The 72089-nt window shown below is 47.1% G+C and overlaps 2 pseudogenes; both read right to left on the bottom strand.

The window, feature by feature from the left end:
* LOC128341637 (zinc finger protein 883-like) overlaps positions 1–9052 on the bottom strand; it is a 10905-nt pseudogene extending 1853 nt beyond the window's left edge.
* Positions 9053–15891: 6839 nt separating this feature from the next.
* LOC128341665 (zinc finger protein 420-like) lies at positions 15892–57576 on the bottom strand (annotated as a pseudogene).
* Between the last annotated feature and the right edge of the window lie 14513 nt (positions 57577–72089).

Below are 72089 nucleotides of genomic sequence, written 5' to 3'. Positions count from 1 at the left end.
GCAGCCTTTCAAACTCCCAAGGAAACTCCTGCTCAAGACAAACAGGGACTTCCTTCCAGTATGGACTAAGCTCCAAGATAGTGGTTGGGAAATAGATCTTGCCGAAATAACTGAGGCACCTGATCCCCCACATAGAGACCCAAACCAAACCTAGAGGAGGTCTAGCAAGGACACGCCTGACAATTCCAAGGTTGTGAGACCAGACTACTTCTTCCTTGCTCTCTTTTGACTTCTACAGACTTGGCCTTGTGCATCCAAGGAATAAAGACCCACACCTGAAGTCTTCAATGACAGCCATCCACTTTGCCAATACAGACCCACAATCACAGCGAAGGGAAGGCGGAACCTCACCCAGAGCGGCCAGATGCCCACAGATGTCCTCCGTGATTTCTCTGTGTAGAGCTCTTTGGTCTAGATTCAGCAGAGCCCACTCCTCCTCCGTGAACTGCAAAACCACCTCTTCCAAGCTCACTGGTCCCTGAGAGAAGGTGAAAGCATTTCCTCCTTAGTGACAGTGTAGCAAGCCAGGAAGACAGTAACAGTGAGGTGGATGGGTCTCCTTTCAGAAGTCCTAACGGTGTTGTGAACCAGCCTAGCTATAGGGGAAATCAATTGCTGCCATTTGTTTCTCTACTGCTTGAACTGATATTCTATGTTCTAAAGCAAATTGTACCAATGTCCGCACTAGAAAGGAGAGAATGCATGTATGGAAAGAGTGAATGAGCAGTCATTCCAGAAGGATGAAGATGGAGGCCATCTAGGAGGTCTGGGCAAACATGGCCCTCCAGCTGTTTTTGAACTACAGCTCCCACATCTCCATCCTCAACAATTGTGGCAGGGGGATTATGAAAGTTGTAGTTCAACAAAAGCTGGAGGGCCAAGTTTGCCCACCCCTGAGTCAGAGTATAGAGTGACCAGAAGGGAGGTGAAGCCTGTGTAATACAGAATATCCTGGATTCCAGAGGAGGAAAAGCACACCAAAGGGCCAAGACAAGAGGCAGCCTCCTGACAAGGAGGATGGTTGGCCAAAGAGTGCGTCCCTAAAAAGACAGACTCCTTGGAGGGAGGGCGTTGCTTCCCAGATTGTGAGCCTGTGAAACCAGCTTCTGCCAGATAAAGCCATCAGAGGAAATTACAAAAGACCCAAGGCGCTGGCCAGAGAGAGGGCAGACTAAAAGGGTCTATTTTGCAAACGGCTTCTTGGGGAGACGGCTGACTAATACCTCCGAGCAGAGTTGAACAAACCCCACAGCTCCTGGCCTTTTCCATCTTCATGCTACATTCAGGTTTGGCCAACCCCAGATGTATGCATTAGGAAGTATAAAAATTAACCATACTCTCTCTTGCACAACTTCAATACATTCTATATTTTGAGCCTCTGCTTGTCAGTTGTTGTGAACTCCGCAACATCAAAACCTGGTCATACACGCTTCCTTCCCACTCAAGGCAGCAATTCCTCCAATGGGAGGGGAGCCCCTAATGGCTCTGGGCAGGGGAATGGCCTGCACCACATTTTTGCCTTAACAATGGTTCCCCAGTAACATTCCAAGGGGGAGGTCTGGACAGTCTAAGTGAGGGGAGGCAGGCAGAGGGTTTCAGGCCCCGGGAGATGCCCAGCAGACAGAGGCCCCCAGGCTGCACCCTCCGCTTCTCCTTCAGGAGCCTTGTTCTACCTGGTTCCGTGGCCCAGAGGCTGTTTCCGCTTGGCCCAAAAGAGAAGGTCTGGGAGGAAGGACCAGTGTGGCTTCACCATCTGTGAAGATGACCAAAAAGGACAAAAGAGATCTAATTCATGATGACATAAACATTGAGCACAATTCAAAAGTTCAGTAAAATAGTCCGAACAGAGTCTATCAGGCAAACCGTAACTACTAATACTGGCAGCATGTTTTTGGTCTTACAGAGCGCTTCTGGAGAAGTCTGACTCTCCGTTCTGTTGTGCAATAGGGTGTGCAAGATGACTGGGGAGAATTGCACCTGGGACACTGGAGCATCCCCAGAAGGGCTGGGAGCAAGGGCTTGGGGACACAATGAATCAGGCAGTGAGAAGAAAAGCATCTTCAGGTCTCGCCAAAAAGCAGGCAGGGTGGGTGTTTGAGGCAACTGGTGTGTTTCAGGAATTGAGAGACGAGATGCTACAACTACGAAGGCCCTGCTCAAAAGACAGGAAACTGAATGGGAGTCTTTTAAAAAGATATTCAGAGTCAGGCAGTCTCATACATAGCAGGGGAAACTTCAGGGAGCTTGGGCCAGTTAATTTAGGGCTGTAAAGGCCAAATCAGGACTCTACATGCGTAACCTCTGCCGATGTGTTTCCTCACTAGCTGCTGATATGTTTCCGGGCAAAATACAAAGTGCTGCTTATTACCTTTAAAACCCTGCACGAGACCCATCGCACATTGAGGTCATCTGGAGAGGTCCGTCTCCAGTTACCACCAGTACTTCTGGTCGCGACTTTGAAACGGACCTTTTCTGTAGCTGCTCTTAGCCTATGGAATGCACTCCCAGCAGATATCAGCCATTTAGGCCTAAAGGCTTACTTGTTTGGTCTGGCCTTCCAAGGTTTTTAAATTAAGTATTTTAATTGGGTTTTAATTGTGTTAAAATTGTTTTGATATTGTGTTTTAAATGATGTTTGTTTTTATGTTTTTTATACTAGATTTACTGCACCCAGAGCCTCTAGATGGGGCGGTTTATGAATGAGTGAATGAATGAATGAATGAGTGAATGGACCTCTGAAGCCCTTAACGATCTGGGACCTGCACACCTCAGGGGTGGATTTCTCTCTCCTGGGTCCCTCCCTCCTCTTCACTCATGAAGGTCTCTGGGAGAGGACTTGCTTCACATCTCTCTATTTAACATGCTTCAACCTTAGAAAATCCTCCCAAAGATCTTGGGTTTGCTAAGAATTTCACTATATACCATTTATCCTGTTGACTTTAGCCCTCTCCAGACATTCAGGGAAACAACACTGCATACACTTACATCTGCTGAAAGTGAGTCACAAGTTCTGCCCAGGCCTGTCACTCTCCGCCTCCTCTGTGCCACTTAGGGATAGGATGGCACTCCCCTGAAGAAGCTACCGCTGTATCTGTGATGGCGGATGCTTCCATGATGCCCACGCAAATTCCTTGACAAGTTCTGTATCAAATATTCCTGTGCCATTCTTGTATTTGGAGATATTACTCCAGGGCCTGACATTGGGGGTACAAATCAAGTCAAGTCATACAATGAAATACTCTCTTCTCCATTTACTTCCCACGCTGGATCGTGGGCACAGTTCATAGCACCAGACTGGACACCTGAAAATCTTGCATGTTGAAAGTAATCTCATTCTTAATCTAGGGCAAGAAGATGGAGAGAAGCTTCTGCCACATAAAACCAAACAACAGATCCTGATAATATAACCAAATCAACAATAAAAAACACTAAATATGTGAATATAAATTATATTGAAAGTAGATCAATAATTTATATATATAGTGATCTAGATATAGATATATATATATATATATATATATATATATATATATATATATATATGATGTAATGACCAAACATAACAATATATATACACAACCAATAAAACAATATCGAAAACTATGAGACTACAACAGTTTTCTGGTATTATATGCTGTTTCAATATGTCTTTTCCAAGTGTCCAATAAATTGATCATCTTTGATATGTATCAGAAGCGGTGTCTTGCTATTGTTTCTCTGTTGGACAATGACCATTTCTCAGAGTTCTAATTTCTTAGTTCTAATTTTGCTCTTATGTTCTATAATTTTGAATTCTTAATGGTCTACTAGTCTGACCCACATAGAAAAGACCACAGGGACAGACAATTGCATAAACAACATTTGTGGATTCACAAGCATTCATGACAACATATACGGTGTCCACATTTCCAATGTCCTCTTGTATCCATAGTATGAATATAAGTTCTGAATACATCTGAGTGGACTAGCTGATCTTTTAGCTTATTTTTTCAACAATATCCCACAAATGGAGGTAGAGTACACAAAGGTAGATCTTGAATCAAATGCCAATGTTTAAAAATTATGAGTCTGATAGCCCAAGATTTGGAGCTGAATTCAAGAGAAAAAACATCTCTTAGGTTTATCATGATTACTTTTTTCAAAAAGTTTAAGTCTGGAAACTTGGTCCGACCATTGCTTAGCCTTTTTATAACTTGTTTTGGATAATCTCTAGATGTCAATGCAGAAGCATATGCAGCTAAATATTCACATATTTTGTGGGTTATTGGTTGGTTTTGGTTATATTATCAGGACCTGTTTGGTTTTATGTATTACATTTCAGGTCCTTCACGTTGTTGTTTTGTTGTTTGATAAGCTTGTTGTCTCCACACAACTGGAAATGGGATGTAAAAGAAGACCCCGGATTTCAGAAGGGAGGCAGATCAAGTGAAATGCACATCCCATTCCTTCTTACCTGACAAGGTGGCCCCTCTGTCACTCTCTTCCACCATCCCCCTGAAAAGCAGATTCTGTCTGGGATCCGATGGAACCTTCTCTGCCTCAGAGAAATCTTTGTCCACTCTTGATCTCCTCTGTCCCTAAAACACCAGAAAGGGAATGGAGAGAGGGGTTAGGAAATGGTTTCCATCTAGGACTGCCTTCCTTGGCAATGCTGCAACATGTTCCATCTCAGTGTCTCAGGTACCCAAGGGCAGGGCCTTCTCAGCAGTAGCACCAAGAAGGTGGAATTCCAGTCCCAGGGAGGTCTTTGCTTCTCTATCTCTTTTGACTTCCAGGTGCAAGATAATGCAGTATTGTTACACAAATGTTTGAGAATTAACAATGTTTAAATAATTTCGACCTAGTGATGATGGTAGGTCTTATGTCAAATTTAGACAGGGCTGGTGTGTCTTCAGTTGCTTTGATTGATCTGGACAAATTTTATACCTGTTTTATTCCAGTTTGTGTGGGATTGTCTGATTTGTAATGAAAAGGAGAGACATTTCAAATCACCATGAAGGAACCCTCTGTGACAAAACACAGATCTCCATCTTATCTCAATCATGTCTTATATATATATATTCCACTCTGAGTACTCTGAATGGGGGACATTCCTTCCTTTTGTTACTGGAGGGAGAAATTCTCTTTTGTCATTGAGGGGAGAAGGCCATCAAGGTACAAGCCTTAACCCTTTTTCACAGCAGGTAACTGGCTCAAACTGGACCCACCTTTAAACATGTAAATTTAGGCCCATTAAGGAGGAATTTCCAGTTTGGAGTGGAAATCCCAACACTAGAGTGACATCAGAGATGCACCAGGCCTTCTCAGTGGATCCAAGAGCTGTCTATCCCGGGAAGAGAACAGACTTCCCCCTCTGTAATGGCTATACAAATAGACGGCAAGGGCCTGGCCAGCATTCACAACTTTCCACTTGCTAATGGGTCTTCCAGGCGAGAAGCTGTAGAGATTAATGCTCTCTCAGCCAAGGATTGCCCTACTGCTAGACTAAAGTAAAACTCAGTGCTAGTCATCTAGTTAATGTAATGGAGGGTTAATTGCAAAAATCTTCCCCAGGTGTCTCGTAGAGCCATTCTCTACTGTTGAGTTGTTTTTTCAGCATAACAGAGCTCGGTTCAGTCTAGAGCTCGGTTGTGTGGACAGTGTCCTGTAAGGCCCAAGTCAAACAGTTCTAGGTTGTTGAAGCTGTGTCTAAGCATGGTCAGTGGCTTTGGATCAGTCTTTAACTGGTGGCAGCCTATGTCAAAAGAATGGTGTGCTCCTAGATTTGGATCAGATCAATCTTTCTATTGAGGGAAAATCCCAGGAAAACATAGAGCAAACCCAATTTTGTCACAACATGACACAGTTATAATAAAGGACCTGAGACAACTTTTCCAGATACGTTTCTCCTCCAAAACTATGCTACTAGGGATCTCACCTCATTCACATCTTCAGCACGAGGGAGCTACCCAGATGAAAGAGACATTCTCACCTGCTGCTCTTCCTGCCTCTTGTCCTCTGCCTGGCTCAGGAGAAAACCTTCTGCCAGGGCCACCGCCTGGGAACTGGTCTCTGCTCCACATTCTCTCACCCAGCTCTCCATCTCTGGAGGTAGGACACTCAGGAACTGCTCCAGGATCACCAGGTCCAGCATCTGAGCTTTTGTGTGTCTCTCTGGCTTCAGCCACTGGTGGCAAAGGCTGTGGAGTCGGCTGCAAATCTCTCGGGGTCCCTTGGCCTCCTGGAAGAACAACTGCCTAAAGCACTGTCCATCTGAGCTGGTGGCATCCTCTCCCAGCCTCTTCTGCTCTCTCTTTCCCCAGCATTCCTCAGTGCTTTCACCCTCATGGCCTGCTCCAGAGCCAGCTCGGTATTCCATCTTTCCCAAGACAATTTCTGGGAATTCCCAAGATCTCCTTGCTCTTACGCCAATCACACTCTTAAAAGATGCTGCGTCTGTTAAGTCTTGGGAAGCCGGCACCTTCCTCTCTCTTCAGTATTAATATTGTAATGCCGCTGCAAGAAACCTTACAAGAAAGACTAGTGACTGAGGATTATCCCTGTAAGAAAGTAAGATAGATAGTAAGACTCATGGAAAAACCACAGATTGGGCAGTGGTGGTGGTGGGAGGATCCATCACTGAGTGGCCCTGGCAAGAACTCCACACAGCACCTTGGTCCACCCCAACAGCTCTCCCATCCAGCCCCTTTCTGTGTCATGCCCCCACCCGAGGACACTGGAGAGGAGTGGGGGGCAGGGGACTTGCTAGAAAGTGGGGAGAAGGAGCAGGCTGGTGATGTGAGTGGGGAGGTAGTTGAGACAGGCCAGGGCGAGTATGTGTGTCGCAGGAGGGGCCAGCAAGGTCGGTGATCTTTGGAGAGAAGTGTCAGGATCTGAGTCAGAGATTGAAAGGCCACTATCTCCTGGAGTACGCAGGTGGGAAAAACGTCAACAGCAGATGAAGGGATTACATAGAAGTAGTCAACTGACAAGAAGGCAGCAGGAGCTGGATTGAATCTATGGCACCGGTGGGGGTGGAATGTTGATTATGTGCATGCGGCTGCTGACTATAAATTTGGCAGCCTGTGCAGGGGTGTAGCAAGGTTGGAGTGGGCCCAGAGATGAGATTTTAAAATCCCCCCCCCCCAAAGTCCAGGGCCTCCACACACCCCAGGTCCCCCAAGGATTTAAGTCTGATATTTCAAAATAAGTATGCTGCCTGAAAATACATTTCACTGAATACACACATGCACACTTCACAATATATAGTGATATACATTTAATCCTCTATAATAAAATCCTTAGGTGTAATCCCGTGTCTCTCGGCCCGTGTCTTTCTCGGCCGTTCTGGGCATGCACGGAGCGCATGCCCAGAACGACCGTGAAAAATACGGCCGCAGAGACACGGAAGCAGGAGAAGCGGGGACCGGGATGGGTAGATGCGGCAGCGGCGGGACAAGCCCGGCCGCCGCCGAAGCCGGACAGGGGGGAGGAGATGGCGGGGAAAGCTGGCCGAGGCGACGACAGAGCCACCGCCTCGGCCAGAGTACACGGTACGGCCGAGCAGCCACGGCAGAGAGACTGGTCCTGCTGGCGGTGGTGGCCGCCGCGGGAAGACCGGAGGCGGCGGCGGCGGAACTGAACCGGCCGCGGGGAGTAGAGGCGGAGGCGGTGGGCCCGGGCGGGAGGAAGCGGCGGTTGAGGGGGGAGACTAGCGCCCATTAATTTAACGGGCTGAAAAATACTAGTACTATATATTTGTGCTACTTTTAATGCCTAGAACTCACTAGAAACACTAATTATTAAAATGGGCCCCTCGCTGCCAATTAGCAAAGGAGACTTTCAACCATGCGGTGTGAGCCTATGTATGTTTTCTCAGAATTCTGAACAAATTCAGTTTGATTCCAGGAGATTTTTCACACGCGGCTTTTAAAGCCCTTTAACACACATCTCCTCTGGAATGGAGGTCCTGCATTCACATGTTGGCCAGATTTACCCTGAAGTCCCTCCAAATTATTGGGGAGCAGTTCACTCGCAATTCAGGTTTTTCACTGCTCGGGTGTAGTGTCGAGTGAGTGTAGCCTGATTTATATCCCCCAGAGTAAAAAAACAACACTATTTTGCATTGGTTCTTTGGGACAACTTAGATTTTGCAGCAAAGCCTCCCAGCAAATGTGCAGTAAAGCCTGCTGTGTGTAAAAGTCCAGGTAAGTGTGTGAAGAATTGCAGCCTCAGGCAGCAAATCTAACCACATTTAGCTGGAAGTACATTTCACTGAAACCTAAAGGACTTACTAGCAAGGAAAGCATGTCTACTTTAAAATAAACTCCATTCCATTCAACTGTCTGAGATCCTTCCCTGGTACGTGCATATAGGATTGCACATGCTCAGGGATTTAAATCAAACCAAAGTAATTTGTGCTCCCAGCATATTTTGCTCCCTACTGGTCTACCTATAGGAGACCAGTAAGTCCCACTGGGTGGGGAGGTAACCACAAAAAGGAATTCACATTCTACCTTCATTACTGGCAAAGGCTGGGTGGGCTGGCCTGGGCAGAGCGTCTGCAGAGAACTGTGGTGGGTAAAGGCAACCAGCGCTGGCCACTCTGCCTGCCTCCTTCCTTGCTTGCTTGATTGCTGCCTGGAGAGCTTCAGGCTTCAGCGAGGCCTACACCGAGGCCTCTCTGGAAGCCCCGCCCAACCGCCGATCAGCTGAGAGGCGGGGAGAGAAGAGCTTTGCAGTTTGCAGGCTGCTTAGATTGCCAGCCAGGAGGGCAAGCAGGAGAGAGGGCGAACAGGGCAAGTGGCTGAGGGGCCTTGGGGCTGGGCAGGCAGGCAATGGGGAGTCATGTGATGTGTCTCTGGGTGGGGGCTCGAGGCAGGGCCCCTGAGACAACTGTCTCCCCTTGTCTAATCGTAGTGACTCCCATGATCCTGTGCCTTGAACAAACTGCTGGAAACAACATGTCTAATCTGCGTGGAGCTTTTGTCGGAGAATTCTGGGACTCTGGAGTTTGGGCTCCTGAAGTTTACTGGAAAGCCTGGGTTATCAGATATGTACTGGGTCTATGGTGCTTTCACTCTTCCTTCCTGCATTCATGTTAAAACTTATCATTCATCAGTAAAGCTGAAACTTGAACAACAATTCCAACTGGCTATTGTGTCATAAATCTCTGGTCTGCTTAAGTAGAGTGAGCCCATGACAGCCTGCCCATACTCACACTCCCGATCTCTCCACTCTCACCACGGCTGGGTCTCCTTGCCATTCTGGGCTCTCTGGATGATAGCACCCTCTTTGTTTCTCTGACTAGGCTACTGTCCTCACCCTTTCAAATCATTGTGGTCCCAGGCACTCCAGCCAGAGAGCCCAGATGTGTAGGGTTTGTCGCTTATGCAAGCTTGTAGCTCATGACCAGCTGCCTCCCTGCCTTGCCTCCCTCTCCACTAGCTGGGCAGCTCCGCCTCAGCACTCAGAGCGCTCCGTCCCCACTTTCCTCTCTTGTATCCCCTGCTGCACCCCACATACCTGTTGCTCTCCCCAGATCCCAGACAGGAAGGGAAATCCAAGCCCAGCCTCCCTTAATGTTGGGTGCAAAGACGCTGTTCCTAAGGGGGCAGGAGTGGCAGGGCCAAAGAGGGTATCACTGATTTCTCTCTTCCCCTCCTTCTCTGGAGCTGCCTCCTGGGTGCTTCCCAACCACCACCCCCTGCCTTTGCTTCCAACTTGGCAAAGAGGACACCCAGCACCACACAGATCTCCTCACCAGGGGCCTCATTTCAGTGGCCTTTTTTGAGAAGGAAAGAGCGAGCAGGAATCCTTCCTGGGCAGTAGAAGAGGACTCCCACTGTTTCTTATGCTCTTCATATCCCTCTGCAAATGACAGAAGATCTGCTTCTCTCCTGAGTCCTTTGCCTGCATGGGTGGTGACCACAATTAAGGGCTGGTTAGTGAGCTAAGCCTTAATTTGTGGGTCCCTGTTTGTTTAAAAGAGGGTTATACTGTCCCCGCAGTGCAATACTGCTTATGACTGATTACAAGAACTAAAACAACAATATAAAGTAAATGAAACTCAGTTAAAATTAGACTTGAGGGTGAGTCATGGATTTGTACTCAAACTGAATCACCCCTGATATAAAGGGGAGGATTCATCCACGAATTGAATAGACAGCGATTCGTTGTGAATCAATTTGCACCATTCGCTTAGCGAACTCCATTTTGTCTCTGTGTTTTTCAATCTCTGATTGATTTACTGGCACTGCATTCCAGTTGGCTTGAGATCTCCTTGCTTTTTGGTTGGCTTGTTGACATTTAAATCAAGTGTTGGCATGGGCAACTGCTCCCTCATTGGCTGAAGAGAGGGAGCAGGGAGGCCAAAGGAAGGAATGGCAGAGAGAGCCATTGCTTTTTGTGGCTCAGGAGAGGATCATCAGAGAGAGACTGCAGCAGTGGTGGTGGTAGTGGTCAGGTGCATCTTACACCATCCCTTTGTAGAGGTGCCCAAGGAATTTGTGTCAGATGCATCTCTGATCAAGGCAAAGTGTGGGTGCATGGAGACTCATTTCTAAAGCCTTCATCATATGAGACTGGACCAGGGTGGATTTGATTTAGATCAAACTGATTTAAATCACGATTTAAATCACGATTTAAATCACTAGCAGGGTGGATAAAAATCAAAAAAATCCGATTTAAATCAAAAAAATCAGATTTTTTTATATTTAAGTCGGATTTTTTTGATTTTTATCCACCTTGCTAGTGATTTAAATCGTGATTTAAATCGTAATTTAAATCAGTTTGATTTAAATCAAATCCACCCTGGACTGGACCAGGTTTTTACAGCTTATATGGCATGGAAGTTAAGATAAACACCTTAACTTGCAATTTTCATTCTTTTTAGAGCACAAGTGAACATGCAAAGCATCTTAAATCTCATCTTAAACTCAAGGTTTTTGGTTTTCTGTAATATGATAATTAAGCACTTCTCAAAGCACAAGGTAGCACTTCCCCAAGAACGCCCACATTTCTGTAACTCCTTCAACTAAAATGAACTCACGGTTTTCTTCAAAAATAGAAAACATAATGAAATTAGTGGACTAAACAGAAGCAGTGTGATCCACCTCATGATTTGCTACAAGAGTGAACACCCAAGAGGCAGGTAATTTTTGTTTACTTCAAGTTCATACTTCATTTTTCATTTTTAAAGGGGGGAGATACGATGATAGTAATGGTATCACTTTAAGAATCAAAGTTAGGCTTTGGAGGGAAACATCCTGGAATGTGAAGGGGTGGTAGTAACAGCCTCTCACTAAAGGAAGTTCACTTAGCAGCAGGGCCTCAAGATTCAACGGTATTACCTAACTTGTCCTTTTCATTTCAATATGATTACTTTCGAGTGCACAGAGACATAGGAAGCTGCCTTCTACCGAGTCAGGCCATTGGTCCATCTAGCTCAGTATTGTCTACAGAACTAGACTTCTTTGGAACTTCCTAGCACGGCGTCCTTTGTCCCAATCCTATACATGTTTATATACAGAGAGATAGATAGAGTCCTCCCTCCAGATAGGGATTTGCATGAAATGTGCATAGATTCAAAAATATTGGGCAGCTTTAAAATGGAGAACAGTGTTCCCTCTAAAATGTGTGCACGTTCAAAAGGTGGGTTTTTTAATGTCCACTCAGTTAACTTTAGATCCAGTTCAGGTTGAATCAGAAAGGCCCCACTCTGAATGCACATGCATGCATACTGCCTAGATATTGCCACCCAGGGGAAAAACCTCACTCCGCACAGAGAGGGGGGAAATTAGCGGGACGAATTAGCAGGCACCTATGTTCAGAACCAGGAAGTCACACGTGAGAAATTGCTCCTCTTGCAAACACACACACAAACACTCCCCAATAACACCCCCACGTTGGGGAGTTTCTCTCTGCCAGGAGGTCCTGATAGTGGAATGCTTTGCACAGAGCAACAGATCTTAGCCCACGATTTTGACTGCACTGGAATGAAAAGGCTTAAACTGGCTTGATGCAAAGGGCTGAAGGGGAGGCCCAGAAGCCGGAGTGGAGGCTGGGAGGGAAATGCAAGGCAGGAAAGCGGGGAGGGGACTTTGGAAGTGCTGGCAGCAGGAGGAGAGGAGCCCAGCCAGTGAATGGGGAAATGTTTTTTCTGTTTTAATTGGTGGTAATTTTAATTTGCTTTTACGCAATTTTTAGGTTTCAGTTGTTGTTTAGTGTTAAACTGGAAACTGCCCTGAGCTTTTATACAAGCTGGTATAAACATATAATAGATAGATAGATAGATAATTAAGGCAGGAAAGCAGCAATGAACGGGTTGGTGTGTGGCATGCCCAAGCAAGAGGAAGTGAGAGATTCCCTCCCTGACGTTTCACCCTCAGACATCCATAACTGGGAGCTTCTTTCCTACTATTGCTAAGCCAGAATGTTCTGACAGCAGATTCCTGTGGAAAAATACCCAGCCTTGGGGATACCTTGATTCAAACTGGTTTACACTGGTACAGCTGGAGGTGGTGGGAAGTCTTGTTTGGGGTCTTGGTGGGAGGAAGAGGGTGAAACACACCCAGCCCTTGTGAGGGAGGAACTCAAGTCAGGCAGGGAGGCAGTTGTGTCTGCACGGGGAGGAGAGTTGTTAGGGAAGGCCACTGGTGACCAGAGTGCTGTGGGAGGTTTGACCAGTGTCTGTCCTGTGAAGGATGCTGCCTTCTTCCCATCTCCTTATCATTTATCTGACTTCCTCACAGAGAGGAGTCTCAGTTGGCTGCTAGAATCAGCTACTTTTATTTGTAAACCCCCCTTCCAGCTATATTACAGGATGTAATTACAGGATGAAGCTGCAGAGAAAGAGCTTCACTTCATGGGACGCAACAGATCTTCCTGTGCTACCGACCAACGATGCGTCAGGTGTCCGAATAGGATTGTGACCTGCGCCGGGAAACTTAGAGAGAGAAGGGAGCGTGGGGAAAGAAATATGTGGGGTGCAAATATGTTGTTCTGTGCCGAAATGTGTCTACTAATGCATACTTGCATAAATATATAGGATGTAACATGGGGTGTGTGTGGGGGGGGACGATGCTTATCTGGCGGGGTGGGGGAGGGAAGGGGACCCTCCAAAGGCCTCTAGTTCCAGACTCCCAAATTATCTCGGTGCATCACTGCCTGGTCTCCCTTCATTTCCTTACTTCCCTCCCCATCTCTCTGCCTATAAGAATGAACCTCTTACTCTTTCTCAGCACAGTTTTATCCTTGAAATGAGTTACTTACAGTTAGTCCCTGTCCAGCCCGCCATCGCCAAAACTGAAAATGAATTCAGCTGTCTCCCACACGGAACTGTGGGCGGAGCACAAACAGGAAATCCTTAGCAGAGAACCAATCGGCTGGCTCCAGGGACAGGAAGAAGGACAGATCGAGGTACTGATTGGAGAAAGTCCTCTCCAACACCTCCTCCAGGTTCCATTCAGTCCATTTGCTCTTTCTGCCGCCAGTCAGATGCTCAGCCCCGTGGTCTCAGGGATGGGAGGGGGCTTCTTCGCGCTCCTCTCCAGCCAGCCCAGCAGCCCCTCCCTCTCCTTGTCCTGCCTGCTCCCGGCTTCAGAGAGGCTCGGCAGGCGGGCTGGTTCTTCGTGTCCTTCCCTGCCTGCTGCCTGGTTGGGAGGAGAGAGGGAGGAGCAGGCTGCTCGGGCTGGGGGCGATGATCGCCCTGCTTCCCCCCCACCCCACGCCGCCAAAGGACGGCCCTGAAATGATATGAATTATGAACTATATAGGGGGCTTGCAGGAAATGAAGTGGCTTTGGAGGGATTTTGCAGAGGATACTTGGGGCTTCCAGCCGGGGCTAAGAAGCGCGAGGCCGAGCAGCTGGACTTCTGGAATGTGCTCCTGGGCAAGGAAAACTTCTGTTTTAAACTCTTTGATGTTTCTGTTGACTCAGAGGGAGAAAACCAGCAGAGTCCTCTGCATCTTTACTAGAAGCCAGACCCATTAGACACTGGGCTTTACTCAGGAGTAAGCGGCCACTCTAGATTCCTCCCCCTCGTCCCCCAGCAGATGCCTTTGAAACTCAAATGTTCTTGCTCTGGGCAAAAGCTCTGTAGGTAGGAAGTCATTCTCAGTTCTTTGGGAATGTCAGCCCAAAAGGTAGGGTGAGCCGTGAGCAGGAGGGATATCATGCGAGGGGGGACCTTCCTGAGCAAAGAGGAAGCTTCGGGCAAGGGCGGACTCAGTAGGGGGTGTCCGGGTGCTCTGGCACCTCCTCTGAAAATTCCTGCAAAGAGCAGGCAGGTCTGTTGTTAAAGATGGATTGATTCTTTCTTTCGATCTGTAAGGTTGAGGGGCGGGGGCAAGGGTAGGCTGATACTGCTCCCGCCCCCCGTTTATCCCAGGAGGCAGCTGATTGGCTCCCTGCTATTTGCTCCCTCGTTTGTGCTCCGCCCATAGCTCTTGAGGGGCAATCCAATGTTGAATTCAGCTGCTCTATTCTTCGGGCTGCACGCCTGGAAGGATCAGAGATCTCCTAAACTAGAGGGTGTGGGAAGCAGAGAGCAATGTTGCCTTCGCCCAGCTGAAAAGCGCACTGAGCCAACAAGTTCCGACTGAGCCAACAAGGCGGTTCAGGTGGAGATGGAACAGAAACATTGTGTTTCCCCCGCCCTATACTGATCAGGATGGTGTGTCTCTTCTTGGGGAATAAAGTTCTGCTGAGAAGGTTCTTGTACCTACAAACGCCTTCTTATTTCATTCATTCAATGTCTATACCGCCCTTCCTAAAGTGGCTCAAGGCAGTTTGCATTAAAATCAAACACACACCATGAAACATTTTTTTAAAAAACAACATGTATTATATGTACTTTAAAACTGTACTGCAGGGAGGGTTGCCAACATTCTGTTGCCCAAATAAGGGACACAAGTCAAAGGCGGGTGGGCACTTCAGGGGCAGGGCCGTTCATCCAAACCCCCAGCTCAGCGCAAGACAGAACATTCCCCACCCGGGCTGGCACTGCCACTAGCCCAGGCTGTTCTCTTCTCCCCCACCCACCCCCCGCTCAAGTGGGGCTTCCTGGTGGCGGATGGAGAAGGGGGCAGCAACGGTGGCAGATAATAATGATAATATTTCAGTCCCATGTTCCTTCCATCACTTTAACCAATAACATTCTACCGCCCGCCCCCAGCCCAGACCTTACCCTAATAGCTGAGTACTGCCCAGAACTTGGCTGGCGCTGCTGTCTGAGCCAGGAGGAAGGACTTTTGCATGCTGAAGGTGGAGAGAGACTCCTCCCTGACACCTAGGAATGCTGCTGCCAATCAGTGTAGACAAGGTGGAGCTCGCTCGACCAGTGGTCAGACTTTCCAGAAGGCAGCTTCCTAACTTTGAAGCACATGTCTGCTTCCATGTTAACTCCCCCAGAGAAATTTGCTGCTGAATATTTTACTTGTACAGCCCCACGAGGGGTTTGGTACAAGCCCCACCCGCCCATCAAGCAGCCTGGGAGCAAACTCGGCAGTGGCAGCCCACGCTGGGTGCCACTGCCACGCATCAAATGTGGAGGAACGAGCATCTTGGATGGAACAAGCACTTACCCAGGACCGTTGGCAACCCTAACTGCAGGCTCTCTCAAGCCTGAGGCTCCAGCTGCTGTTGGACTACAACTCCCATCATCCCCAGCCACAACAGCCAATGGTCAAAGGGATAATGGGAGTTGGGTCTCCAGAGGCTGCCAGAGTTGGGTCTGGAGTTGGGTCTCCAGAGGCTGAAGTACAAGCTAGAGGGGGGGGGAAATGCAAGACCCATGACCAAAAAAACAAAGGTGAAAAATGAATGAAAAAAAAAACCAATGAAAGGATAAATAAACAGTTCTCAACACATGTAAAAATAATCAAACACATCTGTATAACACACATAAAATTACATATAAAAATATAATGACAAAATACCAAGTAGAATTACAAAATACAATGGAAGAATGAGAAACCAGTATATACAGGTGTCCAAACACAGTCCGAGATGTTCTCAAAATGAGAAATTGATGTTTTTGCTGCTTTTATTGTATGTTTTAATTTTTGTAAACCTCCTTGGGGTTTTCTTTTAACGAAAGGCGGTATAGAAATGTAAAAATAAATAAATAAATAAATAGAAGGGTACATACAGTACAGGTAATGAGTCCTCAAATGCAAAGGGAGGAAACGATGCACTCAGTGAGATGTTATAAATGCATGTAGATCAAATCAGGGTGAACCCTGAGGCTTTAACTTGCTTGGAGAAATTTGATCGTAGAAGAAATGCTTTTCTACTTTTGTCCTGTACTAACGGGAACCAGCCCCTGATGAAGCTCTTGGTGAAACAGCTCCTTATCCCGGCGTGGCTGTCGTGATTTTTCCCTGGTGTGCCTTGTCTTTCATCACCAATTATTATCAGTCATTACAGAGTCATTATGTTACTCCATAACTCCACACGCGTGCAGACAGAGGAAGCCGATCTTCAGGTCGAGGCCCTCCTGCGCCTGCCGTCGCTAGGGGGTGAGTGAAGTGGTGTGAAGCGGAGCAAGTGAGCGTCAGCAAAGGGGAAATAGTGGCGGGGGGGCAGGCAGCAGCAGCGGGGGCAGCAGGTATCAATCAGGGGGGCTCTCTTAGTGAGGGGGAGCCTCCGAAGCCCTTCAGCCCAAGGTCAGGGCATCCCTGGCAGCAGAGGGTTTAAAATAGATGCAAATGGGGGGGCAAAGGTCCACACCGGGGAACCCTAGCTAACACACTTTTAAAACAGCTGTAAAATTAGTAAAAGCAAATCAAAACAAAAACACAGCAGCCAGAGTTAACTGAACCACAGGAACTACCACAAGGGACGTGCCACTTCTGGCCCGCCAAGTACTGGGGCAGCAAGGAGGTACACTGCTGCCCCAGTGGGACTATTCTGGGGGGCAACATGGCTGGCGGGCGGGCGGGACATGGGGGGGAGAGCACCCTCCCCAGTCCTTAAAGTTATCCCCCCCCTTCAAACCAGCTGAACCAACAGTCTTTCACAGAGTCTTTTCTGTGCTAGAGGATATGGGTACATCACCCAAGGAAGGGGTTCCTGCTAGGGGAGTGTTTCCCTCTGCCTCGGACCGATGTCCTCCTTCCCCGAGACCTTCATTCTCCATGACAACAGAAGCACCAGCAGCCTGACAGTAGGATGCCCCTACCACATCCCGGAGGGTTTCCCACCACAATCCTTGATACCTCCCTGAGCTTCTCCAGGTCAGCCACCTTGGCTTTGAGGGAATAAACCTGTTCCCTGAGAGCCAGGAGCTCTTTGCACTGGGCACACACTGCTGGCATTCTACGTTCGTAACTCATATTATTTATTTATTTATTTATTATATGTGTAGCTGCTCTTCCTCTGAGGAGCTTATTTTTATCCTCACAACCACCCTGTGAGGTAGGCTAGGCTAAGAGATACATACCCCGCACACTTCCCACTAAACTCCCACCAAACTCCCACGTCCTGTTATCCAGCATGGATGACAGGTAATGTTCAAGGAAGCCATAAAAGGGAAGAAGACTTCCTCCCGAATTTGGAAGGCCTGTCCAAATGAAGAGAACAGAAAGGAACACAAACTCTGGCAAAAGAAATGCAAGGTGACAATAAGGGAGGTGAAAAGAGGGTTTGAGGAACATTTAGCTAAAAGCATCAAGGGGAATAACAAAAACTTCTTTAAATACATCAGTAGCAGGAAACCTGCCAAGGAGACAGTTGGACCATTAGACAATGAGGGAGTGAAAGGGATTATTAAGGAGGATATGGAGGTTGCAGAGAAACGTTTGTCTTAATGGCAGAGGATAATGAGCATATACCTCTTCCTGAACCAGGCTTTTTGGAGGATGGAGGCTAAAGAGTCAGATACAAGTGACAAGAGATGAGGTTCTAAACTGTCTGGGAAAACGGAAAACAAATCACCAGGGCCAGATGGCATACATCCAAGAGTCTTCAAAAAACTCAAATGTAAAATTGCCAACCTCCTTGCTAAAATATATAACTTATCCCTGCAATCAGACTCTGTAGTGGAGGACTGGAAGTAGCAAAGGTAACACCAATTTTCAAAAAAGGATCCGGGAAATGACAGGCCGGTTACCTTAACATCCATTCCAGGCAAACTGATGGAAAGCATCCTCAAGGATAAAATTGTAAAGCACATAGAAGAAGAGGCCCTGCTGGGAGAGGACCAGCATGGCTTCTGCAAAGGTAAATCTTGCCTCAAAAACCTTTTGAAGTTCTTTGAGAGTGTCAACAAGTGTGTGGATCAAGGTGATCCAGTTGACATAGTATACCTGGACTTCCAAAAAGCTTTTGACAAACTTCCTCTTCAAAGATTCCTGAGGAAACTTAGCAGTAATGGGATAAGTTGACAAGTACATGTGTAGATTTCCTAACTGGCTGAAAGACAGGAAAGAGAGGGTAGGGAAAAATGGAGAGTTTTCACAATGGAGGGAAGAAGTGGAATCCCCCAGGGATCTGTACTGGGACCAGTGCTTCTTAATTTATTCAGAAATGATCTAGAAGTAGGGGTAAGCAGTGAGGTGGCCAGATTTGCAGATGATACCACACTCTTTTGGGTAGTGAAATCCAAAACGGATTGTGAGCAGCTCCAAAAGGCTATCTCCAAACTGGGTAAGTGGGCGACAAAAGGGCAAATGCGGTTCAGTGTTGGCAAGTGTAAAGTGATGCACATTGGGACAAAAAACCCCAACTGCAAGCATACGATGTTGGGATCTGAGTTGTTGGTGACTGACCAGGACAGAGATATTGGGGTCGTAGTGGTCAGCTCATTGGAAGTGTCCACTGAATGTACAGCAGCTGTATAAAATGCCAATTTCATGCTAGGCGTCATTAGGAAGGGGACTGAAAATCAAAGTGCTCATATTATCATGCCCTTATACAAAACTGTGGTGCGGCCACACGTGGAGTACTGTGTACAATTCTGGTCACCACATCCAAAAAAAGGGACATTGTAGAACTGGAAAAGGTGCAGAAGAGGCAACCAAGATGATTAGGTGCCTAGAGCACCTTCCTTATGAGTCAAGGCTACAACACCTGGGGCTTTTTAGTTTAGAAAAAAGATGACTGCGGGGAGACATGATAGAGGTCTATAAAATCATGCATGGTGTGGAGAAAGTGGAGAGAGAGGAATTCTTCTCCCTCTCACATAACACTAGAACCAGGCGTCATGCCATGAAATTGATTGCCATGAAATTTAGGACGGGCAAACGGAAGTACTTTTTCACACAATGCATAATCAGCTTGTAGAATTCTCTGCCACAAGATGTGGTGACAGCCAACAACCTGGATGGCTTTAAGAGTGGTTTGGATAATTTCATGGAGGAGAAGTCTATCATTGGCTACTAGTTGGAGGGCAATAGGCCACCTCCAGCCTCAAGGCAGGATGCCTCTGAGTACCAGTTGCATAGGAATAACAGCAGGAGGGAGGGCATGCCCTCAATTCCTGCCTGTAGGCTTCCAGGGGCATCTGGTGGGCCACTGTGTGAAACAGGCTACTGCACTAGATGAGCCTTGGACCTGATCCAGCAGGGCTGTTCTTATCTTTTTATGACTGGTACGATTGGCTATTTGGAATATATAGGGCTTGTTCACTTGAAGCTACATACTGGGTGCAGTTATTACCTAATTAAAGGTTTTAAGCTTTGTCCTCTAAGGAAATTGCAGGAGTAGGGTATTACTCACCGTATCCTCATGCTGTGTGTCTCCTCTGTGTTGAAGGCGGACCACTTGTGTGCCTTCCCACCGAATTACCCGCCATACCCCTGCTAAACTCTGTTGGCAAAGCTCCTCTGGTCAGAGTCTTGTCTTCAAGATCTTCTGGCAATCTGACTCACCTCAGGAATGTGACCCCTCCTACAAGCTGAGCCACTCACCTGGAATTAATCCCCCACTCAGACTAACTGCTCTGCCATACACACACATTTCCAGCCAGCCAGAAATCAAACCCTAGGAAATCACTGGTCCTAACAAATTTAGCTCGTCTTTCCTCCTTTGTTTTCTTGTTGATTTATTAAATTACGTTGTTATTTCCTTGCTGAGCTTCCTTCCTTGAGACCTTCTTTAGGACAGAAATAAAACACTGTCTCCTCTGTCTTCAAGACCTGCTGGCAATCTGACTCACCTCTGGAATGTGACCCCTCCTAGAGGGATTACAATCAGGTGTCTCTCTGAGCCCTCTCTTGGAGATGCCAGGAAGGGAAACTTGGAAAGCATGCAGGTGCTCTGCAAGCATGCAGGTACTCTTCGCAGAGCGGCCCCATCCCTTAAGGAGACTCTCTTACAGTGCTCACATGTAGTCTTCCATTCAAATGCAACCAGGGTAGACTCTGCTTAGCAAACAGGCAATTCATGCTTGCCACCACGAGACCAGCGCTTTACCTCCACCCTCACTGTGGAGGTGGCTACAATTTCTGGGCTCACCACCGCCTCCTGTTTCCATACCCAACTTGTCAACAAGCTTTCCCCCTTCTCCTATCTTGATTGTAGGATTCTCACACTGGCCAATGGGGAACACAAACAGCTCTCAGACTATGGTAGGATGCATCTCTTACTGTAGTCATCAGCGGGAGAAGGGCCTTTCTAGGTCCACTCTGGACCCTGCATTTCAACATGGATGCCGATAAACTGTAAAGCAGGGAGGTCAAACCCCAGCCCTCTAGTTGTTGCTGGTCTACAATGCCCCAAATCCCCAGTCACAGAGGCTAGGAGCCAAGGGTGATGGGAATTGTAGGTCAGCCTTTACAGGAGGGGTGCAGTTTGACACTCCTGTGAGGGTTCAGGTGGGGACACAAAAAGATGCTCTTTGCAGGTCCTGGGTGCTCTTATTTCATCAGGGAGCACATTCTAAAGCCCCAGGGCAGCCACAGAGAAGGTCCGGTCCTAAGCCACCACCAAACAAACCAGGGGCAACCATAACTGGACCTCTCCAGATCTTAATAAGCGACAGGGTTCATGATGTTTTGTTATGGGAATATGTTTATAAAGAGACACCTTCAACTAAAACAGGCCAAGAGTTTCTAGATTCCACTTGATCTGCAGCTGAATACATGATGCAAATCCCATACTTCTTTCGGAATGGTCTCTCAGGCATATGTCTTTTCAAAGGGGGGAAAAAGCATGCTGATGCCTTACAGCTGTCACAGGATTTAAAAAAGCTGCTGTACAAGGGGATTCCAATCACAGGGTATTTAAATAGTATCTCCAGTAAATATATTCCTTGATGTTAATTAAGGTTTGAACTCTAGATGAAACGCTTGCAACATTCTACATTTCTACATTCTACATACTCCAAGAAAGCATGTGTGGATTATATGTTGGGAACGCATATGGTTTCCACCATTGTGTGGATTCATTGACGTTTCTTCAGGTCTGAGCTGCAGCTGTAGCTCTTTCCACACTCTGAGCATTGATATGTTTTTTCTCCCCTGCGTGGATTCTTTGATGGGAAGCAAGGTTTGCGCTTTGACTGAAGCTCTTTCCACATTCTGAACATTGATATGGTTTCTCCCTTGTGTGGATTCTTTGATGAATAATAAGGTGTGATTTATTACTGAAGCTCTTTCCACACTCTGAGCAGTGATATGGTTTCTCCCCTGTGTGGATTCTTTGATGAATAATAAGGGGTGATTTATGACTGAAGCTCTTTCCACACTCTGAGCACTGATATGGTTTCTCCCCTGTGTGGATTCTTTGATGGGAAACAAGTTGCGAGTTATGACTGAAGCTCTTTCCACACTCTGAGCAGTGATATGGTTTCTCCCCTGTGTGGATTCTTTCATGGGAAGCAAGGTGTGCGCTTTGACTGAAGATCTTTCCACATTCTGAGCATTGATATGGTTTCTGCCCTGTGTGGATTCTTTGATGGGAAGTAAGACTTGAGCTCTTCCTGAAACTCTTTCCACATTGTGAACACTGATATGGTTTCTCCCCTGTATGGATTCTTTGATGAATAATAAGGGGTGATTTATGACTGAAGCTCTTTCCACACTCTGAGCAGTGATATGGTTTCTCCCCTGTGTGGATTCTTTGATGGTAAGCAAGGCTTGAGCTTTTACTGAAGCTCTTTCCACATTCTGAGCATTGATATGGTTTCTCCCCTGTGTGGATTCTTTGATGGTCAGCAAGGCTTGCGCTTTGACTGAAGCTCTTTCCACATTCTGAGCACTGATATGGTTTCTCCCCTGTGTGGATTCTTTGATGGGAAGCAAGGTGTGCGCTTTGACTGAAGCTCTTTCCACATTCTGAGCATTGATATGGTTTCTCCCCTGTGTGGATTCTTTGATGGGAAGTAAGGCTTGAGTTCTTCCTGAAACTCTTTCCACATTGTGAACACTGATATGGTTTCTCCCCTGTGTGGATTCTTTGATGGTAAGCAAAGCTTGCACTTTTACTGAAGCTCTTTCCACACTCTGAGCATTGATATGGTTTCTCCTCTGTGTGGATTCTTTGATCCAAAAAAAGGATAGAATTGCAGCTGAAGCTCTGGCTGCCCTGTGACCATTCATAATTTTTCTCATCTGCACAAACTCTTGGATGTCTGCTGAGCCTTGATTTCCTGGTTAGTTTGTTTGTTATGAGAGACTTTTTATTTCTTTTCCCCCCTTTCCAATTCTCTTCTTTAACTGGAATTTCAGGGTCGTTTGATCTTTGATGTGCAACATATCTCTTCACCAACAGATAGTTTGTTTCCGTTTTCCTTCCTGGCTGCTCACCCTTTCTCTGGCTCGGCCCTCCATCACCTGCAGAAATGGAAGAGAGGGAAAAATGGAGCTTTAAATGTTGTATTCCTTTCCTGTGTGAGCAAAAGAATGCAACATTCTGCAATGGGAAGAAGGTCCTGCTCTAAGGATCTTTTCCCCAAAGCAGATCTCTATGAAGATTTTAACAGTGGTTGACTCTCTGTGGCATGTCATGCAATTGATTCTGCTCTTCAGCAGCTATTCCTATTAACACCAGAAGACATACATTGAATTCAGTGTATTCTATTTATGTCCTTTGGTTGTAATGGCAATAGGTGTCCCAGATGTAGAGAATGGGAAGCCTTTTTATGAGCGAAAACCATCTTGCATTAGATTTGGCCATAGTATAGTTGCATGAACTTTGTGCAGACGGTGGAGAGGAGTTGGAAGGGGAAATATTTGTTATTACTCCAGCACAGGGATGTGCAGCCTTTCAAACTCCTGAGGAAACTCCTGCTCAAAACAATCAGGGACTTCTTTCCAGTATAGACTAAGCTCCAAGATAGTGGTTGGGAAATAGATCTTGCCGAAATAATTGAGGCACCTGATCCCCCACATAGAGACCCAAACCAAACCTAGAGGAGGTCTAGCAAGGACAGGCCTGACAATTCCAAGGTTGTGAGACCAGACTACTTCTTCCTTGCTCTCTTTTGACTTCTACAGACTTGGCCTTGTGCATCCAAGGAATAAAGACCCACACCTGAAATCTTCAATGACAGCCATCCACTTTGCCAATACAGACCCACAATCACAGCGAAGGGAAGGCGGAACCTCACCCAGAGCGGCCAGATGCCCACAGATGTCCTCCGTGATTTCTCTGTGTAGAGCTCTTTGGTCTGGATTCAGCAGAGCCCACTCCTCCTCCGTGAACTGCACAACCACCTCTTCCAAGCTCACTGGTCCCTGAGAGAGAGTGAAAGCATTTCCTCCTTAGTGACAGTGCAGCAAATCAGGAAGACTGTAACAGTGAGGTAGATGGGTCTCCTTTCAGAAGTCCTAATGGTGTTATGAACCAGCCTGGCTATAGGGGAAATCCATAGCTGCCATTTGTTTCTCTACTGCTTGAATTGATATTCTATGTTCTAAATTGTACCAATGTCCACACTAGAAAGGAGAAAATGCATGTATGGAAAGAGTGAATGAGCATTCATGCCAGAAGGATGAAGATGGTGGCCATCTAGGAGGTCTGGGCAAACATGGCCCTCCAGCTGTTTTTGAACTACAGCTCCCACATCTCCATCCACAACAATTGTGGCAGGGGGATTAGGAAAGTTGTAGTTCAACAAAAGCTGGAGGGCCAAGTTTGCCCAACCCCAAGTCAGAGTATAGAGTGACCAGAAGGGAGGTGAAGCCTGTGTAATACAGAATATCCTGGAGCCCAGACGAGGAAAAGCACACCAAAGGGCCAAGACAAGAGGCAGTTTCCTGACAAGGAGGATGGTTGGCCGAAGAGTGCGTCCCTAAAAAGACAGACTCCTTGGAGGGAGGGCATTGCTTCCCAGATTGTGAGCCTGTGAAACCTGCTTCTGCCAGATCAAGCCATCAAAGGAAATTACAAAAGACCCAAGGCGCTGGCCAGAGAGAGGGCAGACTAAAAGGGTCTATTTTGCAAACAGCTTATTTGGGAGACGGCTGACTAATACTTCTGAGCAGAGGTGAACAAACCCCACAACTCCTGGCCTTTTCCATCTTCACGCTACATTCAGGTTTGGCCAACCCCAGATGTATGCATTATTGACTATAAACACTAACTATACTCTCTCTTGCACAACTTCAAGACATTCTATACTTTGAGCCTCTGCTTGTCAGTTGTTGTGAACTCCGCGACATCAAAACCTGGTCATACACGCTTCCTTCCCACTCAAGGCAGCAATTCCTCCAATGGGAGGGCAGCCCCTAATGGCTCAGGGCAGGGGCCTGGCCTGCACCACATTTTTGCCTTAACAATGGTTCCCCAGTAGCCTTCCAAGGGGGAAGTCTGGACAGTCTAAATGAGGGGAGGGAGGCAGAGGGTTTCAGACCCAGGGAGATGCCCAGCAGACAGAGGCCCCCAGGCTGCACCCTCCGCTTCTCCTTCAGGAGCCTTGTTCTACCTGGTTCGGTGGCCCAGAGGCTGTTTCTGCTTGGCCCAAAAGAGAAGGTCTGGGAGGAAGGACCAGTGTGGCTTCACCATCTGTGAAGATGACCAAAAAGGATAAAAGAGATCTAGTTCATGACATAAACATTGAGCACAATTCAAACGTTCAGTAAAATAGTACGAACAGAGTCTATCATGCAAACCGTAACCACTAATACTGGTGGCATGTTTTTGATCTTACAGAGCGCTTCTGATGCAGTCTGACTCTCTGTTCTCTTGTGCAATAGGGTGTGCAAGATGACTGGGGAGAATTGCACCTGGGATACTGGAGCATCCCCAGAAGGGCTGGGAGCATGTCCGCTTGGGGACACAATGATCAGCCAGTGAGAAGAAAAGCATCTTCAGGTCTTGCCAAAAAGCAGGCAGGGTGGGTGTTTGATGCAACTCTCGGGTTTCAGGAATTCCAAGACGATATACCACAACTTAGAAGGCCCTGCTCAAAAGATGAGAAACCGAGTGGGAGTCTTTTAAAAGAATATTGAGTCAGGCAGGCCCATACATGGCAGGGGAAACTTCAGGGAGCTTTAGCCAGTTAGTTTAGGGCTCAAAAGGCCCAAATCAGGACTTTACATGAATAACCTCTGCCGATGTGTTTCTGCACTAGCTGCCGATATGCTTCTGGGTAAAATACAAAGTGCTGCTTATTACCTTTAAAACCCTGCACGATCCCCATCTCACGTTGAGGTCATCTGGAGAGGTTAATCTCCAGTTACCACCAGTACTTCTGGTCGCGACTTTGAACCAGACCTTTTCTGTAGCTGCTCTTGGCCTCTGGAATGCACTCCCAGCAGATATCAGCCGTTTAGGCCTAAAGGCTTACTTGTTTGGTCTGGCCTTCCAAGGTTTTTAAATTAAGTATTTTAATTGGGTTTTAATTGTGTTAAAATTGTTTTGATATTGTGTTTTAAATGATGTTTGTTTTTATGTTTTTTATACTAGATTTACTGCACCCAGAGCCTCTGGATGGGGCGGTTTATGAATGAATGAATGAATGAATGAATGGACCTCTGAAGCCCTTAACGATCTGGGACCTGCACACCTCAGGGGTGGATTTCTCTCTCCTGGGTCCCTCCCTCCTCTTCACTAATGAAGGTCTTTGGGAGAGGACTTGCTTCACATCTCTCTATTTAACATGCTTCAGCCTTAGAAAATCCTCCCAAAGATCTTGGGTTTGCTAAGAATTTTACTATATACCATTTATCCTGTTGACTTTAGCCCTCTCCAGACATTCAAGGAAACAACACTGCATACACTTACATCTGCTGAAAGTGAGTCACAAGTTCTGCCCAGGCCTGTCACTCATTGCCTCCTCTGTGCCAGTCACGGATAGGATGGCACTCCCCTGAAGAGGCCATCGCTGTATCTGTGATGGCAGATGATTCCATGATAGGGAGGCCCAGGCAAGTTGCTTGACAAGTTCTGTATCAAATATTTCTGTGCTATTCTTGCATTTGGAGATATTACTCCAAAGACTGACACTGGGGGAACAAATCAAGTCAAGCCATACAATGAAATACTCTCTTCTCCATTTACTTCCCACGCTGGATCGTGGGCACAGTTCATAGCACCAGACTGGACACCTGAAAATCTTGCATGTTGAAATTAAACTCATTCTTAATCTAGGGCAAGACAACGGAGAGAAGCTTCTGCCACATAAAACCAAACAACAGATCCGGATAATATAACCAAATCAACAATAAAAAACACTAAATATGTGAATATAAATTATATTGAAAGTAGATCAATAATTTATATATATAGTGATCTGGAGAGAGAGAGAGAGAGAGAGAGGGAGAGAGAGAGAGAGAGAGAGAGATGAATATGATGTAATGACCAAACATAACAATACATATACACAAACAATAAAACAATAATATCGAAAACTATGAGACTACAACAGTTTTCTGGTATTATATGGTCTTTCAATATGTCTTTTCCAAGTGTCCAATAAATTGATTATCTTTGATATGTATCAGAAGCGATGTCTTGCTATTGTTTCTCTGTTGGACAATGACCATTTCTCAGAGTTCTAATTTCTTAGTTCTAATTTTGCTCTTATGTTCTATAATTTCGAGTTCTTAATGGTCTACTAGTCTGACCCACATAGAAAAGACCACAGGGACAGACAATTGCATAAACACCATTTGTGGATTGACAAGCATTCATGACAACATGTACGGTGTCCACATTTCCAATGTCCTCTTGTATCCATAGTATGAATATAAGTTCTGAATATATCTGAGTGGACTAGCTGATCTTTTAGCTTATTTTTTCAACAATATCCCACAAATGGAGGTAGAGTACACACAGGTAGATCTTGAATCAAATGCCAATGTTTAAAAATTATGAGTCTGATAGCTCAAGATTTGGAGCTGAATTCAAGAGAAAAAACGTCTCTTAGGTTTATCATGATTACAGTTTTCAAAAAGTTTAAGTCTGGAAACTTGGTCTGACCATTGCATAGCCTTTTTATAACTTGTTTTGGATAACCTCTAGATGTCAATGCAGAAGCATATGCAGCTAAATATTCACATATTTTGTGGGTTATTGGTTGGTTTTGGTTATATTATCAGGACCTGTTTGGTTTTATGTATTACATTTCAGGCCCTTCACGTTGTTGTTTTGTTGTTTGATAAGCTTGTTGTTTCCATACAACTGGAAAAGGGATGTAAAAGAAGACCCCGGATTTCAGAAGGGAGGCAGATCAAGTGAAATGCACATCCCATTCCTTCTTACCTGACAAGGTGGCCCCTCTGTCACCCTCTTCCACTATCCCCCTGAAAAGCAGATTCTGTCTGGGATCCGATGGAACCTTCTCTGCCTCAGAGAAATCTTTGTCCACTCTTGATCTCCTCTGTCCCTAAAAGACCAGAAAGGGAATGGAGAGAGGGGTTAGGAAATGGTTTCCATCTAGGACTGCTTCTGCCACAGCAACCTCCCATTGCAACCACCAAGACCTTCCTTGGTGATGCTGCAACATGTTCCATCTCAGTGTCTCAGGAACCCAAGGGCACGGCCTTCTCAGCAGTAGCACCAAGAAGGTGGGATTCCAGTCCAGGGAGGTCTTTGCTGCCCCATCTCTTTTAACTTTCAGGTGAAAGACAAGGCAGTATTGTTTAAAAAGTGTTTGAGAGTTAACAATGTTTAAATAATTTCTACCTGGTGATGATGGTAGGTCTTATGTCAAATTTAGATAGGGCTACTGTGTCTTCAGTTGCTTTGATTGACTTGGACCAATTTTATACCCGTTTTATTCCATTTTGTGTGTGACTGTCTGATTTTTAATGAAAAGGAGAGACATTTCAAATCACCATGAAGGAACCCTCTGTGACAAAACACAGATCTCCAGCTTATCTCAATCATGTCTTACATAAACACTCCACTCTAAGTGCTCATAAGGGGGGACATTCCTCTCTTTTGTCATTGAAGGGAGAAGGCTATCAAGGTAAAAATCGTAGATGAACAAATGTTTGTACTTAGATGAAATGTTTGAAATTAGATGAAATGTAATGTTTGTACTTAGATGAAAGTACAAACCTTAGGAGAGGAGAGCTGGTCTTGTGGTAGCAAGCATGACTTGTCCCCATAGCTAAGCAGGGTCTGGCCTGGTTGCATATGAATGGGAGACTTGATGTGTGAGCATTGCAAGATATTCCCCTCAGGGGATGGAGCCACTCTGGGAAGAGCAGAAGATTTCAAGTTTCCTCCCTGGCAGCATCTCCAAGAGATGGCTGGGAGAGATTCCTGCCTGCAACCTTGGAGAAGCCGCTGCCAGTCTGTGAAGGACAATACTGAGCTAGATAGACCAATGGTCTGACTCAGTAGATGGCAGTTTCCTAACCCTTTTTTACAGCAGGTAACTGGCTCAAACTGGACCCACCTTTAATTGGAGTGGAAAACCCAACACTGGAGTGACATCAGAGATGCACCAGGCCTTCTCAGTGGATCCAAGAGCTGTCTATCCCGGGAAGAGAACAGACTTCCCCCTCTGTCATGGCTAGAAAAATAGATGGCAAGGGCCTGGCCAGCATTCACAACTTTCCACTTGCTAATGGGTCTTCCAGGGGAGAAGCTGTAGAGATTAATGCTCTCTCAGCCAAGGATTGCCCTACTGCTAGATTAAAGTAAAACTCAGTGCTAGTCATCTAGTTAATGTAATGGAAGGTTACTTGCGAAAATCTTCCCCAGGTGTCTCGTAGAGCCATTCTCTACTGTTGAGTTGTTTTTTCAGCATAACAGATTGTGGTCTAGAGCTGGGTTGTGTGGACAGTGTCCTGTAAGGCCCAAGTCAAACAGTTCTAGGTTGTTGAAGCTGTGTCTAAGCATGGTCAGTGGCTTTGGATCAGTCTTTAACTGGTGGCAGCCTATGTCAAAAGAATGGTGTGCTCCTAGATTTGGATCAGATCAATCTCTCTATTGAGTGAAAATCCCAGGAAAACATAGAACAAACCCAATTTTGTCACAACATGACACAGTTATAATAAAGGACCTGAGACAACTTTTCCAGATACGTTTCTCCTCCAAAACTATGCTACTAGGGATCTCACCTCATTCACATCTTCAGCACGAGGGAGCTACCCAGATGAAAGAGACATTCTCACCTGCTGCTCTTCGTGCCTCTTGTCCTCTGCCTGGCTCAGGAGAAAACCTTCTGCCAGGGCCACCGCTTGGGAACTGGTCTCTGTTCCACATTCTCTCACCCAGCTCTCCATCTCTGGGGACAGGACACTCAGGAACTGCTCCAGGATCACCAGGTCCAGCATCTGAGCTTTTGTGTGTCTCTCTGGCTTCAGCCACTGGTGGCAAAGGCTGTGGAGTCGGCTGCAAATCTCTCGGGGTCCCTTGGCCTCCTGGAAGAACAACTGCCTAGAGCACTGTCCATCGGAGATGGTAGCATCCTCTCCCAGCCTCTTCTGCTCTCTCTTTCCCCAGCATTCCTCAGTGTTTTCACCCTCATGGCCTGCTCCAGAGCCAGCTCGGTATTCCATCTTTCCCAAGGCAATTTCTGGAAATTCCCAAAGATCTCCTTGCCAATTACACTCTTAAAAGATGGTGCTTCTGTTAAGTCTTGGGAAGCCGGCACCTTCCTCTCTCTTCAGTATTAATATTGTAATGCCACTGCAAGAAACCTTACAAGAAAGACTAGTGACTGAGGATTATCCCTGTAAGAAAGGAAGATGGATAGTAAGACTCATGGAAAAACCACAGATTGGGCAGTGGTGGTGGTGGGAGGATCCATCATCACTGAGGGGCCCTGGCAAGAACTCCACACAGCACCTTGGTCCACCCCAACAGCTCTCCCATCCAGCCCCTGTCTGTGTCATGCCCCCACCCGAGGACACGGGAGAGGAGTGGGGGGCAGGGGACTTGCTAGAAAGTGGGGAGAAGGAGCAGGCTGGTGATGTGAGTGGGGAGGTAGTTGAGACAGGCCAGGGCGAGTGTGTGTGTCGCAGAAGGGGCCAGCAAGGCCGTTGATCTTTGGAGAGAAGTGTCAGGATCTGAGTCAGAGATTAAACAGCCACTATCTTCTCTCCCCGCAGGTGGGGGAAACGTCAACAGCAGATGAAGGGATTACATAGAAGTAGTCAACTGAAAAGAAGGCAGCAGGAGCTGGATTGAATCTATGGCACCGGTGGGGGTGGAATGTTGATTATGTGCATGCGGCTGCTGACTATAAATTTGGCAGCCTGTGCAGGGGCGTAGCAAGGTTGGAGTGGGCCCAGAGATGAGATTTTAAAATGCCCCCCACCCTCAACGTCCAGGGCCTCCACACACCCAGGTCCCCCAAGGATTTAAGTCTGATATTTCAAATTAAGTATGCTGCCTGAAAATACATTTCACTGAATACACACACGCACACTTCACAATATATAGTGATATACATTTAGTACTATATTTTTGTGCTACTTTTAATGCCTAGAACTCACTAGAAACACTAATTGTTAAAATGGGCTCCTCACTCCCAATTAGCAAAGGAGACTTTCAACCAAACAGGGTGAGCCTATGTATGTTTTCTCAGAATTCTGAACGAATTCAATCAAGTTTGATTCCAGGAGGTTTTTCACACAGGGCTTTTAAAGCCCTTTAACACACCTCTCCTCTGGAATGGAGGTGCTGCATTCACATGTTGGCCAGATTTACCCTGAAGTCCCTGCGAATTATTGGGGCGCAGTTCACACGCAATTAAGGTTTTTCACTGCTCGGGTGTAGTGTAGAGTGAGTGTAGCCTGATTTATATCCAGAGCAGGGGCGTAACGATAGGGGGGGAAGGCAGGGCACGTGACCTGGGTGCCACTTTGTTGGGGCACGTGGGGGGCGCCAAGAAGTGCCTCGCCCCCGATCCCCCCCTGGATTGCACGGCGGCGGCGGATCGTGTGCCCCATGGCTTGGCGGCGTGGGAGTGACCGATTGAGCGCGGCGGTGGCAAGTGGTGGCGGTGGATCACGCGGCGGCGGGAGTGAGCGCGGTGGTGGCGGGCGGGGCAATGGCAGATCGCCGAGTGGGCAGACTCAGAGCGACGCCGAGGCCTTCCATCTGGCCCGGCGTAGCTTCCTAACTGCAAAGGCTGCCCCGCCCGCCACCGCCGCGTGATCCGCTGCCGCCCGCCACCGCCGCGCTCACTCGGTCACTCCCACGCCGCCAAGCCATGGGGCACACGATCCACCGCCGCCCGCCACCGCCGTGGAGGGCGCCAGGGCACAGGTATCTGGAGGGGGCGGGGGGGTTCAATTTCAGGGGCAGAGCTTGCCCTGGGCGCCATTTACCCCCGTTACGCCTCTGATCCAGAGTAAAAAAACAACACTATTTTGCATTGGTTCTTTGGGACAACTTCGATTTTGCAGTAAAACCTCCCAGGAGATGTGCAGTAAAGCCTGCTGTGTGTAAAAGTCCAGGTAAGTGTGTGAAGAATTGCAGCCTCAGGCAGCAAATCTAACCACATTTAGCTGGAAGTACATTTCACTGAAACCTAAAGGACTTACTAGCAAGGAAAGCATGTCTACTTTAAAATAAACTCCATTCCATTCAACTGTCTGAGATCCTTCCCTGGTATGTGCATATAGGATTGCACATGCTGAGGGATGTAAACCAAACCAAACTAATTTGTGCTCCCAGCATATTTTGCTCCCTATAGAAGACTAGTAAGTCCCACTGAAGCAAGGAAGATAGTGTGTGTGTGGGGGGGGAGAAATAGAGAAAAGAGAAAGAATTAGCACCATTCCTCAGGAGAAAAAGAGATGGGGGATTGATATCAAAGCCCTATGGCAAGCAGATCCCTACATATCTGGGTGGGGGGTAACCACAAAAAGGAATTCACATTCTACCTCCATTACTGGCAAAGGCTGGGTGGGCTGGCCTGGGCAGAGCGTCTGCAGAGAACTGTGGTGGGTAAAGGCAACCAGCGCTGGCCACTCTGCCTGCCTCCTTCCTTGCTTGCTGCCTGGAGAGCTTCAGGCTTCAGCGAGGCCTACACCGAGGCCTCTCTGGAAGCCCTGCCCACCCGCCGATCAGCTGAGAGGCGGGGAGAGAAGAGCTTTGCAGTTTGCAGGCTGCTTAGATTGCCAGCCAGGAGGGCAAGCAGGAGAGAGGGCGAACAGGGCAAGTGGCTGAGGGGCCTTGGGGCTGGGCAGGCAGGCAGGCAATGGGGAGTCATGTGTTGTGTCTCTGGGTGGGGGCTCGAGGCAGGGGCCCCGAGACAACTGTCTCCCCTTGTCTAATCGTAGTGACTCCCATGATCCTGTGCCTTGAACAAACTGCTGGAAACAACATGTCTAATCTGCATGGAGCTTTTGTCGGAGAATTCTGGGACTCTGGAGTTTGGGCTCCTGAAGTTTACTGGAAAGCCTGGGTTATCAGATATGTACTGAGTCTATGGTGCTTTCAGTCTTCCTTCCTATATTCATATTGAGACTGTTAAAACTCACCATTTATCAGTAAAGCTGAAACTTGAGCTACAATTCCAACTGGCTATTGTTGGCTTGAGATCTCTTGTGTTTTGGTTTGCTTGTTGACATTTAAATCAAGTGTTGGCATGGGCAACTGCTCCCTCATTGGCTGAAGAGAGGGAGCAGGGAGGCCAAAGGAAGGAATGGCAGAGAGGGCCATTGCTTTTTGTGGCTCAGGAGAGGATCATCAGAGAGAGACTGCAGCAGTGGTGGTGGTAGTGGTCAGGTGCATCTTACACCATCCCTTTGTAGAGGTGCCCAATGAATTTGTGCCAGATGCATCTCTGATCAAGGCAGAGTGTGGGTGCATGAAGACTCATTTCTAAAGCCTTCATCATATGAGACTGGACCAGGTTTTTACAGCTTATATGGCATGGAAGTTAAGATAAACACCTTAACTTGCAATTTTCATTCTTTTTAGAGCACAAGTGAACATGCAAAGCATCTTAACTCTCACCTTAAACTCAAGATTTTTGGTTTTCTGTAATATGATAATTAAGCACGTCTCAAAGCACAAGGTAGTACTTCCCCAAGAACGCCCACATTTCTGTAACTCCTTCAACTAAAATGAACTCACGGTTTTCTTCAAAAATACAAAACATAATGAAATTAGTGGACTAAACAGCAGCAGTGTGATCCACCTCATGATTTGCTAAAGGAGTGAACGAGAACACCCAAGAGGCAGGTAATTTTTGTTTACTTCAAATTCATACTTCATTTTTCATTTTTAAAGCGGAGAAATATGATGATAGTAATGGTATCACTTTAAGAATCAAAGTTAGGCTTTGGAGGGAAACATCATGGAATGTGAAGGGGTGGTAGTAACAGCCTCTCACTAAAGGAAGTTCACTTAGCAGCAGGGCCTCAAGATTCAACGGTATTACCTAACTTGTCCTTTTCATTTCAATATGATTACTTTCGAATGCATAGAGACATAGGAAGCTGCCTTCTACCGAGTCAGGCCATTGGTCCATCTAGCTCAGTATTGTCTACAGAACTAGACTTCTTTGGAACTTCCTAGCATGGGGTCCTTTGTCCCAATCCTATACATGTTTATATACAGAGAGATAGATAGAGTCCTCCCCCCAGATAGGGATTTGCATGAAATGTGCATAGATTCAAAAATATTGGGCAGCTTTAAAATGGAGAACAGTGTTCCCTCTAAAATGTGTGCACGTTCACAAGGTGGGTTTTTTAATGTCCACTCAGTTAATTTTAGATCCAGTTCAGGTTGAATCAGAAAGGCCCCACTCTGAATGCACATGCGTGCATACTGCCTAGATATTGCCACCCAGGGGAAAAACCTCACTCCGCACAGAGAGGGGGGAAATTAGCGGGACGAATTAGCAGGCACCTATGTTCAGAACCAGGAAGTCACACGTGAGAAATTGCTCCTCTTGCAAACACACACACAAACACTCCCCAATAACACCCCCACGTTGGGGAGTTTCTCTGCCAGGAGGTCCTGAGAGTGGAATGCTTTGCACAGAGCAACAGATCTTAGCCCACAATTTTGACTGCACTGGAATGAAAAGGCTTAAACTGGCTTGATGCAAAGGGCTGAAGGGGAGGCCCAGAAGCCGGAGTGGAGGCTGGGAGGGAAATGCAAGGCAGGAAAGCGGGGAGGGGACTTTGGAAGTGCTGGCAGCAGGAGGAGAGGAGCCCAGCCAGTGAATGGGGAAATGTTTTTTCTGTTTTAATTGGTGGTAATTTTAATTTGCTTTTACGCAATTTTTAGGTTTCAGTTGTTGTTTAGTGTTAAACTGGAAACTGCCCTGAGCTTTTATACAAGCTGGTATAAACATATAATAGATAGATAGATAAATAATTAAGGCAGAAAAGCAGCAATGAACGGGTTGGTGTGTGGCATGCCCAAGCAAGAGGAAATGAGAGATTCCCTCCCTGACGTTTCACCCTCAGACATCCATAACTGGGAGCTTCTTTCCTACTATTGCTAAGCCAGAATGTTCTGACAGCAGATTCCTGTGGAAAAATACCCAGCCTTGGGGATACCTTGATTCAAACTGGTTTACACTGGTACAGCTGGAGGTGGTGGGAAGTCTTGTTTGGGGGCTTGGTGGGAGGAAGGGGGTGAAACACACCCAGCCCTTGTGAGGGAGGAACTCAAGTCAGGCAGGGAGGCAGTTGTGTCTGCACGGGGAGGAGAGTTGTTAGGGAAGGCCACTGATGACCAGAGTGCTGTGGGAGGTTTGACCAGTGTCTGTCCTGTGAAGGATGCTGCCTTCTCCCAACTCCTTATCATTTATCTGGCTTCCTCATAGAGAGAAGTCTCAGTTGGCTGCTACAATCAGCTACTTTTACTTGTAAACCTCTTTCCAGCTGTCTTACAGGATGTAATGCTGCAGAGAAAGAGCTCCACTTCACGGGACTGAACAGATCTTCCTGGCTGGGCAGACCTTCCTTGAAGAGAGAAACTGTCCAAAGAGCAAAGAGATCTTTTGGTATTCTTGGCAGTTATGTGGCTGCAAATTCAGAGGTGCAGGAACTCTCCATGACAGCCAGCACAGGCTTGCCTACCTTGACAGCCATAGCCCCATAGCCAAACCCATCCCAAGGGGGACACCAGTAAGCAAGGTCTGCCTTAATTTGCATCTGGATGGGAGACTTGATGGGGCCAGACCTTGGAGGTAGAGCATCTGCTTGCATGCAGAGAAGAGACTCCCAGCTTCACTCATTGCCATCTACAAGTAGGTCTGGGAGAGATGCCTACCTAATCTTTGGAGTCACTGCTAGTCAGTGTAGACGAGTCTGAGATAGATGAACCAATTGTCTGACTTGACATAAGGCGGAGATATATAAAAGTCATATATCAAAAGACAGTTAGAAATATGTATTGATAATCAGTAGAAAAATAGTAAGATAATTTCTTATTTCTTACAAAAGTAAGAAAATTAATAATTAAACCAAACATGACAATTCAAATTGAAACATGTATAATAATAATGGTCAAGACAGCTGGAGGAGATATTCCTGAAACAAGGCAAAAGGGGCTTGCTCAAGACCTAAATGAAGGAGGTAGGACTCTCAGCTGGCACAGGAAGATGACGTCGGAAACACGGCTGCCAAAAGATATCGTGGATGATGTGGTCTCAATACAGTCCGTGCAGAAGTTGAAAGGTATCAGATTCCAAAAATGTCCAGCCAAGTGTAGCCTCAATAGAATGTAGGTATAATCAGTCACAGACTACACCCCGCAAAAGATATATTGTCTTTTGCAATATATGACTTTTATATATCTCTGCCTCAGTCACGGGTGGGTTCTTTCCCCTTTGTTTTGGTGGGTTGTATTCCTGTGATTGCCCTTGCTTTTGTTTTGACTTGACATAGGAAACTGTCTTATGTTTCCCCCAGTTCCTCCTTCTCTCACTCACTCTCCACGCCCCCTTTATTATCTCCTTCTCTCCCCGACCCCAATATCCTTCCTTCCTTCCTTTTTATCACTTCATTCCCTTCCTTCCTTCACTCTGTTTGCCTCCACAAGCCTCTGTCTTCTCTGCAGTCTCTCCTATGGGCAGGGTCACAGAGGGTAAGCTCAGCCCCCATATCATCATTACCTGTGTGTGCACCCTTTTACGTTTTCAAACAGTTAAATGAATAATCATCTATTTGTGGCCATTTATTTTTTGTTAAATGTATTTGTTGTTAAATTTGTATACCACCTTTCATCAAAACAATACCAAGGCCGTTCACATAGAAAAATTAAAACAAGACTATAAAAATTACACAATTAAAATATTAAGCTAAGATATCAAAAAAAGGTATCTAACTAAAAAAAGATTTTAAAATACACTCATAAAATAACCATGCAAAATACAAAGAAGCAGCAGTAGAGCCAATCACATAAAAGCCTGGGTAAAAAGCCAAGTTTCTACATGCTCTCGAAAAGCTGTGATGGAGACCGAGGCGCAAATAGCCACTGGGAGAGCATTCCAGAGTCTGGGGGCAGCAACAAGGAAGGCCCTGTCCCATGTACATGACAGCCGAGCCTCCCTCATTATTGGCACCTGGAACAGAGCACCCTCAGATGACCTTGTCGAGTGGGCAGCAACCCTTGGGCACAGGCGGTCCCTCAGGTATCTAGGGCCCAAACCATTAAGGGCTTTGAAGGTCAAAACCAGCACCTTGAATTGGATCCGGAAACAAACTGGCAGCCAGTGCAGCTCTTTCAAAATGGGTGTGATGTGATCCTAGTGGGCAGCTCCAGATAAAATCATTTTGCACTAGCTGCAGTTTCCGAATATTCCTCAAGGGCAGCCCCACATAGAGTGCATTACAGTAATCCAGTTATGACGTGACTAAGGTGTGGGTAACTATGGCCAGATTGGCCTTCTCCAGAAAGGGACACAGCTGGCGCACTAGCCAAAGCTGTGCAAAGGCACCCCTGGCCACTGCCTCCACCTGAGCTTCCAAAAGCAGAGCCAGGTCCAGCGATACTCCCAAGCTGTATACTTGCTCCTGCAAGGGGAGTGCAACCCTCTTGGATGATTATTAGATGGAGAATACTGTTGATACTTGAAAGAAAAATCAACATCTGTTTTCCTAACAAGATTTTTTGTTTGTTTTATTCTAAATAACACGTGTTTTAACTTAAAATGTATTAATCCAATACACAAATATTTAGTTTCACAATCTCTCTCTAATCTCCCCATTTTGAAATAGGCATTGCAGTGCTGGAAAAGGTGTAGAGAAGGGAAACTAACATGATCAAGGGACTGAACCTTCTTCACTAGGAGTAAAGGCTACAGCACGTGGAGATTCTAAGCTTAGGAAAAATGTGAAGAAGAAGAGATGTGAAAGAGATTGATATCATTCTGCACAGGGTGGAGAAACTGAATAGAAGGAATTCTCTCTCTCTCTCTCTCTCTCTCTCTCTCCTTGCTCCCAGAGGCATTCTTACCCCTGGACTTCAAGGTCTAGGGCCGCCACACCCCCTGGGGGCCCCCAAATCCTCATTAATCTGTTCTGGGTGCTGTGGTCACCGCACTGTGCTGCCAGCCCACACTGCGCCAGGTGTCCGAACAGGATTGTGACCTATGCCAGGTGCTTTAGAGAGAGAAGGGAGAGTGGGGAAAGAAATATGTGGGGTGCAAATATGTTAAGTTCTGTGCTAAAGTGTTTCTGTTAATGCACACTTGCATAAATAAACCAGTTTTATATCCTTACAGTCTTGTGAGTTCAGTTGCTGTTTTTGCCCTCAAGAAAAGAAGTTAAAAATATTGTGTGTGTGTAGGGGGATGAAGCTTAACTGGAGGCTGGGGGGGAGGGAGCGCTCCAAAGTCCTTTAGGTCCAGGCTCCAAAATTACCTAGGTGCACTGCTGCCTGGTCCCCCTGCATTTCCTTCTTCTCCCTCCTCATTTCTCTGCCTCTTATACTTTCTCAGCCTCTGCACAAATTTATTTTCAAAATAGAGAACTTACAGTTGCTCAGAGACGATCCCTGTCCAGCCCCTCCTCAGCAGCCAACTGGAGGAAAATCCAGCTTGGTCCCGCGGAGAACTATGAGCGAAGCACCATCCGGAAACTAATTGCGGAGAGCCAATCGGCTGGCTCCAGGGACAGGAAGAAGGACAGATCGAGGTACTGATTGGAGAAGGTGCTCTCCAACACCGCCTCCACTTTCCATTCAGTCGATTTGCTCTTTCTGCCGCCAGTCAGATCGTGATGCTCAGCCCCGTGGTCTCAGGGATGGGAGGGGGCTTCTTCGCGCTCCTCTCCAGCCAGCCCAGCAGCCCCTCCCTCTCCTTGTCCTGCCTGCTCCCGGCTTCAGAGAGGCTCGGCAGGCGCGCTGGTTCTTCGTGTCCTTCCCTGCCTGCTGCCTGGTTGGGAGGAGAGAGGGAGGAGCAGGCTGCTCGGGCTGGGGGCGATGATCGCCTTGCTCTACCGCCCCCCACCGAAAGGACGGCCCTGAAATGATATAAACTATGTAGGGGGGTTGCAGGAAATGGGCTGGCTTTGGAGGGATTTGGCAGAGGATGCTTGGGGCTTCTTCCGGGGCTAAGAAGCGGGAGGCCGAGCAGCTGGACTTAGGGAATGTGCTCTTGGCAAGGAAAACTTCTGTTCAAAGCTAAGAACAATTGTGGACATGGAGAAGTTAAATACTTTTTTTTTTTTTTTACAAGTGTCGATGTTGCTATTGACGCTAATTAACATTGAGAGCTCAGAGAGACAAAACCAGCAGAGAGAGTCCCCTGCACCTTTACTAGAAGACAGTCGCATTATACACTAGGCTTTACTCAGGAGTAAGCGGCCACTCTAAAGCTTCCTCCCCTCCGCCTGCTCGGGTCCCCAGCAGATGCCTTTGCAACTCAAATGTTCTTGCTTTTGGCAAAAGCTCTGTAGGCAGGAAGTCATTCTCAGTTCTTTGGGAAAGTCAGCCCAAAGGGCGGGGGGAGCCGCGAGCAGGAGGCCCCGCATGTCCCGTGGAGAGGGGATGTCACGCAAGGACTCTCCGGGGGACCTTCCCAAGCAAAGAGGAAGTTCCGGGCCGGAGGTGCCAGGGTGAAAATGTCACAGGCAGCCCCTGTGAATATGCTTGACAGAGGCAGAAAAAAAGAAAGCAGGAAAGAAGAAGAAACTCCCCCCTTTGTTCGTCAAGATTGATCCTTCTTTTCGCGGGGGGGGGGAGCAGGGACTGACGCTTCTTCTCCTATCGCCCCCTGCTCATACGAAGAGGCAGCTGATTGGCTCCCAGCTATTTGTTTCTTTGTTTCTGTTCCGTCCATACCTTTTCAGGGCAATGTTGATTTCAGCTGCTCTGCTCTTTGGGCTGGAAAGAAGGATCAGAGATCTGCTTTTAAAAAAAGAGCGAGAGCGTCTGAGAAGTAAGCGGGGGAGCCTCGGGGAGTCCTTGTGTGCTCTGGCGAGAGTGGTTTTGTTCCTTAAGCAGAGAGCAATGTCCCCCTCCCCAGCCCCTGAGAGGAAAAGCGCATGTCTGTTTCGACTGAGCCAACTGGGCGATTCAAGTGGAGATGCAACAGAAAAACTTGGTTTCACGCTGCCTGTGTCTGCTTTTGTTGTTTTGTATTTTTTGTCACACAACACTAGAACCAGGGGTCACTCCATGAAATTGATTGCCAGGAGGTCTAGGACCAACAAACGGAAGTACTTTTTCACACAATGCGTGATCCACTTGTGGAACTCTCTGCCACAGGATGTGGTGACAGCCAACAACCTGGATGGCTTTAAGAGGGGTCTGGATGACTTCATGGAGGAGAGGTCTATCAATGGCTACTAGTCGGAGGGCTGTGGGCCACCTCCAGCCTCATAGGCAGGATGCCTCTGAGTACCAGTTGCAGGGGAGTAATAGCAGGATGGAGGGCACACCCTCAACTCCTGCCTGTGGCTTCCAGTGGCATCTGGTGGGCCACTGTGCGAAACAGGATGCTGGACTGGATGGGCCTTTGGCCTGATCCAGCAGGGCTGTTCTTATGCCTGTACTTAAGACTGGAAGTGATCAGGATGGTGTGTGTCTTCTTGGGGAATAAAGTTCTTGTAGAGAACCTCAGAGAAGGTTCTTGTACCTATAAAAGCCTTTTTCTTTCTTTCTTTCTTTCATTCAATGTCTCTACCGCCCTTCCTAAAGTGGCTCAAGGCAGTTTAAATTAAAATCAATAAAACAAAATAGAAAACATGTACTGTCTGTACTTTAAGACTGTACTGCAGGTATGGTTGCCAACATTTTGTTGCCCAATTAAGGGATACAAGTGAGGGGTGGCACGGGGGGGGGAGTCAGGGGCACAGAACATGCCCAGGCTGTACTGTTCCCTCTCCAGTGGGGTGTCATGGTGGTACAGGAGACGGCAACAGCAACGGTGGCAGATCTTGCACCTTCCTTTAAAAATAATAGTTATGACCATTTTTACAGTCCCATCCCCCTCCTTCACTTTATACCTTCTTGGTATACATTCCAACTGTGCTTCTAGCACTGTAGTTTGAAATCAGTTCCATGCTTTCTGGAGTGATTTGACCCTCCTGACATTCCCTTTCACCTTCCTTCTTACCAGTCCCCTCATTTTTGAGAGGTTTCCTCTTCTGAAGTCCAACACATCTGTGTTGGACTTCCTTGTTAATTCTCCATTTGCATATATGCTGAACTGGATCACACTGTGCTCACGGCTACCCAATGGTTCTGCAAATCTGACATCTCACACCAGGTCCTGGGCACCACTCAGGATTAAGTCCAAGGTCACCATCCCTCTGGTTGGTTCCACAGCTAACTAAGGCACAGTCATTTAGCATGTCTAGAAATTTGGCCTTTCTGTCATTACCTGAATGTGAATTTGCCTAGTCTATGCGAGGGGAGTTGATGTCACCCATTATTACTGCCCTGCCTCTCTCTCAGCACGTTGATCCAGAGGGAGATAGCATGTCCCTATTAACACATTTCCTTTTAGTCCTTGTAATGTTACCCATCATGATTCTGTGGAGGACACCAGTCCACCTAGTTTTTCTAGCTTATTGGAATCTATCCCTTCTTTGATATAAAGTGCCACTCTTCCCCTCCTTGTCCCTTGTAAAGAGTTTATTTCCAGGAATAATCGTGTCCCACTGGTTCTCACCATTCCACCAGGTTTCTGTTACATCCACTATATTTGTTTCCATTCGTAACCAAGTACTCCAGCTCACCCATCTTAGCTTGGAGGCTTCTGTCATTGGTCTATACACACCTATACTGAGTCCCTCACCTGGTGTTGGCATGTGCTATCCCCTTACAATCATTTGTTGTCTTCAAGGCAACAAACATTCCTTGAGAGCCAAGAGCACTTTGCACCCACGACTTCTCCCTCAGACAGTCATACAGGCAACACTCTGTGCAATACACTGGGAAGCAGCGCCTCCCCTGCTGGCATCCTACCTTCATGATTAGTTTTATTGGCAATTTAGAGTATATGGGTTTTGAAGCTAGGTACTGGGTACAGTTGTCAGCCAATTAATGGTATTTAGGTTTGTCCTGCAAGGAAATTACAAAGGTTGGATAGTAAGAGAGCTGTTCTTCTGGCAGGAAGCATGACGTCCCCTTAAGCTAAGCAGGATCTGCCCCTTGTCCACTTAGCTAGGCAGGGTCCACCCTGGTTGCATATGAGTGGGAGACTTGATGTGTGAGCACTGCAAGATATTCCCCTCAGGGGATGAGGCCGCTCTGGGAAGAGCAGAAGGTTCCAAGTTCCCTCCCTGGCTTCTCCAAGATAGGGCTGAGAGAGATTCCTGTCTGCAACCTTGGAGAAGCCTCTGCCAGTCTGGGTAGACAATACTGAGCTAGATAGACCAATGGCCTGACTCAGTATATGGCAACTTCCTATGCTCCTAGGTTCCACATGCAGCCTACAAGTGGTGAGGAAGCTAGTAGAGTTGCTGAACAATCAAACTTGAGACATGTGTTGCCCCAGAGCGGAAAAACCCCTTTTAAACCTGAGCCAAAAATCCACTCAGAAGCATGTAAAACGCAAAGAACAAAAGGAAGAATAAACTTTATTCAAAATACTACAGATTGCTTCAGTCTGAGGCTCTCTCAGCTTTTAGTTACAGCTAAAAAATACTCAGTAGGTTACAAAAAGAGTTACCCCCTCCCCACCCGTTGCAAAGAACAGAGAGGTGGGAAAATCCAGAAGCACTTTTACAAGTTTCAGAGTCTTTGACAACACCCTGTTGGATGGACGCAGGCTCAGCCTTTCTTAGCTCAGTTGCATTACAGATGGACAGACTCAAAACAGTATCTGAGATATGCAAAACGCACAAATATAATGATCTAACACAGACTGACTAGCAAACAGTTCCCTAGGTTAAACTTCCAGAAAGCCAAAAGCCCAGGCTTCCTTTCCCCTTGAATTCACCAAACCCATAGTAGAGGATTCAAGTTTCCTGGCTTTCCCCGGGCCTACAGAGAGATTTTCTTGCAGCCAGTCCTCATGACCCCATCTCTGCTGCTCTCTCCTCCAGCCTAACTTCTTCTTCCCTCTCTCTCTCTGACCAAAGGAAGTTCTCTTCCTGCCTTATGGCCATCTAGGTCCCACCCACCGTGTGCTGATTGTCTGATCTCTGTAGGTCACCACCTGCCACTGAGTGATTTGAGCCCCTCTGCACTTGCTGCATGATCGCTGGTACTCTGGATACACCCTCCAGTACAAAAACAGTTGTAGCAGGGGTTTTAAAAAAGCTGCAAATCCAGAGCAAAAGTCCATACGTGGGAACCTTCGCTAACACAGTATATAAAAACAGCTGTACAACTAGTAAAAACAAATATGAACATAGGAAACTGCCATATACCGAGTCATACCATTGGTCTATCTAGCTCAGTATTGTCTTCACAGACTGGCAGCGGCTTCTCCAAGGTTGCAGGCGGGAATCTCTCTCAGCCCTATCTTGGAGAAGCCAGGGAGGGAACTTGGAACCTTCTGCTCTTCCCAGAGCGGCTTCATCCCCTGAGGGGAATATCTTGCAGTGCTCACACATCAAGTCTCCCATTCACATGCAACCAGGGCAGACCCTGCTTAGCTATGGAGACAAGTCAAGCTTGCTACCACAAGACCAGCTCTTCTTCCATCAGGAAGATGAAGAGACAATAAATAAATGAAGACACAGCAGCCACACTTACCTGAGCCACAAGACCTACCACTAGGGATGTGCCACTTCAAGTCCATGAAGTACCAGGGCAGCAAGGAGGTACACTGCTGCACAGGTGGGACTGTTTTTGAGAACAGCGTCAGCGGGAGAAATATGGAGTGCAGGTGGTGGGGAGAGCACCATCCCCACTTCTTATCGTTATCCCCCCACCATCAAACTGGCCGAACCGCCGGTCTTTCAAAGTATCTTCTGTGCGAGAGGATATGGGTACATTACCCAAGGAAAGGGTCCCTGCTAAGGGAGTGTTTCCCTCTTCCTCGGACCAATGTCCTCCTTACCCGAGACCTTCATTCTACATTGCAGCAAAAGCATCATCAGCCTGGGAGTGGGAAGCCTCGACCACATCCATGAGAGTTTCCTCCACAAACCTCTCTGCCTGCCTGAGCTTCTCCAAGTCAGCCAACTTGGCTTCGAGGGAACAAACCTGTTCCCTGAGGGCCAGGAACTCTGCACTGAACGCATAGCCATGACTTTTGCCCCTCAGACAGTCATGCGTACAACACTCAGTGAAATACATCAGGAAACACACACACGCTGCTGGCATTCTACCTTCACAACATATTTATTTATTTATTTATTTATTTATTTATTTATGACATTTCTATCTCGCTCTTCCTCTGAGGAGCTCAGAACAGTATACATGGTTATTTTCATCCTCACAACAACCCTGTCAGGTAAGTTAGGCTGAGAGATAAATGACTGCCATGGTCGGCTATTTAGAATATATAGGGCTTGTTTATTTGAAACTACATATTGGCTGCAGTTGTTACCTAATTAAAGGTTTTAAGCTTTGTCCTCCAAGGAAATTACAGGAGTAGGGCATTATTCACCTTATTCTTGTGCTGCCTGTCTCCTCTGTGATGAAGGCGGACCACTTCTGGGCCTGCCCACCAAATTCCTTGCCAAACCTCTGCTAAACCCTGTTGGCAAAGCTCCTCTGGTCAGAGCCTTGTCTTCAAGATCTACTGGTAATCTGACTCCCCTTCGGAATGTGACCAATCCTACAAGCCGAGCCACTCACCTGGAATTAATTCCCCACTCAGACTAACTGCTTTGCTCTGTCTTCAAGATCTGCTGGCAATCTGACTCACCTCAGAAATGTAACCCCTCCCAGGAACATGGATGGCGATATACTGTAAAGCAGGGAGGTCAAACCCAAGCAGCCAGATGTTGTGGGCCTACAACTCCCATCATCCCCAGTCACAGGAGGATGCAGCTGAATACATAATGCAAATCTCACACTTCTTCTGGATTGGTTTCTCAGGCAGATGTCTTTTCAAAGTAAAAATGCATGCTGATGCCTTACGGATGTCAGAGGATAAAAAAGCTGCTGTCCAAGGGGTTTCCAATCACAGAATATTTAAATAGTCTCTCTAGTATATATCTTCCTTGATGTTAATTAAGGTTTGATCTCTAGATTAAACTCTTGCAACATTCTACATTTCTATGAGCGAGAAAGCATGTGTGGATTATATGTTGGAAACTAATATGGTCTCCACCCTTTTGTGGATTCTTTGATGTTTCTTCAGGTTTGAGCTGCTGCTGTAGCTCTTTCCACACTTTGAGCATTGATATGGTTTCTCCCCAGTGTGGATTCTTTGATGGGAAGCAAGGCCTGGGCTTTGACTGAAGCTCTTTCCACATTCTGAGCATTGATATGGTTTCTCCCCTGTGTGGATTCTTTGATGAGTAATAAGGTGTGCGCTCACCCTGAAGCTCTTCCCACACTCTGAGCACTGATATGGTTTCTCTCCAGTGTGGATTCTTTGATGGGAAGCAAGGCTTGCGCTATGACAGAAGCTCTTTCCACATTCTGAGCACTGATATGGTTTCTCCCCTGTGTGGATTCTTCGATGGGTAACAAGATTTGCATTCTGGTTGAAGCTCTTTCCACACTCTGAACACTGATATGGTTTCTTCCCTGTGTGGATTCTTTGATGGATAATAATCTGTGAGCTCATCCTGAAGCTCTTTCCACACTCTGAGCACTGATATGGTTTCTCCCCTGTGTGGATTCTTTGATGGGAAACAAAGTTCGGGTTATGACTGAATCTCTTTCCACACTCTGAGCATTGATATGGTTTCTCCCCTGTGTGGATTCTTTGATGGGAAGCAAGGCTTGAGCAACCACTGAAGCTCTTTTCACACTCTGAGCATTTATATGGTTTCTCCCCTGTGTGGATTCTTTGATGGGAAGCAAGGCTTGAGCCGTGACTGAAGCTCTTTCCACAGACTGAGCATTGATATGGTTTCTCTCCTGTGTGGATTCTATGATGAATAATAAATGCTGAGCTATCACTGAAGCTCTTTCCACACTCTGAGCACTGATATGGTTTCTCCCCTGTGTGGGTTCTTTGATGGGAAGTAAGGTGTGAGTTTTGACTGAAACTCTTTCCACATTCTGAACACTGATATGGTTTCTCCCCTGTGTGAATTCTTTTATGGGAAGTAAGGTGTATACTCTGGCTGAAGCTCCTTCCACACTCTAGGCACCGATATGGTTTCTCTCCAGTGTGGATTCTTTGATGGGAAATAAGGTGTGAGTTATAACTGAAGCTCTTTCCACACTCTGAACACTGATATGGTTTCTCCCCAGTGTGGATTCGTTGATGGGAAAGGAGGATAGAATTGCGACTGAAGCTCTGGCTGCACTGTGAGCATTCAAATCTTTTCCCATCTTCCCGAATTCTTGGATGTGTACTCAAGCTTGATTTCCTGGTGAGTTTATTAGTTAGAGAGTTTTTATTCCTTCTGTTTCCTTTGCAATCCTGGTGTTTAACTGGAATTTCAGGGACATTAGATTTTTGAGGCTCAACAGATTTCTTCACTCGCTGACAGTTTGCTTCCGTTTTCATTCCCAGCTGCTCACCCTTTCTCTTGCTCTCCCCTCTATCACCTGCAGTAATGAAGAGAACTTCCCAATGAGGGAGAAATGGAGCTTCAAATCACAGAAGAAACCCAAATTACTGCTATGTGAGAAAAGGAACGCAACATTCTTCACTGGGAGGCCTATCCTGCTTCCCAATGCAGTTCCTCATAGATGAAGATCTCTATGAGGATTATGATAGACATTAAGAGTCTCTGTTATGTGGCTGCAACTGGCAACCTGTGGGATCTCATGGAATTGATTCATGGCTTTAGGATAGGTAGCAACTATTCCTATTACAACTGGAACACACACATTGAATAAAGAGTTCTGTGCTATCCCAGCCAGAGAGAATGGGAATAAGTGGGACCCTTTTAATGAACAAAAGCCATCCTACACTAGATTTGGCCTTAGGGGTGTTCCATGAATTCCAAGAGGGGGGAGGAGAGGAGTTGAATGTGAGGAAATATTGATCATTACTCCAACTAAGAGATGTACCGCCTTTCAAACTTCTGAGAAAACTCCTGCTCAACACGAACGGGGACTTCCTTTAAGTGTGGACTTAGCTCCAAGATAGAAGTGGGAAAATGGATCTTGTCAGAACAATTGAGGAACCTGATCCCCCAATTAGATAGCAAAACCAGAACTAGAGGAGGTCTAGCAAGGCAGTCCTCATGATTCCAAGGCTGCGAGACACGAAAGCTTCTGCTCTGTGCCCTTTTGAATTTTAGACGTGGCCTTGTGCATCCAAGGAATAAAGACTCACACTTGACGTCCTGAATGACTGCCTTCCACTTGACCAATACAGATCAACAATTCACAGTAAAGGGAAGGCTTACCCAGAGAGGCCAGATGCCCACAGATGTCCTCTGTGACTTCCCTGTGCAGAGCCCTTTGGTCCGGATCCAGCAGAGCCCACTCTTGCTCCGTGAAGTGCACAGCCACCTCTTCCAAGGTCCCTGCTGGTCCCTGACGGAAGGTGAAAACATTTCCTCCTTAGGGACAGTGTAGCAATCCAGGAAGAGAACAACAGTGAGGTGAAATGGGTCTCCTCGCACAGGACCTAATGGTATTGTGAATGTGAACCAGCCTGGCTGTAGGGGAAATCCATTGTTGCCATTTGTTTCACTACTGTTTGAATTGATTTTAGAACTCCTGGCCTTTTCCATCTTCGCGCTACATTTGGGGCTGGCCAACCCCAATTGTATGCATTAGTAAGTATAAACACGAACTATACTCTCTCATGGGTTCTATAACAACTCGCCATGTCCAACGCACCACAGGGAACAACGCAACTCCCCCCCCCCCCCCGCAAGCTTGTCTTGTCTTTGGTGGGTGGTAGGTGGAAATTTAGCTTCCTCTCGCCTCCCTCCCGCTGGTCCCCTCCGGATCAAAAGCCAAAGTGCCAGGATGGGCTTGCGGGGGTGGGGGAGAATTGCATTGTTCCCTGCGGCGAGTTGTCCCACTTCCCTCTATTGCACAATTTCAATAAATTCTATGATCCTCTGCTCGTCAGTTGTTGTGAACTCTGCGGCATCAAAGCCTGGTCATAAATGCTTCCTTCGCACTATAGGCAGCAATCCCTCCAGTAGGAGGGGGGCCCGAATGGCTCAGGGCAGGGGCATGGCCTGCCCAGCGCCTTTGCCTTAACAACGATTCCCCAGTAGCATTTCAATGGGGATGTTTGAGCAGCCTAAGTGAGAGGAAGATGGCGGATGGTTTCAGGCCCAGGGAGATGCACAGCAGACAGAGGCCCCCAGGCTGCACCCTCCGCTCCTCCTTCAGGAGCCTTGTTCTACCTGGTTCCGTTGCCCAGAAGCTGTTTCTGCTTGGCCCAAAAGAGAAGGTCTGGGAGGAAGGACCAATGTGGCTTCACCACCTGTGAAGATGACCAAAAAGGACAAAAGAGATCTAATTCATGATGACATAAACATTGGAAACAATTTAAAAGTTCAGTAAAATAGTCAGAACAGAGTCTATCAGGCAAACTGTAAACACTAATATCAGCAGAATGTTTTTGATCTTACAGAGTCCTTCCGGAGCAGCCTGGACTATTCCTTCTCTTGCACAATAGGGTATGCAAGATGGCTGGGGAGAATTGCACCTGCGATACTGTGGCATCCCCAGAAGGGCCGGGAGAATGCGCACTTGGGCAGTGTTCTTTTTTCCCCATCTGTGTGTGGAATGAGTTTTGTTCTGGGCGGCAGTATCAAGAAAGTGTGTGCGCACATGCATTCAGATTGGGGCCTTCCTGATTCAACCTGAGCGGGATCTCAAATTACAGGGACATCAAAAAAAGTGTGAGCACGCGCACGCTTTAGTGGGAACACTGCACTTGGTGACTCAATAATGAGCCAGTGAGAAGAAAAGCATCTTCAGCTCTTGCCAACAGGCAAGCAGGGTGCATGTTTGATTAAACTGGCGGGCTTCAGGAATTCTGAGATAAGAAGCCACAACCATGAAGGCCCTGATCAAAAGATGGGAAACTGAAGGGTAGTCTTTGAAGAAGATATTAAAGGTAAGGCAGGCTGCTACATTACAGGGGAAACTTCAGGGATCTTGGGCCCGTTAATTTATGGCTTTAAAGACCCAAACCAGAACTTTACATGAATAACCGCTGAAGCCCTTAACGACCTGGAACCTGCACACCTCAGAGGTGGATTTCTGTCCCTTGGGTTCCTCCCCCCTCCTCACTCATGTAGGTCTCCTGGAAAGGCCTTGCTTCACAACTCTCTATTTAACATGCTTCAACCTTAGAAAATCCTCCCCAAGAGCTGGGAGTGGCCCCCTCTCTAGAGAGCTTTTGTCACAGGCAAAAATATTTGGACTTCCCCAAAACATGCACTATTCACCATTTATCCTGTTGACTCTGGCCCACTCCAGACATTCAGCGAATCAGCACTGCACACACTTACATCTGCTGAAAGTGAGCTGCAACTTCTGCCCAGGCCTGGCACTCACCAAGTCCTCTGTGCTGCTCACGGATAGGATGGCTCTCCCCTCAAGAGGCCACTGCTGTATCTGTGATGGCGGATGCTTCTGTGATAGGGAGGCCCAGGCAAATTTCTTGACAAGTTCTGTGTCAAATATTTCTGTGCCATTTTTACATTTGGATATGTTACTATGAGGGCTGACTTTGGGGGAACAAATCAAGTCAAGTAATACAATGAAATACTCTCTTCTCCATTTGCTTCCCACACTGGATCTTGGGCACAGTTCAAAGCACCAGACTGCACAACTGAATGTCCTGCATGTTGAAAGTAAACTCATTCTTAATCTAGAGCAAGAAGATGGAGAGAAGCTTGTGTCTCCAGAGAACTGGAATTGGAATGTAAAAGCAGCCCCTGGATTTCAGGAGGGAGGCAGAGCAAGTTGAAATACACACCCCATTCCTTCTTACCTGGCAAGGTGGCCCCTCTGTCACCCTCTTCCACCATCCCCCTGAAGAGCAGATTCTGTTTGGGATCCGATGGACACTCAGAGAAATCTTTGTCTGCTCTTGAGCTCCTCTGTCCCTAGAAGACCAGAAAGGGAATGAGGAGACGTATTAGGAAATGGTTTCCATCTAGGATTGCTTCTGCCACAGCAACCTCCCATTGCAACCACCAAGACCTTCCTTGGTGATGCTGCAACATGCTCCCGCTCACTGTGTCAGGTACCCAAGAACAGGGATTTCTCAGCAGTGGTACCATGCAGGTGGAATTCCAGTACCAGGGAGGTCCTCGCTGCTCCACCTCTTTTGACTTTCAGGTGCAAGAGAAAGCAGTATTTTTTCACAAGTGTTTGGGAGGTAGCAATGTTTAAATAATTTCAACCAGGTGATGATGGTAGGTCTTATGTCTAAATTATACAGGGCTGCTGTGTCTTCAGTTGCCTTAAGGGATTTGCACCAATTTTATACCTGTTTTATTCCATTTTGTGCGCAACTGTCTGATTCTTAATGAAAAGGAAAGACATTTCATATCACCATGAATAAACCCTCCCTGACAAAATGCAGATCTCCAGCTTATCTCAATCATGTCTTACAAATACATTCCACTCTGAGTGCTCTGAATGGGGGACATTCCTCCCTTTTGTTACTGAAAGGGGACAGACTCATTTGTCACTAAAGGGACAAGGCCATCAAGGTACAAGACTTAGCCCTTTTTCACAGCAGGTAACAGGTGCCGTTCCTTTAAACATGTAAATTTAGGCCCATTAAGGAGGAGGAACTTCCAGTTCGGAGTAGAAATCCCAACACCAGAGGGACATCAGAGATGCACCAGGCCTTCTCAGTGGATCCAAGAGCTGTCTATCATGGGAAGAGGAGGACAAGCTTCCCCCTCCGTAATGGCTATAAAAATAGATGGCAAGGGCCTGGCCAGCATTCACCATTTCCCATTTGCAAATGGGTGTTCCAGGGGCAAAGCTGTAGAGATTGATGCTCTCTCAGCCAAGGACTGGCCTATGGCTAGACTAAGGTAAAACTCAGCACTAGTTATTTAGTTAATGTAATGGAGGGTTACTTGCAAAAATCTTCTCCAGGTGCCTCGTAAAGTCATTCTCTACTGTCCAGTTGGTCTAGAGCAGGGATCTTGGGGCCTCAGATGTTACTGGACTCCAACTCCCATAATCCCCAACCATAGGTCCCTGGTGCTGGGGATTATGGGAGTTGAAGTCCAATACCATCTGGGGACCCAACACTGAGAATCCCTGGTCTGGAGCTGGGTTATGTGGACAGTGTCCTGTAAGGCCCAAGCCAGACAGTTCTAGGTTGTTGAAGCCATGTCTAAGCATGGTCAGTGGCTCTGGATCACTCTTTAACTGGTGGCAGCTTACGTCAAAAGAATGGTGTGCTCCTAGATTTGGATCAGAGTAATCTTTCTATTGAGGGAAAGTCCCAGGAAAACATAGAACAAACCCCGTTTTGTCACAACTTCACACAGCTAAAAGAAAGGACATGAGAGAACCTTTCCAGAAACGCTTCTCCCCCGAAACTGGGCTACCAGGAATCTCATCTGGTCTCACCTCGTTCACATCTTCAGACCAATGGAGCTACCCAGATGAAAGAAATGTTCTCACCTGCTGCTCTTCCTGCCTCTTGTCCTCTGCCTGGCTCAGGAGAAAACCTTCTGCCAGGGCCACCGCTTGGGAACTGGTCTCTGCTCCACATTCTCTCAACCAGCTCTCCATCTCTGGGGGCAGGATGGCCAGGAACTGCTCCAGGATCACCAGGTCCAGCATCTGAGCTTTTGTGTGTCTCTCTGGCTTCAGCCACTGATGGCAAAGCCTGTGGAGTTGGCTGCAAATCTCTCGGGGTCCCTCAGCCTCCTGGCAGAAGAACTGCCTAAAGCGCTGTCCATCTGAGTTGGTGGCATCCTCTCCCAGCCTCTTCTGCTCTGTCTTTCCCCAGCATTCCTCAGTGCTTTCACCCTCATAGCCTGCTCGGTATTCCATCTCCCTGTATTCCAGCTCCCTGGAATTCCTCTCCTCGGTATTCCAGCTCCCTGTATTCCAAAGCAGTTCCTGGGAATTCCTTGCCGTTCCTCCAATCACACTCTTAAAAGAAGGTGGGTCTGTTAAGTCTTGGGAAGCCAGGACCCTTTTCTCTCTTCAGTATTAATATTGTAATGCCGCTGTCAGGAACTTTACAAGAAAGACTAGTGACTGAGGATTGTCCCTGTAAGAAAGGAAGATGGCAGAGAGAGCCATTGCTTTTTGTGCCTCAGAAGAGGATCATCAGAGAGAGACTTCAGCAACACTGAGTGGTGGTGGTGGGCAAGTGCATCTTACCCAATCCCTTTGTAGAGATGCCCAATGAATCTGTGCCAGATGCATCTCTGATCAAGGCAAAGTGTGGGTGCATGGAGACTCATTTCTAAAGCCATCATCATATACCAGACTGGACCAAGTTTTTGCAGCTTATATGGCACAGAAGTTAAGATAAGCACATTAACTTGCAATTCTTTTCAGAGCACAAGTGAAAATGTAGAGCATCTTAACTCTCATCTTAAACTCAAGGTTTTTGGTTTTTTGTAATATGATACTTAAGCAGGTCTCAAAGAACAAGGTAGCACTTCCCCAAGAACACCCACATTTCTGTAACTCCTTCAACTAAAATGAACTCACAGTTTTCTTCAAAAATACAAAACTTAATGAAATTAGTGGATGAGACAGCAGCAGTGTGATCCCACCTCATGATTGCTATAAAACTGTATGTATGAGAACACCCCAAAAGAGGCAGGTAATTTTTGTTTGCTTCAAATACATACTTCATTTTTCTTTTCTTTCTTTAAAACACGCACACTTTTTTTAAAAGGGCGGAGAATCGGTGATAATGATGGTATCACTTTAAGAATTTAAGCTATAAAGCCGGCAAGGGTGGAGGTAGTGCTCAGGCAAGAGGAAGATCTGGAGGAAGTTGCAGGAGCTACTGGAGGGGTCTGAACATCTGCCTCCCTCCTGTCTGCTGTGTGGCCTGAAAGGTCTGGACTGGGACCATCCTTCTTGGACTGCAGAAGCTGAACTCCTTGGCCTTTCTACCTCCTTCCTACCTGAAGCCTGCAGGCTGCTCCTTTCCCTGGATGAGTGGGGGTCACCGTGGCCAGCTGGGCCCTGCTGGTGAGAGCAGTGGGGGTGTGGCTGGCCCAGGGCTGGGGCAGTGGTACAGCTGTTGGAGTGGCCGCCGAAGCTGGCCTTTGGGGGCAGGACTGAGGGCTGGGGCAGAATATTGGACTTCTGAATCTATCCTTAATATATATTGTTGATTGTGCTGGATCTAACTTTGAAATGGCATCGCCTTTCAAGGTTGTTAAATATATTGCTTCCTTGTTCTTGTGATTTCATTGTGATCTTGTTAAACTCTGTTAATTTTTGTGATTTTGTTATACTTTGTGCACCACCCAGAGTCGTTGAGAGTTGGGCGGTATATAAATTTAAATAAGTATTTAAAAATTGGGTTTTGGAGGGAAACATCCTGGAATGTGAAGCGGGTAAAAGTAGTAACACTCTCTCCCTAAAGGAAGCTCGCTTAGCAGCAGGGCCTCAAGAGAAGGGGCAGAGCTACCGTTGCACAAATGGGTTCGAAAAACCCGGGCCGCTGCCCCTCAGGGGCCACCCGCCGTGCCCGCACCACGCCCCTGTGTCTGACATCAGACGGAGGGGTGTTATTTCGCTCTTTTAAGCCATAGGCTCTGCTTAATAGTTCATGGCTGATATGAGGAATATTACTCAAAGTAGCCCTATAAAAATTAAAAGAACAAATTAGGTCTTACCTACATTGTCCTTTTAATTTCAACAAGCTGGGCTGGGAGCAGAGCATCTGCACCGCTGGTTCTCCCCCATCCTTCCCCCTCCCTCTTGGTTCCCCCCCCCCTTTTAACCCCCTTCTCGCCACCACCATTTTCTTCCCCCGCCCACCAACCACCAGCCCATTGCCGTTTTCCTCCCCCACCAGTCCACAAGCATGCACCACCACTTTCCTCTCCCTGTTGGCAGCTCACTCGTGAACTCTCACGAGAGCTGCCACACATGGGATTAGCGACAGGTATGCCTTAGAGAAATATATACAAGAACAAATTAGGTATTACCTAAATTGTCCTTTTAATTTCAACAAGCTGGGCCGGGAGCAGAGCATCTGCACCTCTGGTTCTCCCCGCTCCCTCTCGGTTACCCCCCCTTTTTTAACCCCCTCCCCGCTGCCACCATTTTCTTCCCCCGCCCGCCTGCCACCGCCATTTTCTTCCCCCACCAGTCCACAAACCTATATGCTGGCACCACCACTTTCCTCTCCCACTGCTGGCAGCTCACTCGTGAACCCATGCTGCTGCACTGCCACCACAAGAGTGGTGTTAGGGGGCATATTGGAGCAGCAGGAAGCTGCGTGGAGCAGTGGAGGAACAAGTGCAGACCTGCTCTCCTCACTTTTAATGCTACCCAATCTGCTCTTCGAATCTGTCCTCAAATCGCTATTCATGCCCAACCCCAATCTCAGTAAATTTTTTCTATGCTTTGCTGAGTGGCTGGGAGAAAGGGGGAAAAGGGAGCCCACAGTCTTGCCTAGGATCTCTGCTGGTCCCGATTCCCGTTTGTGTGTACTTAGAAGTAAGCTCCAGTTAAATCAATGGACTTACTTTCTAGAAAATGGTTAGACCACTTCTTAGGAAGCCTTCCTTTGATGCCTTAGCGATGGATAATTACAGGCCAATCTCCCTTGGTTGGGCAAGGTGATAGGTGGTCAACCAGCTCCAGGCAGTTCTGGAGGAAACTGATTATCCAGACACATTTCAAACTGGCTTTAGTGCTGGCTATGGGGTTGAGACAGCCTTGGTCAGCCTGATGGATGACCTTTACCGGGGAATCGACAGAGAGAGTCTGACACTGCTGGTTCTTTTCAATCTCTCTGCAGCATTCGATACCATTGACCATGGTATCCTTCTGGGTCGCCTGAGGGAGTTGGGGATAGGGGGCACTGCTTTGCAGTGGTTCTGCTCCTATCTCTCGGGTAGATTCCAGATGGTGGAGCTTGGTGACAGCTGCTCCTCAAAACAGGAGCTGTTATATGGAGTCCCTCAGGCTCCATTCTGTCACCAATGCTTTTTAATATCTACATGAAACCGCTGGGTGAGGTCATCAGGAGGTTTGGTGCTGGGTGTTATCAGTATGCTGATGACACCAAAATCTGCTTCTCCTTTTCATCATTATCAGGAAATGGCACTCATTCTCTAAATGCATGCCTACAGGCAGTAAGGGGCTGGATGAGGGATAACAATTTGAAGCTGAATCCAAGCAAGACTGAGGTGCTCATTGTATGGGCTCAGAATTTGAGGGATGAGTTATATCTCCCCATGAGTTAGGATGGGGTTACACTCCACCGGAAACAGCAAGTACGCAGCTTGGGGGTACTCCTGGACCCAAGCCTCACCCTGGTATCAGGTGGAGGCCATGGCTAAAAGTGCTTTCTATCAGCTTAGTCTGATTCGACAGCTGCGTCCATTCCTTGAAGAGGATGACCTCAAAACAGTGGTGCATCAACTGGCAACCTCCAGGCTTGACTTCTGCAATGCGTTCTACATGGGGCTGTCTTTGTACGTGGTTTGGAAACTTCCGTTAGTTCAAAATGTGGCAGCCAGATTGGTCTCTGGGACAACCTGGAGAGACCATATTATGCCTGTTTTGAAACGTACTGGCTGCTGATATGTTTCTGGGCAAAATACAAAATGCTGGTTATTACCTTTAAAGCCCTGAACAGCTTAGGTCCAAGGTACCTTAAAGAGTGCCCTCTTCTGCATGATCCCCACTGCACGTTAAGGTAATCTGAGGATGTCCGTCTCCAGTTACCACCAGTATGTCTGGTGGCGACTCAAAGTTGGGCCTTCTCTGTAGCTGCTCCTGAGCTGTGGAATGTCCTCCCTGCAGAAATCCATAATCTGAGTTCATTATTGATCTTCAGAAGAGCCCTTAAAGCCTGTCTGGCCTGGCCTTCCAATGTTTTTAAACTGTTGCAAATGTTCAGCTTGGTTCTCCTGGATTTTTAAATTGTTTAACTGTTTTAACTGTTAATTGATTTTAATTGTTTTTATTTTGATGTAAAGCTCCCTGAGCCATTTTTGGAATGATGGTATATAAATCAAATAAATAAATTCATTCCAAGCTTTGCCAAGAGCCTCTGCTTTCTCCCATTGGTGGGGGTGACAGAAAAGGGGTAGAAAAGGGTTGATACTGCTGCCCAGAAAAAAACCTCATTCCACACAGAGAAGGGGGAAATTAGAGGGACCATTTACCAGGCACCTATATTCAGAACCAGGAAGTCACAAGCTAGAAATTACCCCTCTTGCTAACATGCACACACATTCTCCAATAACACCCCCACATTGGGGAGTTCCTCAGCCAGGAAGTCCTGAGAGCAGAATGCTTTGCACAGAACAACAGATCTTAACCCTCGATTTTGACTGCACTGGAATGAAAAGGCTTAAACTGGCTTGATGCAAAGGGCAGTGGGCTGAAGGGGAGGCCCAGAAGCAAGGGTGGAGGCTGGAAGGGAAATGCAAGGCAGGAAAGCAGGGAGGGGAGTTTGGAAGTGCTGGCAGCAGGAGGAGAGGAGCCCACCCAGTGAATGGGGAAATGTTGTGCTGTTTTAGTTGGTGGTAATTTTAAGTTGCCTTTACGTGATTTTTAGGTTTGAGTTGTTGTTTAGTTAAACTGGAAACTGCCCTGAGATTTTATATAGGCTGGTATAAACATAGATAGATAAATAATTAAGGCAGGAAAGCAGCCATGAATGGGTGGGTGTGTGGCATGCCCAAGCAAGAGGAAGTGAGAGATTCCCTCCCTGACGTTTCACCCTCAGACATCCATAACTGGGAGCTTCTTTCCTACTATTGCTAAGCCAGAATATTCTGGCAGCAGATTCTTGTGGAAAACAACCCAGCCTTTGGGATACCTTGATTCAAACTGGTTTACACTGGTACAGCTGGAGGTGGTGGGAAGTCTTGTTTGGGGTCTTGGTGGGAGGAAGAGGGTGAAACACACCCAGCCCTTGTGAGGGAGGAACTCAAGTCAGGCAGGGAGGCAGTTGTGTCTGCAGGGGGAGGAGAGTTGTTAGGGAAGGCCACTGATGACCAGAGTGCTGTGGGAGGTTTGACCAGTGTCTGTCCTGTGAAGGATGCTGCCTTCTCCCAACTCCTTATCATTTATCTGGCTTCCTCACAGAGAGGAGTCTCAGTTGGCTGCTACAATCAGCTACTTTTACTTGTAAACCCCCCTCCAGCTATATTACAGGATGTAATTACAGGATGAAACTGCAGAGAAAGAGCTTCACTTCATGGGACGGAATATGTGCTGTGCTGCCGACCAACGATGTGTCAGGTGTCCGAATAGGATTGTGACCTGCGCCGGGAAACTTAGAGAGAGAAGGGAGCGTGGGGGAAAAAATATGTGGGGGGCAAATATGTTGTTCTGTGCCGAAATGTGTCTGCTAATGCATACTTGCATAAATATATCGTATGTAACATGGGGTGTGTGGGGGGGGGGGACGATGCTTATCTGGCGGGGTGGGGGAGGGAAGGGGACCCTCCAAAGGCCTCTAGTTCCAGACTCCCAAATTATCTCGGTGCATCACTGCCTGGTCCCCCTTCATTTCCTTACTTCCCTCCCCATCTCTCTGCCTATAAGAATGAACCTCTTACTCTTTCTCAGCACAGTTTTATCCTTGAAATGAGTTACTTACAGTTGATCCCTGTCCAGCCCGTCCTCGCCATCGCCAAAACTGAAAATGAATAAAGCTGCCTCCCACACAGAACTGTGGGCGGAGCACAAACAGGAAATCCATAGCAGAGAACCAATCGGCTGGCTCCAGGGACAGGAAGAAGGACAGATCGAGGTACTGATTGGAGAAAGTCCTCTCCAACGCCTCCTCCAGGTTCCATTCAGTCGATTTGCTCCTTCTGCCGCCAGTCAGATGCTCAGCCCCGTGGTCTCAGGGATGGGGGGGGTTCTTCGCGCTCCTCTCCAGCCAGCCCAGCAGCCCCTCCCTCTCCCTGTCCTGCCTGCTCCCGGCTTCAGAGAGGCTCGGCAGGCGGGCTGGTTCTTCGTGTCCTTCCCTGCCTGCTGCCTGGTTGGGAGGAGAGAGGGAGGGGCAGGCTGCTCCGGGTGGGGGCCATGATCGCCCTGCTTCCCCCCCACCCCACGCCGCCAAAGGACGGCCCTGAAATGATATGAATCATGAACTATATAGGGGGCTTGCAGGAAATGAAGTGACTTTGGAGGGATTTTGCAGAGGATACTTGGGGCTTCCAGGGCTAAGAAGCGCGAGGCCGAGCAGCTGGACTTCTGGAATGTGCTCCTGGGCAAGGAAAACTTCTGTTTCAAAGTCTTTGATGTTTCTGTTGACTCAGAGGGAGAAAACCAGCAGAGTCCTCTGCATCTTTACTAGAAGCCAGACCCATTAGACACTGGGCTTTACTCAGGAGTAAGCGGCCACTCTAGATTCCTCCCCCTCGTCCCCCAGCAGATGCCTTTGAAACTCAAATGTTCTTGCTCTGGGCAAAAGCTCTGTAGGTAGGAAGTCATTCTCAGTTCTTTGGGAAAGTCAGCCCAAAAGGGGGGGGGGAGCCGCGAGCAGGAGGCCCCGCATGTTCCACGGAGAAGGGATATCATGCGAGGGGGGAGGACCTTCCTGAGCAAAGAAGAAGCTTCGGGCAAGGGCGGACTCCGTAGGGGGTGGCAGGGTGCTCTGGCACCTCCTCTGAAAATTCCTGACCGAAGCAAAGAGCAGGCAGGAGGAGACTCCCCGCCTCTGTCTGTTGTTCAAGATGGATTGATTCTTTCTTTCGAACTGTAAGATTGAGGGGCGGGGGCAAGGGTAGGCTGATGCTGCTCCCGCCCCCCGTTTATCCCAGGAGGCAGCTGATTGGCTCCCTGCTATTTGCTCCCTCGTTTGTGCTCCGCCCATAGCTCTTGAGGGGCAATCCAATGTTGAATTCAGCTGCTCTATTTTTCGGGCTGCACGCCTGGAAGGATCAGAGATCTGCTAAACTGGAGGGTGTGGGAAGCAGAGAGCAATGTTGCCTTCGCCCAGCTGAAAAGCGCACTGAGCCAACAAGTTCCGACTGAGTCAACAAGGCGGTTCAGGTGGAGATGGAACAGAAATATTGTGTTTCCCCCGCCCTATACTGATCAGGATGGTGTGTCTCTTCTTGGGGAATAAAGTTCTGCTGAGAAGGTTCTTGTACCTACAAACGCCTTCTTATTTCATTCATTCAATGTCTATACCGCCCTTCCTAAAGTGGCTCAAGGCAGTTTGCATTAAAATCAAACACACACCATGAAACATTTTTTAAAAAAACAACATGTATTATATGTACTTTAAAACTGTACTGAAGGGAGGGTTGCCAACATTCTGTTGCCCAAATAAGGGACACAAGTCAAAGGCGGGTGGGCACTTCAGGGGCAGGGCGTTCATCCAAACCCCCAGCTCAGCGCAAGACAGAACATTCCCCACCCGGGCTGGCACTGCCACTAGCCCAGGCTGTTCTCTTCTCCCCCACCCACCCCCCGCTCAAGTGGGGCTTCCCGGTGGCGGATGGAGAAGGGGAAAGCAACGGTGGCAGATAATAATGATAATATTTCAGTCTCATGTTCCTTCCATCACTTTAACCAATGACATTCTACCGCCCGCCCCCAGCCCAGACCTTACCCTAATAGCTGAGTACTGCCCAGAACTTGGCTGGCGCTGCTGTGTGAGCCAGGAGGAAGGACTTTTGCATGCTGAAGGTGGAGAGAGACTCCTCCCTGACACCTAGGAAGGCTGCTGCCAATCAGTGTAGACAAGGTGGAGCTCGCTCGACCAGTGGTCGGACTTTCTAGAAGGCAGCTTCCTAACTTTGAAGCACATGTCTGCTTCCATGTTAACTCCCCCAGAGAAATTTGCTGCTGAATATTTTACAGCCCCACACGGGCTTTGGTGCAAGCCCCACCCGCCCATCAAGCAGCCTGGGAGCAAACTCGGCAGTGGCAGCCCACGCTGGTTGCCACTGCCGCGCACCAAATGTGGAGGAACGAGCATCTTGGATGGAACAAGCACTTCCCCCCAAAATTATGGGACATCCTGGCCCACCCAGGACCGTTGGCAACCCTAACTGCAGGCTCTCTCAAACCTGAGGCTCCAGATGTTGTTGGATTACAACTCCCATCATCCCCAGCCACAACAGCCAATGGTCAAAGGGATGATGGGAGTTGGGTCTCCAGAGGCTGCCAAAGTACAAGCTAGAGAATTCATACTCAATTTCTGAGAAAGACGGCTCTCTCAGCCTGGAGTTGCTTTGGTGATGGAAGAGGAAGACTCCACTTCCTAATCCCAGAACAGCTAGAGGTCATGAGGTTCGGAACTCTGCGGAATGTCTTAGGAGAAAATGCCACCAGCTTAGATGCACAGCGCCAACACTTCAGACAGTTCTGCTAGCAGGAGTCCAAGGGTCCCTGAGAGGTTTGCAGCTGACTCCACAAACTTTGCAATCAGTGGCTGAAGCCAGAAAGACACACAAAAGCCCAGATCTTGGACCCGGTGATCCTGGAGCAGTTCCTGGATATCCTCCCACCGGAGATGGAGAGCTGGGTTAGGGAATGTGGAGTGGAGACAGTGCCCAGGTGGAGACCCTGGCAGAAGATTTCCTCCTTAGCCGGGCAGAGGACAAGAAGCAAGAAGAGCAGCAGGTGGGAGTTTGTTTCATTCTGAAAATTTCCTGGGCAAAAGATGAACACAGAGGCAGTCTTAGAAATCCAGTCTGGTAGCCCTTTCTTTTGTGGTGGTGGTGGTGGGGAACATTATGGGGAGGGCTGTCCTAGGCTCCTTGCTTCTGCCTGCAGGATACCTTCATACTTATATCTCAGGGAATAGCTCACACTAGGTTTGCCAGGTCCAGGTGGTGAAAATAGTCAAAATCCGTCACCACAAAAGTGGAAATAGTTGGTGCTGGTCACCAAAAGAAGTATCTCAAAACTCTCCATTTTGCATTTAAAAATTGCATCCATTTGACATATGCTACTTGGCATAATATATGCATGTGTGAATTATATGTTGTGAACTGATATGGTTTCCTCCTTTGTGTGGATTCATTGATGTTTCTTCAGGTCTGAGCTGCAGCTATAGCTCTTTCCACACTCTGGGCATTGCTATGGTTTCTCTCCTGTATAAGAACATAAGAATCTAAGAATAGCCCAGCTGGATCAGGCCCAAGGCCCATCTAGTCCAGCATCCTGTTTCACACAGTGGCCCACCAGATGCTGCTGGAAGCCCCAGGCAGGAGTTAAGGGCATGTCCTGTCTCCTGCTGTTACTCCCCTGCAACTGGTACTCAGAGGAAACCTGCCTTTGAGGCTGGAGGTGGCCTATAGCCCTCCAATTACTAGTTGATGATAGACCTCTCATAGGAACATAGGAAGCTGCCATATACTGAGTAAGACCATTGGTCTATCTAGCTCAGTATTGTCTTTACAGACTGGCAGCGGCTTCTCCAAGGTTGCAGGCAGGAATCTCTCTCAGCCCTATCTTGGAGAAGCCAGGGAGGGAACCTGGAACCTTCTGCTCTTCCCAGAGCGGCTCCATCCCCTGAGGGGAATATCTTACAGTGCTCACATTTCTAGTCTCCCATTCATATGCAAGCAGGGTGGACCCTGCTTAGCTAAGGGGACAAGTCATGCTTGCTACCACAAGACCATGAAGTCATCCAAACCCCAAAACCCAGGTTGTTGGCTATCACCACATCTTGTGGCAGCCATGTTCTGTCACCACATTTTGTGACAGAAAATTCCACAAGTTGATTATGCATTGTTGATTATGCAGTGAATAATAAGGACTGAGCCATGACAAACTCTTTCCTCAATCTGAACACTGATATGTCTTTTCTACCCTGTGTGGATTCTTTGATGGGAAACAAGGCGTGAGCTAGAGGTCTGAAGCTCCTTCCACACTCTGAGCATTGATATGGTGTCTCCCCTGTGTGGATTCTTTGATGAGAAGTAAGGTGTGAGTGCTGGATGAAGCTTTTTCCACATTCTGAACACTGATATGGTTTCTCCCCTGTGTGGATTCTTTGATGGGAAGCAAGGCTTGAGCGGTGATTGAAACTCTTTCCACACTCTGAGCATTGATATGGTTTCTCCCGTGTGTGGATTCTTTGATGGGAAACAAGGATATAATTGCAGCTGAATCTCTGGCCGCACTGTGAGCATTCATAGTTTTTCTCATCTGCACAAGCTCTTGGATGTCTGCTGAGCCTTGTTTTCCTGGTTAGTTTGTTTGTTATGAGAGACTTTTTATTTCTTCTTTTTCTTTTCCAATTCTCTTCTTTAACTGGAATTTCAGGGTCGTTTGATCTTTGAGGCGCAACAGGTCTCCTCACCAACTGATAGTTTGCTTCCGTTTTCCTTCCTGGCTGCTCGCCCTTTCTTTGGCTCACCCTTCCATCACCTACAGAAATGGAAGAGAGGGAGAAATGGAGCTTTAAATATTGTATTACATTCCCATGTGAGGAAAGGAATGCAACATTCTGCAGTGGGAAGATCCTGCTCTAAAGATCTATTTCCCAATGCAGATCTCTATGAAGATTTTAACAGTGGTTGACTCTTTCTGGCATGTCATGCAATTGATTCTGCTCTTCAGCAACTATTCCTATTACCACCAGAAGACGTACATTGAATTCAGTGTATTCAATGTACGTCCTTGGGTTGTAATAGGAATAGCTGTCCCAGATGTAGATAACGGGAAGCCCTTTTATGAGCGAAAACCATCTTGCATTAGATTCGGCCATAGTAGCATTGCATGAACTTCGTGCGGATGGTGGAGAGGAGTTGGATGGGGAAATATTTGTTATTACTCCAGCACAGGGATGTGCAGCCTTTCAAACTCCTGAGGAAACTCCTGCTCAAAACAATCAGGGACTTCCATCCAGTATAGACTAAGCTTCAAGATAGCGATGTGGAAATAGATCCTGCCGAAATAATTGAGGCACCTGATCCCCCAGTTAGAGACCCAAAACAAACCTAGAGGAGGTCTAGCAAGGACAGGCCTGATAATTCCAAGGTTATGAGACCAGAAACCTACTGCTCTGCTCTCCTTTGACTTCTACAAACTTGGCCTTGTGCATCCAAGGAATAAAGACCCACACCTGAAGTTTCAATGACAGCCACCCACTTTGCCAATACAAATCCACAATCACAGCTAAGGGAAGGTGGAACCTCACCCAGAGCGACCAGATGCCCTCCGTGATTTCTCTGTGTAGAGCTCTTTGGTCTGGATTCAGCAGAACCCACTCCTCCTCCGTGAACTGCACAACCACCTCTTCCAAGCTCACTGGTCCCTGAGAGAAGATGAAAGCATTTCCTCCTTAGTGACAGTGTAGCAATCCAGGAAGACAGTAACAGTGAGGTGGATGGGTCTCCTTTCAGAAGTCCTAAAGGTGTTGTGAACCAGCCTGGCTACAGGGGAAATCCATAGCTGCCATTTGTTTCTCTACTGCTTGAATTGATATTCTATGTTCTTACGAAAGCAAATTGTACCAATGTCCACACTAGAAAGGAGAGAATGCATGTATGGAAAGAGTGAATGAGCATTCATGCCAGAAGGATGAAGATGGAGGCCATCTAGGCGGTCTGGGCAAACATGGCCCTCCAGCTGTTTGTGAACTACAGCTGCCACATCTCCATCCACAACAATTGTGGCAGGGGGATTATGAAAGTTGTAGTTCAACAAAAGCTGGAGGACCAAGTTTTCCCACCCCTGAGTCAGAGTATAGAGTGACCAGAAGGGAGGTGAAGCCTGTGTAATACAGAATATCCTGGAGCCCAGAGGAGGAAAAGCACACCAAAGGGCCAAGACAAGAGGCAGTTTCCTGACAAGGAGGATGGTTGGCCGAAGAGTGCATCCCTAAAAAGACAGACTCCTTGGAGGGAGGGCATTGCTTCCCAGATTGTGAGCCTGTGAAACCAGCTTCTGCCAGATCAAGCCATCAAAGGAAATTACAAAAAACCCAAGGTGCTGGCCAGAGAGAGGGCAGACTAAAAGGTTCTATTTTGCAAACAGCTTATTTGGGAGACGGCTGACTAATACTTCCGAGCAGAGGTGAACAAACCCCACAACTCCTGGCCTTTTCCACCTTCACGCTACATTCAGGTTTGGCCAACCCCAGATGTATGCATTAGGAAGTATAAACACTAACTATACTCTCTCTTGCACAACTTCAAGACATTCTATACTTTGAGCCTCTGCTTGTCAGTTGTTGTGAACTCCACGGCATCAAAGCCTGGTCATACACGCTTCCTTCGCACTCAAGGCAGCAATTCCTTGCCATAAAGCAGGCAGGGTGGGTGTTTGATGCAACTGGCGGGTTTCAGAAATTACAAGACGAGATGCCACAACTACGAAGGCCCTGCTCAAAAGACAGGAAAACGAATGGGAGTCTTTTAAAAAGATATTCAGAGTCAGGCAGGCTCATACATAGCAGGGGAAACTTCAGGGAGCTTGGGCCAGTTAGTTTAGGGCTTTAAAGGCCAAATCAGGACTTTACATGCGTAACCTCTGCCGATGTGTTTCCCCACTAGCTGCTGATATGTTTCCGGGCAAAATACAAAGTGCTGCTTATTAACTTTAAAACCCTGCATGATCCCCATCACACATTGAGGTCATCTGGAGAGGTCCGTCTCCAGTTACCACCGGTACGTCTGCTGGCGACTCAGAACCGGGTATTTTCTGTAGTTGCTCCTGGCCTATGGAATGCACTCCCGGCAGACATCAGCAGTTTAGGCTCACTGTTCGCCTTTAATAGAGTCCTAAAGACTTACTTATTTGGCCTGGTCTTCCAAGGTTTTTAAATTAAGTATTTTAATTGGGTTTTAATTGTGTTAAAATTGTTTTGATATTGTGTTTTAAATGATGTTTGTTTTTATGTTTTTAATACTATATTTACTGCACCCAGAGCCTCTGGATGGGGCGGTTTATGAATGAATGAATGGACCTCCGAAGCCCTTAACGATCTGGGACCTGCACACCTCAGGGGTGGATTTCTCTCTCCTGGGTCCCTCCCTCCTCTTCACTCATGAAGGTCTCTGGGAGAGGACTTGCTTCACATCTCTCTATTTAACATGCTTCAGCCTTAGAAAATCCTCCCAAAGATCTTGGGTTTGCTAGAATTTCACTATATACCATTTATCCTGTTGACTTTAACCCTCTCCAGACATTCAGGGAAACAACACTGCATACACTTACATGTGCTGAAAGTGAGTCACAAGTTCTGCCCAGGCCTGTCACTCACCACCTCCTCTGTGCCACTTAGGGATGGGATGGCACTCCCCTGAAGAAGTCACCGCTGTATCCGTGATGGCGGATGCTTGCATGATACGGAGGCCCAGGCAAATTCCTTCTGTATCAAATATTTCTGTGCCATTTATGCATTTGGAGATATTACTCCAAGGACTGACATTGGGGGAACAAATCAAGTCAAGTCATACAATGAAATACTCTCTTCTCCATTTACTTCCCACGCTGGATCGTGGGCACAGTTCATAGCACCAGACTGGACACCTGAAAATCTTGCATGTTGAAATTAAAGTCATTCTTAATCTAGGGCAAGAAGATGGAGAGAAGCTTCTGCCACATAAAACCAAACAACAGATCCTGATAATATAACCAAATCAACAATAAAAAACACTAAATATGTGAATATTAATTATATTGAAAGTAGATCAATAATTTGTATATATAGTGATCTGGATATATATATATATATATATATATATATATATATATATATATATATATATGATGTAATGACCAAACATAACAATACATATACACAAACAATAAAACAATAATATCGAAAACTATGAGACTACAACAGTTTTCTGGTATTATATGCTGTTTCAATATGTCTTTTCCAAGTGTCCAATAAACTGATTATCTTTGATATGTATCAGAAGTGGTGTCTTGCTATTGTTTCTCTGTTGGACAATGACCATTTCTAAGAGTTCTAATTTCTTAGTTCTATTTTTGCTCTTATGTTCTATAATTTTGAATTCTTAATGGTCTACTAGTCTGACCCACATAGAAAAGACCACAGGGACAGACAATTGCATAAACGCCATTTGTGGATTGACAAGCAGTAAATGTCTTAAGTATAATTCTCTTGCCCTCTGCTGGATTCATGAACAATGGAGCTGAATTCAAGAGAAAAAACATCTCTTAGGTTTATCATGATTACATTTTTCAAAAAGTTTAAGTCTGGAAACTTGGTCTGACCATTGCTTAGCCTTTATATAACTTGTTTTGGATAATCTCTAGATGTCAATGCAGAAGCATATGCAGCTAAATATTCACATATTTAGTGGGTTATTGGTTGGTTTTGGTTATATTATCAGGATCTGTTTGGTTTTATGTATTACATTTCAGGTCCTTCACGTTGTTGTTTTGTTGTTTGATAAGCTTGTTGTCTCCACACAACTGGAAATGGAATGTAAAAGAAGACCCGGATTTCAGAAGGGAGGCAGATCAAGTGAAATACATACCCCATTCCTTCTTACCTAGCAAGGTGGCCCCTCTGTCACCCTCTTCCACCATCCCCCTGAAAAGCAGATTCTCTCTGGGATCCGATGGAACCTTCTTTGCCTCAGATAAATCTTTGTCCACTCTTGATCTCCTCGGTCCCTAAAAGACCAAAAAGGGAATGGAGAGAGGAGTTAGGAAATGGTTTCCATCTAGGACTGCTTCTGCCACAGCAACCTCCCATTGCACCCACCAAGACCTTCCTTGGTGATGCTGCAACATGTTCCATCTCAGTGTCTCAGGTACCCAAGGGCACGGCCTTCTCAGCAGTAGCACCAAGAAGGTGGAATTCCAGTCCCAGGGAGATCTTTGCTGCTCCATCTCTTTTGACTTCCAGGTGCAAGACAATGCAGTATTGTTTCACAAATGTTTGAGAGTTAACAATGTTTAAATAATTTCGACCTGGTGATGATGGTAGGTCTTATGTCAAATTTAGACAGGGCTGCTGTGTCTTCAGTTGCTTTGATTTATTTGGACCAACTTTACACCTGTTTTATTCCATTTTGTGTGCGATTGTCTGATTTTTAATGAAAAGGAGAGACATTTCAAATCACCATGAAGGAACCCTCTGTGACAAAACGCAGATCTCCATCTTATCTCAATCATGTCTTACATAAACACTCCACTCTGAGTGCTCTGAATGGGGGACATTCCTCCCTTTTGTTACTGGAGGGAGACAGTCTCTTTTGTCATTGAGGAGAGAAGGCCATCAAGGTACAAGCCTTAACCCTTTTTCACAGCAGGTAACTGGCTCAAACTGGACCCGCCTTTAAACATGTATGTTTAGGCCCATTAAGGAGGAGGAACTTCCAGTTTGGAGTGGAAATCCGAACACTAGAGTGACATCAGAAATGCACCAGGCCTTCTCAGTGGATCCAAGAGCTGTCTATCCTGGGAAGAGAACAGACTTCCCCCTCTGTAACGGCTATAAAAATAGACAGCAAGGGCTTGGCCAGCATTCACAACTTTCCACTTGCTAATGGGTGTTCCAGGGGAGAAGCTGTAGAGATTAATGCTCTCTCAGCCAAGGATTGCCCTACTGCTAGACTAAAGTAAAACTCAGTGCTAGTTATCTAGTTAATGTAATGGAGTATTACTTGCAAAAATCTTCCCCAGGTGTCTCGTAGAGCCATTCTCTACTGTTGAGTTGTTTTTTCAGCATAACAGATTGTGGTCTAGAGCTGGGTTGTGTGGACAGTGTCATGTAAGGCCCAAGCCAGACCGTTCTAGGTTGTTGAAGCTGTGTCTAAGCATGGTCAGTGGCTTTGGATCAGTCTTCTATTGGTGGCAGCCTATGTCAAAAGAACGGTGTGCTCCTTGATTTGGATCAGAGCAATCTCTCTATTGAGGGGAAATCTCAGGAAAACATAGAACAAACCCAATTTTGTCACAACATGACACAGTTATAATAAAGGACCTGAGACAACTTTTCCAGATACGTTTCTCCTCCAAAACTATGCTACTAGGGATCTCACCTCATTCACATCTTCAGCACGAGGGAGCTACCCAGATGAAAGAGACATTCTCACCTGCTGCTCTTCCTGCCTCTTGTCCTCTGCCTGGCTCAGGAGAAAACCTTCTGCCAGGGCCACTGCTTGGGAACTGGTCTCTGCTCCACATTCTCTCACCCAGCTCTCCATCTCTGGTGGTAGGACACTCAGGAACTGCTCCAGGATCACCAGGTCCAGCATCTGAGCTTTTGTGTGTCTCTCTGGCTTCAGCCACTGGTGGCAAAGGCTGTGGAGTCGGCTGCAAATCTCTCGGGGTCCCTTGGCCTCCTGGAAGAACAACTGCCTAAAGCACTGTCCATCTGAGCTGGTGGCATCCTCTCCCAGCCTCTTCTGCTCTCTCTTTCCCCAGCATTCCTCAGTGCTTTCACCCTCATGGCCTGCTCCAGAGCCAGCTCGGTATTCCATCTTTCCCAAGGCAATTTCTGGGAATTCCCAAAGATCTCTTTGCTCTTCTGCCAATCACACTCTTAAAAGAAGGTGGGTCTGTTAAGTCTTGGGAAGCCAGCACCCTCCTCTCTCCTCAGTATTAATATTGTAATGCCACTGTGAGGAACCTTACAAGAAAGACTAGTGACTGAGGATTATCCCTGTAAGAAAGTAAGATGGATAGTAAGACTCATGGAAAAACCACAGATTGGGTGGTGGTTGCGGGGGGGAGGATCCATCACTGAGTGGCCCTGGCAAGAACTCCACACGGCACCTTTGTCCACCCCAACAGCTCTCCCATCCAGCCCCTGTCTGTGTCATGCCCCCACCCGAGGACACTAGAGAGGAGTGGGGGGCAGGGGACTTGCTAGAAAGTGGGGAGAAGGAGCAGGCTGGTGATGTGAGTGGGGAGGTAGTTGAGACAGGCCAGGGCGAGTGTGTGTGTCGCAGGAGGGGCCAGCAGGGCCGGTGATCTTTGGAGAGAAGTGTCAGGATCTGAGTCAGAGATTAAACAGCCACTATCTTCTCTCCCCGCAGGTGGGGGAAACGTCAACAGCAGATGAAGGGATTACATAGAAGTAGTCAATTGACAAGAAGGCAGCAGGAGCTGGATTGAATCTATGGCAACCGGTGGGGGTGGAATGTTGATTATGTGCATGTGGCTGCTGACTATAAATTTGGCAGACTGTGCCTTGAACAAACTGCTGGAAACAACACGTCTAATCTGTTTGGAGCTTTTGTTGGAGAATTTTGGGACTCTGGAGTTTGGGCTCCTGAAGTTTCCTGGAAAGCCTGGGTTATCAGATATGTACTGGGTCTGTCCCACTGAGTTGAACAGACTTCACTCCCTTCTATGTGTGCATAACTGCATCCATTCCCATCCAGTGCCAACAAATGACTACAGTGCTATACACTGCCCTTGAGCATGGAGGTTCTACATGAGAACAAAATGACCTGTGAACATGGATGCGTCATTTCCTCAGTATGGTCAAGTGAAGCTTCCATATTCACAGGTAATTGGGCTCTGATGTAGAACCTCCATGATCAAGAGCAGTCATGGGCGTAACGATGGGGGGGCAGGGGGGGCACGTGCCCCCGGCGCCACTCTGATTGATCACGTGGGGGGCGCCAAAAAGTACCCCCAAGATCCCCTGCCTTTTTCGGGGGAATTTTTTTTTTTTTTTTAGTCAGCCCCCCTCCCCCGGTCCCGGCGCCAGCTCCGGCACTGGGCACCGCGTTTGCCGTCCCGTTTGAAGTGCCTGCCTGCTTTGCAAACTGCAGCGTCGGCAAGGCAGCTCTCTTTGTCTCTCTTCACACTCAAAACTCCAAGAGTCCTCTGACGCCAGTCGCGCATGCGTGTTTGGCCTGGGAGAGCTCGTTGCCTGCACGTGCACACACTTGCCGTGCTGTGCATCAGGCTGGAAAGGAGCGGACCGGGGAGGACGGAGGAAGGAAGGATTCGGCAGCTAGCCAGCGTAGGAAAGGGGGACAAGCAAGGACGGAGCATTGAGCAAGGAAACAATAGGTGTGTGTGTGTGAATGATATCAGATAATCTCTTTCTCTTTCGCGAAATCTCGTCCTCCCAGCCGCAGTGACTTAAAAGCCCAGCTTTAGGGGGCTCAATAGTCTATTGTGTGGGCTGGGGGAATCCAGCTGTGAGCCTGCCCCTGAGGGCTTAATTCAGTCAAACTGCAATAGTTAGTCCCAGCTTGATCTCTTATTCTGACTTAAAGAAATAGCTTCCTGAGTGAGTCCTTACTTGAGAATTGCATGAAGTGAATTATGTCGGCATTCAGCGCGCAGGCAAAGATACGTGGTTTGGTTCCACTGACCCTTCTGGCTCAGCGGGTTTGCTGGGTTGTTGCTGTTTTTGAATAAACTGAAAACCTGCTACGCCCGTCGCCTGTTAAGCCAGAGGGACCGAGTGAGGAGAAATGAGCCCGATGCAAAGCAGCAGCCGCCGCCTCTCTGCAAGAGCTCCGGCTGGCTTCAGGCTCCGCGTTTCCTACGGAGGCGGCTTCTTTGTGTCAAGCAGCTCAGGGTCGCACCTGACCCCCTTTCCCGGCACGTGGAAACAGCCCTCCCCCCCCACCCCACCCGCCGGGCGCGCGCGCTCTGCCACCCTCTGCAGCATCACCCCATCTGACTGGCTCTCCGCGCCTTTCTCCCTCCCTTCCTCCCTCTCTTTTTTCTTGTCTGACTTCCTTCCTTCCTCTCTTAGTTTCTCTCTCTCTTTCTCTCTCTCTTCCTTCCTTCATATCTCTTTCTTTCCTTCTTTCTTTCTCTATCTCTTCCTCCCTCCCTCCCTCTCTTTCTTCCCCCTCTCTTTTTTCTTGTCTGACTTCCTTCCTTTCTTTCTCTTCCTTCCTCTCTCAATTTCTTTCTCTCTCTCTCTATTCCTTCCTTCCTTCCTCTCTCTTTTTCCTGTTTTTCTTTCTCTATCTCTCCCTCCCTCCCTCTCTCTCTCTCTCTCTCTGCCCCCTCTCTCTTTTCTTGTCTGACTTGCTTTCTTTCTCTCTTCATTCCTCTCTCAATTTCTCTCTCTCGCTCGCTATTTTATGCTTTTATGGTTCTGCTGTTCTACTTGGTTGTGGGTTTTTTTCATTGGTTTTCCATAATTTGTCAGTCACCCTGAGAATAGCTATTCTGAAGGTCAGGGCATACATTTTTTAAATACCAGTAAATAAATGACAAATATGTCAATGCTCAGTAGGACATTTCAAAGCAGTGTTTTATGTGTTCCGTTTCCTTGTGAGAAAAGTATACTGGAGATGTATTGTGTAGGGCTGCCAAGTGGGGAAAGGACAGCTTTTTCTTTCGCTTGCATGACAAGCTGCACCTGCTGAAATTCCCTCTTCTCTGCATCTCTCCAGGAGACCTGCTCTCTTTTCCATTTGGCAGCCCTAGTATTGTGTGTCTGAAATGTCAAAGGAGGGAAAAGACAACTACTACTTTTATCACAACATTGGCTCCCCCAAAGCAACAGCACACCCTTGTTGCTTCTTGCAGGCAGCTTCAAAGGCTCAGTCTCCATTTGTCCTTCTTGTCCTCCTCTGCCCAACTCATTCCTGTAACTGGCACAGACAGATTTTCTCTTGCTAGTCGGGAAAGGGAATGGGGGGGAGGGGGAGGGACGGGCTGTTCTCCTCAGCCACAGTTTGCCTGCTGCTGCCCGGCACCTAAACCTCCACCAATTTAATTAACCAAGTCTAAACCTCCACCAAGTCTAAACCTTCACCAATTTAATTAACTAGACTGAAAATCAGATGAACAGTGAATAAAACTTTTATGGTTCAATTTTATGGAGCAATTAGTGATTATTTAAGCATGGTGCTGCCAAACAGTTTGTAAATAAAACTAGTAGCCCTTGAAAAAAATAGCTGGAATTAATTGTAGGTTGGGGCCGGGGGAGAAAGTATATACTTCAACATTTAGAAGATCAAGTGAGTCTTTTTTTATGTTCACTAAAAAAAATATTGCAAGTGCAAAAAGGGAAATTTGCTTACAATTATGACTTATGATTCCATGTGGTTTCTTCCATGTCACATGGAAGAAACCACATGGAATCATAATTCATAATTGTGAGCAAATTTACTTTGAGTTGCTTGCACAGAAATAGGAACAGCTTAGTAAAAGCTAATCATTCTGGACGAGAAAGCTGAGTTACATACTTGGATGGAGAGAGTGCGTGTCAGATGTTGGGGGGGGGGCGCAATTTCAGTGCTTGCCCCAGGCGCCA

The sequence above is a fragment of the Hemicordylus capensis genome, chromosome 2 (genome assembly GCF_027244095.1).
Source record: "Hemicordylus capensis ecotype Gifberg chromosome 2, rHemCap1.1.pri, whole genome shotgun sequence".
In the NCBI taxonomy this organism is placed as follows: Eukaryota; Metazoa; Chordata; class Lepidosauria; order Squamata; family Cordylidae; genus Hemicordylus; species Hemicordylus capensis.
This window is presented reverse-complemented; position numbering and strand designations above follow the sequence as displayed.